The following is a 72,089-nucleotide window of genomic DNA, read 5'->3' on the forward strand; positions in this document are numbered from 1 at the left end:
ACTTAATACATTAAAAAATGTAAAGTGTCAAAAAATTTTAAATTTAGAAAATAATTATGTACATTTCATACATTAGAAAATTTAAAGTAAAAAAATAGGTCTTTTAAAAAAAGGGCCTGATGCAAAATCACTACTTTTTTAAATTGGCATGTAAATCACTAACATTCTAAAACGTAATGTACATAAAAAAAACATCAAAGTGCCAAAAACTATGCTCTAAAAAAATGTGTGTGTTTTGCATCGCCCCTTTTCAAAATCGGGTCACTTTTTTGCTATCTCTACGAAACAAGTAACAGTATCAGTTCTCTTTTCAAAGTTTAAATTGTTGGTACTAGAGTCGACACTACTAAATGCACTAAGAGGGTTGGGGAGAATTACTTCTCCTAGACTCTCAAAAGTGAATGCCCCCTTACTCAAACATTGAGTGGTAATGTAATGGCCACAAGGTGGATGTGGTTTGAATTCATGGGTTCGAAGTAAGGGGTGGTTAAACCAATCGACCTCACCATGGATGAAGTCTTTTGACTCCACAACATATTGGTCATGGGTTTGCTACAGAAGGAAGTACGCACGATGGTGCATCATCCCAAGGGTAGTCAGGGGTGTTCATGGCTTCCATGATGTCTTCATCAGAGTGGAAGATGGACGAACTGGAGGAAGAAAGACCACATGATGAGGAAGAGCTACCTGAAGCATCTTCATGAGAAACGAGGTTCACATACGCATCGTCACGACTCTGAGACATATGACTAGTAGAGGGAACATCTACTGATGTTGAGACCATGTGTCTGCTAAAGAAGGTTCAACAGAATCACAAGAGGAGATATCTAGGGAGTTCTCAGGGAGAAATCTCATGAATGATGATAGGTAGAGGATGGGAGCATAACTGTTTGTCATCTCGACATCAGGGGGATGGATCACGATGGGTGGTTGGGAGACCTCCTATTTTGGAGTAGGGGTGGGACCAGACTCTGCAGGTAAAGGAGAAGTGGACTCATTACGAGCAACCTCTATTTTACGAAGTACTTGAAGTGTATCGCGAAAATATTCAAGACAGGGACAATGATGGGAATAATGGTCATAGTTATCGCACAAAGTGCAAGGGTGGTTTGTGCGTAACGATCATATTCTCTTAGCCAATTCAGGCAAGGTTACTTGGACCTCGAGGATGTTAGGATTAGGAAAGGTATCAATGAAAACCTATTTAATGTGAGGGAGTTCAGGACAGTTATTGGTGGCATGACCAACAACATCACACAAAGCACAAGGAGGAAGAGGCTTTGGGGGCTTAGGGGCAGCTGGAGTTGTTGGGGGAGCCTTGTCTTGAGATCCCTTCTTTCGGGCTTTTCCCCCCTCACCAGATGCTTTCACAGTAGGAGTAGGCTCCTGCTAAGGTTGTTGTGGAACTGAAGCAAAGGCAGGGGTAGGAACGGCCGTTGGACCGGGTCAAAGTGGTGTAAGGTTTTAACTGATGAGGTGGAGTGTTTGCAAGGGGATCAATGTACCAGAATGGGATCCCTAGGGTGATATTAGGTAGACTCAATGTAGCCATGACCAGTGTAGAATAAACTTCGGGAGGTGGAAACAAGAACGGTATCTGACCAAAAGGGTAATGACCTGGAGGAATAGCTCCCACATGGTTAAGGGTTGGGGGAATGGAACCGAGCGGAAAAGGATTAGGAGAGACACCAGCAAAAGGAGGTGGTCCTTGAGGAGTTGTATCGTTAGGCATGGTTGAGTCAGGCACAATAGGTTGTGAAGGTGCGGATTGTTGTGCAGACATAGCGGCCCATTTGTTGGCAGACTGTGATGCTTGGAGCATGCAAACACTCGATGAGATAGGCTTAGAAGGAGTAGGCAGTGGGCCATAGTAAGCACCAAGCAATGAGGAATCTTTATAGACTCCAAGAGAAATATACAAGGCAGTCTTATTGTCAACCACGGATGAGATGTTGGTCTGTGGCAAAGTTTGGGCTTTTGGATCGTAATACATCAACTAATCGATGATGACGATCTTTCCATTGTGGGGAAAGCACATCTTACAGTGAACCGCAGATGTGACAACTGGCATGGCATAAGTATAACTATGACCTAAAAGGATGTTATAGTCAAGGGGAGAATCTATGACTTTGAAGTCAATACAAAGGATCTTGCCAGCAACTGTGACTAGGCAGTTGCGGAATAAGCCAACGGGCTATGAAGGATGACCATCATATGCACACAAAGTGATGGTGGACGAGGATAGATTAGGGGATCCAATTTGTTTCCAAACACTAATATCCATCACACAAGTGGATGTGCCTTCATCAATGATACACAACTCGAGAGTGGCATTTCGAATAAAGACTGGAATTTGGAAAGCAATGGATGAATGTAAAGGAGGCTTATCCAACTTGTCAACATGGAAGACAATCATCTGATCGTCTTGAGGATCTACAATGTTTAGAGAATATAGTAGATATTTTCGTTGTGATAGGCACATCTAGAGGATTTCTAGCGTTGACATGGCAGTAGGAGACTGTACCAAGTCATCTACTATGCTATATGTATGGGCATCTTTGGCGAAAGCATCATTTTGATGTAACAGACCTTTGGAGATCTTGGGTATAGCCTCAACCTTAGGCTGAGGGATTTGTAAGGTACTGTTGGGTGTCAATAGAGGCTCAGTAGACACTTTGGGTTGGGACTCAGTCACAGACTTAGCAGGTGGCTTGTCATACTAACGTAATCAAGTCTGGAGGTTGACTTGTTCAATGTTTACCTCATCAGAGTTCATCATGAGAATCTGATAATCATGGTGACCAGATGGAGGAGTTGGTTGAGCAACCTGACCTTATAGATTTTGGGTAGCTATATACCCTTGTTGAGGAAAAGGGTTGGTAAGCACAGTGGGTTGAGATGAAGCAAGAGGGGGAGGAGGAGTAGAAGGTTGCGATCCTCAAGAAGCTGCTTGAGCTTCCCATACTTGGTGCATCTGAGGTAACAGGGGACACTCATGAGTATAATGACCATAGACTCCACAACAAGCACAAGGTTTGTTTGTATGAAGACCCTTGTTCTGCTTGGGCTGACCGCCCTATTGCTGGGTTGCGGGGTTAGGTGGAGGACCCTAAGGGGCATTGGGTTGAGCACCCTGGTTGCCTTGATTACCTTGCTATTGCTGGTTCCTATTTCCATTCCCCTTATTTTTTTCTTGGGATTCAAGGGATTAGGACCACTCTACTCAACATACACTTGTCCTTGTGGATGATGTACCTACTTCTGCGAAGGGGGAGTAAGCATGAGGGGCTAAGGCGTTGGTGTCGAAGGATCTGGAGCACTAGCTTGTGCATACAAATAATATGGAGATTGGGAAACATTGGTATAATCAAGAAGTGAAAAAAATGGCCCTGGCATTGATTGATGTGGAGGGGGATATGTATATGGCATGTTAGGACCTAGATAAGGAGTGACCTAATAAGGAGTGGGGGAGGGATAATTGTACATGGACTAGTCCCTCCATGAGGTTGACCATAACTCATCTGCGGAGGTGCATATGATTGGGGGTGTGAAAGAGTTCCAACAATGCCATCTGTGTCATGATATGTCTCGGGCACATTAGCAACACCAGGCTGAGGTAGATCAGGGATGATAGTGTAAACATAACCTAACTGGGCGTAAATTAGGTTGAATTTGAGAGCTATCTGGAGAGCTTCTTCATCAAATTGAGGAAAATGAAAAGCGAAATATTTCACAATGGGGGTCAGCAGCGATCTAAGAAATGAATCCATATAGACTTGGTCCTTGAAGTCAGGAGCTCGACAGACACTCCTTCTACGCCATCCCTGAACATGGTTAGAAAGGTGAGTGGTAGAAGTTTGACGGAATGAAGTCAAAAGTTCAATACTCATATCATAATGGAGAGGTAAATAGAAATATGAAAGAAATGCTATGGAAAGGGTCTCTAAAGTGGAATGGGTTGCCCTAGGCTAGTCTATATACCACTTCGCAGCAGCTCCAGTGAGTGCGCATTGCCAAAAACCAAAGACAAATGGAGTCGTCGATAATAGAATTTGATAAACACCACATATGAAAGAAGCGAACATGATTGGTTGGGTCTTCTCTAGGATTAACCTCAAACTTCGATATGTCTGAAGGGAGTTTTGTAGGCATTTATGGCCATGTGGGATCGTGGAGAAGGGGATCATTGATAAGCTGGTTAAAATCTGGGAGACTTAGACCAACAACAAAAGGAAGTAAGGGAGTCAAAGTGACCATACTGGTTGAGGTTCTGCTAATGGGGGTACCCTGGTTGGTACCTGGGTTACCACCCTGGGTTCCTGCACATGCATTGGTGCCTGACATGATGGCGATATGAGGATGAGGGGACGCATAATCAAAGGATGAATCAGTAGAATCTGAATCTGAATCAGAATGATGACTTGATGGAGGACTAGGAGGATGAACTCGCTCTCGACGGGGAGGAATGATATGGCCTAATGGGAACTGAGGGTGAAGCCCTCGAATTCAATGCGACAAATGCCTTGGAGGCACTATGATGTCTAGACTAATTAATAATGATAGGAATAAAAGAGCAACAAGCAACAAGAAAACACCTAGTGCAGTGGTACCAAGTGTAAACTAATTATTTAAATGATGTTACTATGATATAAGAAAACATGTCCTATCAAATAAAAAAGACCTCTATCCTATAGGTGATATGAATCCTCAAACAATCCTAAATCTATTGTTTCAGATGGCCTTCCAAAGAACTTCTTACTTAACAGAATCTCATCCCCATAAGCAGAGTTGTCCAGAGAAAGGTGGGGTAGAGGACCAACTGCTTCCCACAGCCAGTCCTATAAGGTGTTTTCCTAAGATTGGTCACTATGGTTACCTTCATCCCACGGGGGTGGTCGAGTCTTGAGCTTCTTGGTAGTCAGCCACTGTTGGCTTGTTGAGGCCTGACCTAGGTTCGGAGTTAATTATCCAAACAAATCCCTTAAATACTGACCCTTTAAGCAACAGTCTGTGGAGCGCGGACTGAGGTCTCACCCAAAGTAGTATGGGAGGGTGCTAGAACCAGGTTTTCTCACCCTTGAGATGTCTGAGAGGTATGACTAGTCTTCAGTTTTTTCCTGCACACAGGTCGCTTCACGCACTTTCTGTTCCTCGCAGCCTAATAAACTACCTTCGCGCAACCCTAACCAGGGGCTATGCCATGCTCTGTGCTATTACCCAAGATCTTACTCATCTTCCAGTGTTAATTAATTACCTTCACCTACTTGAATGTCTTAAGTTATAATTAGCAATACAAAACATTCATACACGATCACACAGTAAATAAACAGTATACTTGCAAATTATATCCAATCATGCACTAAACGAGGAAAATATACACAATTGTAGCAAAACTTCTCTTTATTGATTATCTTAACGATTATAGACTCGACCTGCCCTGCACACTTAGCTGCAGGGGTCTGCGCACTTAGTTGTAGACTACTAGGCCTATGCACACTCAGCTGCAGAGCCTTCTCCTACTCTACAAACCACAGACACACTTTACACTTCGACTCAATCACTTAGACTTCTCATTCTTTTCTTCTATTGGTTTCTTCCTTATCCTATACACTTAGAGCCTCTCTCTATTTATACAATCCCATGGTCCACGGACCATGGGTAGGTCTATCCAACCAACATTACATTACAACAACTAGGGTGGACAACCCTATGACTCTATTATACTTTCGCGCCCCGTACCCACAATTCGCGGAGATTTTACAAAAAGATTCAGTCAAAACATGGGCTTTAACCCCCAAAACATGACTTGGGAGGATTCCATGCCTAATAGGTCCCCAACACAAACATCGTGACTCACCCTCGAGTCACTCTGTTGGCACAAATATGTTTGTGCAGAGTCCCTCCAACCTTCTCGAATTGCGGCAAGGTCAGCAGTGCACTGAGCTGCTGCTTGCTGGATCTGTTGCATACATTGTTTCGAGACATCTGTGTCGGAAGTGCTTCTCTACATCAGTGTGTGCATCCCCTGCATGTATGTGAGATTGCCTTCAATTTCTACTGTGATGGTGAAGGCTTCGTCGATCCAAGGTTGAACGCACGCTTTTAGGATTGCTTCCTTGTGTTGTGCCACGTCCACCTGCTCTTTCAGCACTTTAGCTTGTTGCATCCGCAAGAGCCTCTTAGTGAGGGCCACTGTTTGCGCAGTTGTGGTCCTCTTGTAGATTTGTGAGGACCTCAAATGATTCTTCCAACATGTTGGTGCAGTCTCGCACTGCACTGCCAATTTCGTCTAGTCTCGTTGTGATCGCACTAGCGTGCTGTTCTCTGACTTCTGGAAGGGTGGATGACTGCACCTTTAACCACAGCTCGGCGATCTGAAGGTTCAACTCTAGCTGAACCTTTGTCATTTCCTCCCGTGCCTCACGCACCCCTGCTGCTAACCTATGGATGTGCGCCTCTGCTGGTATGTTTGCTGGGACGGCCAGCTTCGAGACGCTTTGGCAAGCTTTGTCTATTACCTATACCAATTGTTGATTATGCGACACCACTTTGTCACGCTGCAAGCTCAATTGTTCCATATTGATTTTTTGCTCGCTGAGGACTTGCAGTGCGCAGCTCTCCCTAGCTCGCAGCTCTGCAGTTATCCCATCCTACAAAACATATAAGATCTCTCACGGGAGTGCAGCCATATTGATACTGAGACCCTTTAGCACGTTAACAGTAGGCCTGTTAGCCTCATTTGTTGTCACTAGTGCCCCTTCCGGCAGCACTATGGTATTCGTCATTCGCGTGCACAACATATATTCTGTTGTCGTTGTTCTGACTACGAGGCTAGTCAAAAGGGTACCAACCTAAATAGGGCACAACTATAATTCCTGCAGCTACGCTCTGAGGGCCCCCAACACAATCTGGTTCTCCTGCATGAAATTATGGAGGGCCTCAAAGGTGACATCACACACTATCTCACCGATGTCGTGCAGATCACCCTTGGTTAGGGTGATCGGGTCAATAAACAACTTCAATGCCTTGACCTTCTTGAGGGACCTTGTCCGTTTGACTGGGTGTTGGTGCTTCAACTGTGTTGACATGGTTTGTAGGTCCGCGCATCCCTCTTCTTCCTCTGCTTCCTACCCATGCAAAGGTGACATTTGGCCCTCGCGCGCGTTCACGGCTGCCTCCTGTGTTGTTGTTGCTATGTTGTGGCCTTTTCCTGCTCAATTACCATCTGTGCAATGTCTCGCGCCATCCGCACTTCTGTTGCCACTGCCTCCTTCCTTCTCTTTTCTTCCAATTGTGCGATGTGCAGTTCGGCCTTGTCTTTCTTCCTTTGTGCCACCGACTTCTCTATTTCCGCGATGTTTGGAGCGCACCACTCTGGCGGCCATGCCTCTAGTACGTTAAAGATGACGTCGTTTGTGGCTACAAAGGGTAGCTTTCTCCATTTTTTGGTCGGGTCCTTGTGCACTCTGATGTAAATGTTATGGATGTCTACTTTGAATTCCGCAAAACTCTGCAGGCCGTTCTAGAGAGTGGGCGACAATCGCGGCTTGCGGTTGATCCCCATTCTGAGGTTCATCTCCATGAACACCCAAAATATTTTACTGTCGCGGATCCTCTTAGCATCCTTTGTGGCCCAGAGCAAAGCATAATTCACGGCCTCTGGCAGATCTTTGTCAATCATGGGAAATTGACTATCCTCTGTTAATTCTCTTGCCATGAGCACTATGGATAGCAGAAGCCATACATAGTGGAACGTTTTTCCCTATTCTTGAGCTTCGTGGCAATCTTCAAAAACTCATTGCAGAGGAACTCGGACCAATTAAATTGGACCCCCTCTGCGCACTGCTCAGCCAGTGCTACAACCGACATGGGTATGCTGTCTACATGGCACTTGCGCATAACCTTACCGGCCAGTATTTGGGTTGCCACTTTCACTGCTTTGTCACTGATGTTGGAGATGGCATAGCCCCTTTTCTTCTTCTCTAGCTTGTATTTTTTCTTCATGGCCTCTACGATGGCCAAGTCACTGCTCTTCCCCTCTGAGATGTCCACGGGGTCCTCTCCTTTGCATGGAAGTCGGGAAATGTGGTGAATCAAGTCTGCCATGATGGGGATGGGCTCCTCCAGCCACAAACACCCATCATGCACTAGGAAGAGCAGCTGCCTGATGATGAAAATGGTTATTGGGGCATGGTGGAAATGTGGCACCCAGAGCAGGTTTAGTAGCCCAACCTTTTCCACTATGTGCAACCACTTTCACGGCACTAATTCTGTAACCCCTGCCACGATGTTCTGCTTGGGCTTCATGAGGTGCGAGGTCCCAAGGTGAGGGAAATTCTCATGGTCAACGAGGTCCCAATCTTTGAATTTTAAGTTTGGCACCCCTCCTAGGTGCGTGCCATCAAAAATAATATTGTCTGGGAGGATTGGGGCCTGGAGCGAGCTTTTGGTCTAGTCAAGGTCCTTGGGCACTCTAGCCTTTCCTTTCCGTGAGGGGACATAGACAGGTAACTCTGTCGGGGGGTGTGCAGGCTAAGTTTCTTCCTCCATGCCTTCATCCTCATCCTCTGTGATGATAAGATCCTCCAGGTCTTCTTCTTATTCATTAATCTCTATGGTGATAGCTTTCCCCTTCTCCTCCATTGACAGCTTGGTGTGCAGTGGGTTCCGTGGGGACACACGTATGGGAACCATCACTTGTTTGTCCTTCTTGGGTATTGGCGTGCGCGGTGACTTCGGGATTTCTGCCTCAATCCAAGCACCTTTCGAAGCATCCCCCACATTCAGGGCCTGAGCGACTTCTTTGGTGGTCAGTTCTACTATCTTCATAACGTCCTCAGTTTTTGCCATTGTGTCCATCCAGAAATCTAGCCCTTGCGAACTCAAGGGCTCAATCAACGCTCAGCACAGAACAATTAAGGCTCTGCTCAGTAGCTCAATTCGCAAATGAACAAGTGTTGTTTGTTGGGTAGCCCTTTGTAATTTATTGCGCTTTTTGAATTTGAATTTGACTATTCCCCCCAAATCCAGTTCATTAATGCTCCCTTGGCGGCAGATTTTCCCAAATCTTGTCTATAATGCGCATCTTAAATTCCTGTCGCCCGCTCCATTTGGTCTCAATTCGAGCATCCCATCATGAATAGTGACTTCAATGGTCACTTTTTGGCCAACCCACACGGCAATGCAGTCCCCCGTGCACGGTCACGGACCTTGTGACTCTTTGCTTCTACATGCATCTCCAACATCGCGTAGCTCCAGAGCATAATAGTTTATAGTCACGCGCTTCCTTCCAATTGCCTGTAGCACTAAGACTGTACTTCCTTCAGCTAGTCAGGTGGTCACACCACCCGTGTGAAGTTTCATCTTGTAATCCATCATGTTTCCAGGATAATACCCACATTTTATTGTTACGGTCAGCATCGCACATTTGACCATCTGCAACGTTCTACCCTAGACAATACGCTTAGCAATGTGCAGTCCAAGCCAAGGCATCAAACTGATCAATTCGCGACGATAGGCCTTAAACCTGTTATTGTGATTGTATGCATCCTATCTTATCACCCTAATATTTTTTCCGAGAAAATATTCCTTTATCTCATCCTCTAGCTTCTTGACTTCCGCGTCCACCAAAGCGCTTGTCTTCCTTAATCGTACCCTTTCTTCTTCAAGTTCTTGGAGTCTGAAATTTCCTTGTTGGATTTCTGCTTCTAAGGTTCCGCGAACCATTGTATCTACCGGTGCTATCATGCATGGTCTAAGCTTTCCAAGTATTATAGGGCTTATTGCGACTGCTTCATACTCCAGCCTTGGCAGTGCTTGCACGATTAGGTTTTTGCATGCGGTCCTATAAGCCCAGAGAACCGCTGGTACATGTAGGTCCTAGTTAGTGCACTTCACATTGTGTACCTTGTTCAGCACTTCGTGTACTTTGTTAAAAGCTTCTGTGTGGATATTCTTCTACGCACTTGGTATTTCCATACTTTGTGGTCCCAACCAGAGGGGTTTTTTGCGCCATTGCCTTAGCCGCACCTGCTTACTGATCGTGTTCCCTACCGTAAGGATGGTGTGCATTTGTACAGGTTTTGCACCATGTGCATGTATCCACCTGGATAGGTGGGTGCCTGGGCCGGTTCGTTCAACAATTTTGTCTGTTAATCGCACTGGAGGCTTCCCAAACTGCATGCGCATCATCCTTCTGCATTCGTGCCAGTCCTCAAATATTTGTTGGTGCATACCCCATCATCTTGCGGGCGTAGCTCGCAGTACCCATTTTAGAGCATCCAAGCGTTGTTTTTTTGGTACTTCTCTTTCAAATTTGTTCAATAAGTCATCCACCTCGCTTAACCCATCATACATAGGCATATCTCTTACATCTATTGCTACGCAGCGAGTGACCTTGTCATCATGTTATAGTTGAGCGTGGTTACCTCATGTAACCGGTTCTGCCAGCGTTCCATCTCCTCGTCAGAATCTGATGTGCAGGAGCTTTCACACTCCCAAGAGATTCGACCATCCGCGGTTGGATTTACCCAATCTTGCTCACACATGATTATCTTGTAGATACAGTCCAGATCTTCATCGTTGTCGTAGTCGCGCACTGGCTCCGTGTAGCGCAATCCTTCTGCAGGGTCTAAAGGTACCACAATGCGCAGTGACTTTTTCTCAAAGATCATCTTGCGCTTCTTTAGATTTATCACTCCATTCATGTCATTGGCTCAATCTATTCCCAATAGCACGGGGTAGGGATTGCTATCATCAACAATATCTATTACTTCGAAATCCGCTAGCACTCTTGCTCCTTTGATATCTATTGTAATTCCCTGCAATATCCCCATAGGTAGGATATTTTGCTGGTTCACCATTCGCAATTGGATAGGAGACCATTACAACGCAGGCCTGCCTATGCGCTCCCATGTCTGCTTTGGCAAGACGTTCACGTCCGATCCCAGATCCAGAATTACTTGGTCCATCTCATATTCCCCGATCTGCACGGTCAATCTCATTTCCCTTCCTGTTCGCGTCGTATGCTTCTTAAGCTTCCAGGCTATGCGCGGTTCTCCTGGCGCGGTCCCAATGCATCTAGTTATGAGTTCTTGCAACCTGTTTACAGCCTTGTTGTCACGCACCAACTTCATTCATGTCTCCAAGAATGTAGTGAGCATCGATGGGTCCATTTCCAGCTCCAGTCTGTCTTTACTTCCTCAAGTGGAGGCATCAGCGAAGCTCCTCTTAGCTTCCATGAAGGTCTCCTTAGCGCACTCCAAATCAAATTTTGGTTCCTTCGTTGGAGCCTTGCGAACCCAGGTTCTTTCTTCATGTTGTTTGTCTTTTTCATCCCCTATCATAATACCACTTCGAAGCACGAAATTTACATTAGGGTCTTCCTCGCGCGGCTCAGACCTCATCATTTGCAGGTTCTAAGTTGGGGGAGGTTGGAGTGCTCCTTTATTGCGCAACCTCTCTATCAGTGAGGGACAATCCTCTATCTCATGGTCAAACAACGTACAATACAAGCATGATGGTAACGTTGGATTTGTACAATCGCAGCCATAATGCCCTGTCCCTCCGCAATTGTAACATATCAGTTGTCTGCGACCTCTTCCTGGCCCCCCTCCACCTCAGCCTCAACCGCGCCCCTGAAATCCGGTGCACGCCATCCCTACATTTTGATCGAGGGGCCATGTTTCAGCCTGAACTCTGTAGGTAGGAGTTTGATCCATCATTAGCTCATAACTTCTACAGGTGTGCTCATTATGTCCTACTGACCTGCAGAAATTACAAAACCACTAATGTCAATTCTGCATATACTTCTGTAATAGATGGCAATTATCTGTAGCATGCTTTCCTCCTATCTAACAAATCGCGCACCATAGTGCAGGCGCCACGCTTGGTCCTACTTGTGCCTTTGGTCTTAGTGTCATTGGCCCTCCTCCCGCAAGGTAATTCCTGAATACTGGGTAGTGGTCCTTGTCGTGCCCCTGGCCCTTGCATTTTATGCACCATACCTCATTGTGCATCTCTGGGCAGGTTATCTTGTCTTGTTTCAAACTCTGCATCTCCAGGCACAAGTTTTTCAGTTGCAAGCGAATCTGCTAAACTCCTAGGTTAGGATCTTGTTTCAGGGTCTCGTGCAATCTCATTACAACCTCCAAAGCCTCAGCCTAAGTGGTTAGCCTTTGTTGCGACAGCGCATTTCGTAGATGCAGAGTTAACGATGCTACGAACCATTCGCGGTGTTTCCCATCTGTTAATGTCATGTTCGCTTCGCGAATTGTGCACTTCAGTCTTTGGTCTAACTCCCACGGGGTTTCAATTGGTAGCATTGTGATTTCCTTGAATCCAATGATCGACTATGCCTTTGACTTTGGCCTACTAAATTCTTTGTTTAGCACAGCTTGGATATCCGCTATTCCCACATTCGGATTTTCATTGAATTCTTAATGTACCAGGTCAGCGCGCGATCCTGCAGAGAGCTGACCAACGTTGCCTTATTTATATTGTCATCAGTGACACCCTATGCTTCCCATACAGCTTTTATCACGAACCAAAATTGGTCTGAATATTCATTCCCTATTCCCTTGAACACTGGGAGCTTTATCGCGCTTGCCATACTACTTCGCGGTGGTGGCGAAGGTGGTATGGGTGAAGATGGGGGTGAAGATGGGGGTGAAGATGGTGAAACTGGTGGTTGTGTGGGCGGGGGTGGTATGCGCAGAATTCTCTGCCTTATCTGATTGATCGCACTTCTTGGCAAGACCTTCGCGAGCACTTCTTCGCCCCCTCATGGAGGTGAAATCAAGGGGCTAGTCTCTAGTTCTGTGCTACCTTCGTTTCTATAAATTATCACACTCCGTGTAGCCCCAAACATCAATTTATTCACATAACCCACTTTTCACATAGTAGCATTTTAATCCAAGTGTTCAAAGATTTAACATACTTACCTCGCGGTCCCTTGAGGAAGTGTCATTCTGCCTCACTATAGTTGACTAAAGTATCTACTATGAATTCAGTGATGAATCCTCCTATGATTCAATTGAGCCAGTGATCGACAACGTGCATGATCTTATCTTCTGATGCTTCCAGTCTGCGCACCAATTCTGGAGTCCACACAATAGGTTTGTCGAGTTTACACCTTCCTTGGCTATCTGCTAGCTTCGCGATCCACTCGTACAACTCAGTGGGGAAGGATGCAAAGAAAATTTTTTGGATCTCCATATGCAAGTAGCAATCCAACCACTCTTCCTTTAATAGTCGTGGATTCCTGTTTTCCTGCGCCGCAAACTCGTGAATCTTTTTGTCCAACCAATCTTCAATTCCTTTCTTTGTCAGATTCTAGTAATACAACATCAGACATATCTATGCAGATCCCGGTCCCGGCAACGAAACCATTTGTTGGCTTGTTGGCACCTGACCCAAGTTCGAAGTTAATTAGCCAAACAAATCCATGTACTACTGGCCCTTTAGGTAACAGTCCACGAAGCGTGGACTGAGGTCTCACTCAAAGTAGTATGGGAGGATGCTAGAACCAGGTTTCCGCATCCTTGAGATGTTTGAGAGGTACGATTGGTCTTTTATTTGTTCAGGCGCATAGGTCGCTTCGCGCACTTTCCATTCCTCGCGGCCTGATACACTACCTTCGTGCAACCCTAACCATGGGTTGTTCCGCGCTCTATGCCATTACCTGAGATCTTACTTATATTCTAGTGTTAATTAATTACCTTCACCTACTTGAATGTCTTAAGTTATAATTAGCAATAGAAAACATTCATACACGATCACGCAGTAAATAAACAGTATACTTACAAATTATATCCAATCATGCATTAAACCAGGAAAATATACACAGAATTATAGCAAAACTTCTCTTTATTGATTCTCCCAATGGTTACAGACTTGACCTGCCCTGTGCACTCAGCTGCAGGGGTCCGCACACTCAGCTGCGGACTACTAGGCCTCTACGCACTTAGCTGCAGAGCCTTCTCCTACTCTACGACCCATAGACACACTTTACACTTCGACTCAATCACTTAGACTTATCATGCTTTTCTTCTATTGGTTTCTTCCTTATCCTATACACTTAGAGCCTCACTCTATTTATACAATCCCATGGTCTGCGGACCATGGGTAGGTCTATCCATCCAACATTACATTACAACAACTAGGGTGGACAACCCTATGACTCTGTTATATTTTTGCGTCGCGCGCCCACAATTCATGGAGCTTTTACAAAAAGATTCAGTCAAAACTTGGGCTTTAAGCCCCAAAACATGCCTTGGGGGGATTCCATGCCCAACAACCACCGCACGGAATTCCCTGCCACGGGTTGGGTAGCCCCGAGGAGAAGGCTCACACGATGACCTAGCCTAACCCCCTTTGAATTAGGTTTTTGATGCACTCCGACTTTGACCATGGGATGGTGATGGATTTTAAGCTCCCTAATATGACAACTTCTATGTCTCAATGAAAAGTGACCAATGGGTGTTATTGGAAGCCTATCCCACCAACACTAGGCGTACACTACAAATATTGTTTGTCCTTTATGCCCAACTGGGCTTAATCTATGTGTGTTGATTTATTAAGGTGTAGTGTTTAATGTCTTGGCTTGGTGGTGTTAACCAAGCTCTCATTCGCTTAAGGTGTGAGTGTGTGTAAAATATGTGTCAAGTGGATGAGTTAATTAAGCATGTTTCATGATGTCATGTGCTACTGAAAGTAAAATGTTGAAATGTTGTAAATGAATATGAAATGACATAAAATTAAGCATTCAATCAAGCATACACAACCCCAACCACAAGGGAGACTAGGCAGCTAGGAAAGAGAAGGCAAACAAGCTACTCAAAGACACATAAAGAAGCCAAAAAGATCTGATGTCAAGGGACTAGGATCTAAAGGCTCTAGGCTGCTGAAAATGGTGCATATAAACAACAAAAATCAAAGGTGACAATTGTTGTAAAGGACAGGTATGAATCTCTAAGACCTAGGATGCTCAAGGGGATCCTAGGGGGAGGAAAGGAAAACCCAAACTATAAAGTGAGAAAAGGAAAAAATAAACCTATCCAATGGATATGAAAAGTGATGGATCAGATATGAAAAACAGAGGCTAAAAATGTTGAAAACCCTAGACTCCTCACTCAGCAAATGTCTTCCTACCAATGTGGAGGAGTACTCTAAACCCTAGGGGGCTATTTCCTTCCTCAAAGAGACAAAAAAAGTGGATCTAGGCCTAAGGGATACCAATTAATAGAATTTGAAAAACCCAAACCAATCTGCAGACAACACTTTCAGACAAACTATAAAAAAATTGAAATTTTTTCAGAAAAATTGGGGAGCGCAGGTATTGACCTGTTTCCTGAGCTAGCGTAGATTCTGGGTCAAAAAGTGCGCTTTAGACAGAGGGATCACACTAAACAACAAAAAAGTGCACTTTGTTCCCACCTATCTTGGCTAGCAGCTTTCGGAAAAATGTTGTCGTCTCATGCTCGGATGGTACTTATGACCTGCAGAAAAGACCAAAAACCCTTAAGAATCTGAAAATAAGACAAAATAGGGCTTAAAATTGGAAATAAAATTGAGAGGCCTAAAAAATGGCTGAAGAAACCCTAAAATTTCTAAAACTTCAGTCACCCAAGAACTTGGTTATTAAACTAGTGGAGTCATCATTTGTTAGTATGAAAATTCCTGGAAGATGTACCAAAAACCTTCACTTAAGTCACTAGGTGACAAGTGACCCTAACAACAAGTTAATGGTTGTTGTCATTCTAGATCTGCAACACAAATGGAAAATATGCAGTAAAAGAAAACAAGATCTGAAACAAATAGCAGCAGAAAGATAGATCTAGAATAATAATCCACTAGAAAGACGATTTTAAACAAATAAATATTTATTGATAACACCTGATGGAGGAGATTTACAAATTGGTCTGTAAGTCCCCCTTTGTGGGATGCGTCCTTTGATATCCTTGATGCTTCATAAATATAATCCCTCTCTCAATCGTGTAAAAAAACCCAAACAATGTGAAAAACTCAAGTGGGAGCTCAAGAAAAAATGATGATAATGTTGACAATGATAATGATCGTGGTGAGTAATGAATGAAAAACCCTCCTTTGTATAGCAAAGTATGGAGTTAATCTCGAAAATGGAGAATAATAAATTATTAGTGACCAAATTCAGATCTAACTGCTTGGAATACTTTATTATATTTATTGGAGAGGGAAAAGAAATTTAAAATGGTTAAATTCCTTTATTTAGAAATAATTAACAAATAAAATGATTTATTAACTATTTCACGAGAAACAAGAAAGGTGTGAAATCAAAATAATTATTAAATAGTGATTTAATAATTATTCTAATAACATAAATAAGGAAATTCAAATACATAATGATTTATTTAAATATTCCTAAGGGATTGAGTCAAAAGGGACAAGGAATATTTATTAAATAATTATTTAATAATAATTCCTAGAGAAAATTAAATAAATAATGATTTATCTAATCATTCGCATGGGTTTTTTTTATTTAAATCAGAAAATAATTTAATAAAAATGGTTTACTAAAGTATTTTTCACAGTGAAAGTGATTTTTCTATGGTAAAATTAAATCCACATGGTGTATTTCGATCCACCTAGTTAGAATACACCAAATTGAATGAGGGTTTTTCCTCCAAAAATAAAATTCAAAATTTAAATACTCCCTCTAATTTGTAAGTCATCTCCTTCAAATGATCCATCTTCATGATCTAGATAAAGGAACTTGTTTCCCTTACAAGAATGTGCATTGTATGCTTAATTGATGTAAGACATATCTACGGCCATGGAATAGTCCTAAACATCTTGCGTTGGAGGTCAATTTCTGATTAAGTCTTTGGTTTATGGTTTGTATCTTTGATATGGGTTTCGTTGGGTTTTGGAATTCTTGTTTTACAAGTGGAAAACCTTTGAGCATAATCAATAATTTGAGGCCTCTTCCTTGACCTTGATCTCAGTTTTCTTGTGGAATCGTTTGAGTCCTCTGTTAGGGAAAATCTCTAATCATTTTTTGAGCAGTTCAGACACATATGTAGGGCAAGATTGAAGGTAGAATCAAAAGAAAAATTGTCATCTCCTTTTGTCCAAGGCATTTGGCCTCTGTTCTAAAGAAAATATTGGATCATATTATGCGCATATTATTCAGCGCCTTTAGGGAATAAAACCCAAGCACATTGAGATATATTTTGATCCATGTGCTAGAGAAAAAATTGTTAGTCAACTCAATGTTTCTTGGTTACAAGTTGTGATAATTTGAGGCAACATTTGAGGGTTTAATCCATGTATTCTGATTTGAAGACATCCTGATATTTTTGGCCATGTGGTAGGGCATACTCTAATATGCTTGTATGATACAATGTGTATGACATCCCTAATCACTAATTGTCAATGATTTGTGCCCCAATTTATGAGGTATTATGACTAGTCTCTGAGGTTAAATATTATTCTAAGGGCACAAGGTTAAGGTCTAGAACAAAGTATTCTTGAGGTTGTCGCATGGGTTAGATAAGGTTCAAAATCAGTGCTAAAATATTTTTCTTCATGTTGGCATAAACTATTATATGATTTGAAGATCTGTTGATCCTGATTGTAAGGTATGTACACTAAGGTTTAGTTGTGATATATCCATTCTAATTGTAGATTTATCAGAGTTAGTTTGGAGTTAAGGATTCAATGCACATGAGGTTGAATTGATCAGATTGTGTGATTTGGATTGCCTTGAGAACTACAGAGACTCAACATTAGAAGGACCGACACATTGAAGGCATCAAAAGTGACATGTTTCATCAACACTTCAAAGGAAACTAAGGTACATATTGCATCAACACTTTGAAGGAATCTTAGATACAACAATGATATATTGCATCACTAGCTCAAATACAATAGTGACACATTGAAAACATGGTATATTTTGTCTTTGTTATTAGAAAAACCTCTTATTGTTCTGATTGGCTAGTTTCAGGGATATCTATGCGATGATGACATTTCAAATGTTTCTCTTGGTTGGAATTATCAAGGATTTATATTTTTATATGCAGGTTGAGTTAGTAATAATGATCATATAATGAACATTGCCTTGTATGCCATGAGATGCAAAGAACTTATGCTACTTGATTGATTCATGTCGTTGCTAAGGTTTTGGCAGTGAATCATTCAAATTATGATGTTGACAAAGTTCTAGATTATGGGATAGAGTATAATGAGTTTCTAGGGTTGAGCCGGAGTTGTATGCAACTAAGTTCTGATCTCATTGGTGAGTTGATTGAGATACTATTGATGTATGTATGATACTATTGCTGAAGTTTGTCAGTTGGATATATAAATGGTCAGAGTTAGGTTTTGATTGAGGTTTGTGCTTTTCGTAGTGATTATTGATCAATGATAAGGTCTCATAGTGCTATTGGTAGATGATATGTGTCAGGATTCATAGTGCTTCTAATTTTCTTATTGAACCAAGATTATGACCATATGTTTAAAGTATTATTGAACTAGGATGATTGATGACATGTTGATGTAATTTGAACAAAAGTTTATGAAGCTAGGGTTTAATATCTTAAGTAGAAGAAAATTTTATTATTGAGCAGAAATTGTTTTACAATTTGTTTTATATTGATATCAAGCATAAGTGGATCTAGTCTGAAAATTGTGAAACATGGTCTACTTGCTAAATAGGGTGACAGGGTGGTGCAAGGCAGGAGAGTGGAATCTCCTTTAAGTTGAAACCTGAGAATACTTTAGGGTGGTAGGGTGGTGCTAGGGTACGTTGGAGACTGCACAGGCATTGGAGCATCAAGCTTCTAGTTGGAGCTGGTAAATAGGGTGTTGCAACATCCTTTAGGTTGGAACGTGTAAACCAAAGTGTTGGAGCATCTTTCCAGTTAGAGCTGGTAAACGAGGTTTTAGAGCATTCTTTTCGTTGGTGCTGATAAATTTAGAAGTTGGAGATTCCTAATCAATGTAAATAATTAAAGACAAATATTAAGAAGTGTTGAATGGTTTTTCTCAGGGAAGGGTTTCCACTGAAAAACCTCTTGTGTATTGCCTTGATGTTGTGCATTGTTGAATGGTTTTGTTTACTGTCCATGTGATGTGATGTTGATTTATGCTTGAACTAATGTTAATATTAATTTGAATGCTCTAAAAATTAAAATTAACCAATGAAAGGGAATATTGATTCACCCCATTCTTACTATTTATAACAAATTGAAATCTGTAGAAATTACCAACATGCAAAGGGAAAAATATACAACACTAGATTTTACAAGCTAATATCAATTTTGAATGTTCCACAAGAAAATATTAAAATGGATTTTGTGTTGGGATTTTCAGTAATCCAGAGAGGTAATGATACTATCTATGTAGTTGTAGATAGTTTCTTGAAATTTCTAGCTTTTGTTCCATGTAAAAAAACTAATGATGCATTGAACATAGTTGGTTTATGATATAGAGATAGTTTGTTTGCATAGTTTTGCAATAAGGATAACTTCAAATAGGAAAAACACATTCATTAATCACTTCTGGAGAACCTTGTGAAACAAAATGGAAATGATATTGTAGTTCAATTCTGCATATCATTTAGAAACTGATGGGAAAATCGGGTATTGAAAAATATATTCTTGAAAGTATATTAATATGTTAAGTAGGAGAAATATCAAAACAATGAAATATGGTTTTGAAACAATGAAAATTTTCATACAATAATTTAGTGAACAATATATGAGAAATAATCCTTTCCAAATTATGAATGGAGATCACTAAAGGGTGATAGATTTGGAAACCTTTCTTAAAGAATGAACAAAGAGTGCAGATGTGGAGTCTTGTGCATAGGATATGAAGGAAAAGCATACATAAGTGCAAAAACAATGACATTGGAGCATCTATGGATAAAAGCAAAGGATTGATAAAACAAGAGAGAGAAAACTCAATTGAGGCTATGTGTTAGCACATATGCAGAAGGAAAGGTTATTGAGAGGAACATATAACACACCAATGATGGAAAAGGCATGGTCTTATAAGATCTTGAAGAAAATTTCAAACAATTCTTATTTGATGGAATTTCCAAAAGGATTGGATATCTCACCAACAATCAATGTGGTAAGTTTGTATAAATGCTAAGAGGGTGTTATAGATGAATATGAGCATATTACTTAGTGGAAAGAGGAAATTTTAGAGCAAGAAAGTGAAGAGATTACAAAGATATTAGAAGAAATATTATAAAGTAGATCTCAAAGTTAGAATGCCAAAGAATATCTATTTATTTGGGAAGGTAAGAGATTGGAAGAAGTCACTTGTATCTCAAAAGAAGAGTTAGGTCAAGCCAAGAAATGATTGCATGAATTACACACCAATTTTGCGAGGAAAAACACACTTTTCTTTTTACCAAGGGAGTATCATTAGGGGAATTTTGAGGTCTAAAATGGGCCTCCTAAGGAAATTATAAAATAATAGTAGAAATAATCAAATAAGATTAGATTACATCATCAAATTTTAGAGGGAGAAAAGAAAAAACTATTTTTTCAACTCATATTTTCAACTTATCTCCCTATGGGTTTACTTAAATTTCGAGCGAAAACAATTGTTGGGTGCATAATTTTATTCATGATCAAAGGAGTACCCATGTTGCATACTTTATATGGACTTTGATACATGAAAAATGAGAAATACATGAAAAATGTGATTGCAATCACATTTTTTCATTTATTTCAAAATTTTCGTGTAGCAGGGTCCATCGAAAGTATGCAACATGGCTACTCCTTGGATGAGGAATTAAATTTTGCATCCAACGAGTACTCCCACTCAAAATTTGAGTAAAATCTTAGTGAGATAAGTTGAAAGTAGAAGTTGGAAAGTAGTTTTATTATTTTATTCTTTTTTAATATTTTTACTTTTTTACTCCAAAAATGGTGAATCATCCCCCATGGTTGAAATCATCACCTTGAATCCTATTGGTTCTTATAAAGTTTATTTTGGTTGTACATTTTTCTTAGGAGGCCCATTTTAGACCTTAAAATTCCCCTATTGGATGTGGGAGCATCTCTTGTGTCTTTATAGTGATCCTACACACCCATTAAGCTTTTAAAGTTTTTTATTGGTTGGACCATAGTGGAGGATGTTCAATATAGTTCAGTGATAATGGAGCTAGATTTTAATCTGGTCCATTCACTCCCTTCAATATTAATCATTATTGAAATGTTTTCAAGAATAGATATGATATTTTGAAAGACTTTCATTTCCACTAATCACCAAATCTCCCTCCTCCAAATCAATGGTTGTAGAGATTTATATGGCGTGCATGAATGGAGAATGAGGTGAGGTACCCACAAATCATCGTGGAAGCATGATGTAAGGTAAAAGAGACTGTTGGACACCTAATCCTCAATGGGTTAGTGTGGAAGCTGAATGGACAAAAGGAGTCCAAGAGACCTTGGGATGTGAAACCCAACGATCACATAATGTACTATAAATGTATATCTCTTGTTAATAAAAAATGTACTGCATGTTTTATCTTTCATATTTCTGGTTGCCCATCTGTGTTTAACATGGTATCAGAGCAGGCGTATTCTTGCCCTGCATAATTATTTTGAGCCATTTGTTATATGGCCCTTATGTGCAGATCATTTCAGGAATATTTTCTCAGCTAAATTTTCGCTGCAACCTGTCATTTCTCCAGCACCATTTTTGGCCTCTCTCTGCCATTCTGAATCTACTCAGTCATAATAATTTGCGACTTAAATTCTCTATTCTAAAATCTTATCAGCCATATTTTATCTGCGTTCTCTGCGCCCACTAACCAATAGAGAATCCTGGCAGCTCTGACTCATTATTCCCCTGCGACTCATTATTGTTCCACTGACCTGAGATTGAATCCCCAGGTTGAGAGTGAATCCCCGTGACACCACCATTTTAGCACCTCGGATTTTGCTGTTTCCTCTCATTACGTTTTGCAAGAGCTCTTCAATTTTAGAAATCTTTTGTCCGTCTTCAATTGGAGCCCCTGTTTCCTCATCAGTAACGGAAACTAGACACGCAACCCTCCTATTATGAGTCCACACCTCAGCCTCCACAATGTTACAATCTAGGTCGCTGAGAACCGCAAATATTTCGGATAGTAACCCTGGACGGTCTGCGCTTGTTAATTCAATTACTGTATGTCGATCGGCTTCTACCTCCAAGCCTGCTGATTTTCCAAATGAGGGCAGAATGCAAGAGTTCGTTGCCAGCGTCTTCTCAAAGTATCCAATTACGCCTTCATCTGTAAGTTTGTTGCCATTTTCGTCTGTGACATGGAAAACATCCATGAACCATCTCCCAATGGAAGAAACATAAGCCTTGTTGATATTAAGGTTCAAGTCTGTCAGCACTTGAACAGCCTCCAAGAGAATACCATACTTGTTTGCACTGTCCACCTTCACTAGTGTTGTATTTTCACATACGGCGTTATCAATGACAACCCTCGGCGTATTCATTCATATTACAAGCTTCTCATATTCATTGTTCATGCCCAAAGAAGAACTCCAGTCCATTTCTGACAGAAAACCTGTGAGGATTTGATAATTTGGGCTTCTGTCAAAGTCTCCCTGGAATGTTGTTCGGTGCGTTGATAAACCATGAACGTTGGTCAAGGTATATTTGAACGTTGTCTGGTCATGGTATATTTGAACGCTTTTTAACATGGTATATTTGAACGTTGTTTAACATGGTATATTTGAACGCTGTCCGGTCATGGTATATTTGAACACTGTTTAATGTTAGATGATCCAAAAATACAATTTTTATCATAGGTTATAAAATTAGAATAAAATAATTATTAATTTAAGATATTAAATTAATAATTATTATTCTAGAATGTTTAATTATTTAATGGAGATTTTTAGAATTAGCATATTGTTGTAACTAGATATGACTCTCCAAATGTGTCGTATCTTAGGCTCTATTATAGGAGATTAGTTAGCTAGTTGGTTTGAATAACATTTATTGTAAATGGACACTTGATATTTAATAAGTGATCCATAATTAGAGGTAGTTAGGACATGGAGCTTATAAATAGCTCATTGCAAGAGTGTTTGGTTGTTCGGGTGTAAGCTCTTGCAAATCAATTATGTAATTATTTTTTCTGATTAATAAAATTATGTGTCTGAGGACACTTCTGCCATTATTGTGGTATCAGAGCTCTAGTAATGCTGTAGTGGATTCGAGGAGATTTCAGCTCAACAAAGTCCTGGAAAACTCCATTCAGTTGGCCAGCAAATCATTGGTATGAAATTGTCCAGTTTTGTGTTCAACAAACAAAAAAAAATTCTTAGAATTTTAATCTGCGAAATGATTCTATTAATTCTTTAATGCTGGATCATACGCCCTTGCTGGAATTTAATGTAAAGTTGGATGGTATCTTTTTTAATTGAGTGTAATATTGCAAGCGTTGAAGAAATGAACGAGATTGTTTGCTAGAGGTTAGATCGGTGCCATAATCCGGCGGAAAGATTGTCATTGTCTCTGCCAGCTGTCTCGAGGTTGATTCGATCCATTTCTTGTTTGTAGAAATCGGCGCTGGCCTGTGTATCGATTTAAACTTTATAAATCCGGTGTTAAATTTTTTTTTCTCTCTCTGTGTGCTGAGAGCATTGAAGGTTTCCTGTTTCTCTTGGTGAGGAGCGAGCGAGGTCAGCCGATGATGCTGTGCCAATCCCTGGAGAATTGAAAGCAGGGAAGTCATATTCATGGAACGCGGATCCGTTCTGGTCTGGATACATTTGGGGGAGGACTGATTGCAGGTTCAATTTCCAGGGCCTCGGAAGCTGTGATACCAGGGACTGTGGAGGAACTTTTCAGTGCACCAACATCAGTGTCGATGTCACCGCAACCACGAAAGTCGAGTTCGAATTTCTGGGCGGAATAGCGAAGCCGGACACGTATTATGTTACGTTGGAGAGTGGGTACAATCTTCCAGTGTCGGTGGTTCTGAGTTCTCCTGTGGATGATGTCAGCACCCCCCTCCCCTGCGACACCATGGAGTGCATAGCTGACGTGAATACGGTGTGTCCCAAAGAATTGACAGCTCGGAAGGTCGGGAGTGTGATAGCGACGTGCAACGGTTTGTTCTAAAAACATGCGTCGCTGTTGTAAAATCGCATTCAACACAACAACTACAGTATTGTTGGAGTGCTGCGTGGCTACATAGAGGCTCTTGTGTTGGAGGACGGTTGCTCCAGTTTGGAGAAGGTTTGCATGCAGGAAAGAATGCCATCCTCAAATGATTCGAGCTTTCTCCTGCTCGTAGATCAAATCGCCAAAGTCACCTTTTTTTAAGCACTCTTAGTGGAGTAATATTTTAAAGGTTTTGTGTGGAAAAAGTGCATTTCCAGAAACGTGAATTCAAGTGATTTCATAAAGTTTTAATAATTATTTTTAATGGGAAGTATGTAAAGGCTTTTTTAAAGAGTGTTTATAAAGTCCTTATGGAATTTTAAGGAGACATAAGGAGTATTTCTAATTCCTTATGTAATGGAGTGATAAGTTTGGAGAGATCTAATGATTTGTAATTTTGGGAATTTATTGTTATTGGAGTAATAAGGGTCTTGTAACATTTGTTAAGGTGATTGTAATTTTTTGGAGCAATAAGGAGTTTGTTATTTTTGTAATTTTTCGAAGGAGATAAATGTAACTCAAAGTAATTTTACTTTGAGGGGGGGTAAATTTTTTTTTACCAGATTGTGCAAAGCACCATTGTAAAAAGCCAAATTTTGAAAGTTGCCCTGTAAAAATTTGAGAAATTGCCTAGAGCCAAGTGCAGAGCTCAATCAATATTCTCCTGTTTTGACGACTATTCGAGGGTCAAGGCCAAGCCCCGATAGATCGTGTTTTTCGCGTGGTGTGTTGTGTTGACTATCTTGTCCTTTCTGTTCTGCTTCTTGGTGCGTCTCTTCATCGCTAAAAATGTCTAAGTTGATTAACTTATTTTCTGATTCCGACAAACTTGAAGGCACCAAATCTTATAAAACGTGGCATTGTCTTATTGAAAGCACACTCATTTACAATGAATTATGGCAAGGAATATGTGATGGAGATGTTAAGCCGAATAAACCCACATATGCAGATCCACTGGCAAAATGGGAAATCAAGAATGCTAAAGCCTTAGCTCTCATTAAATCGTCTGTGAATGATGGAATGTATGTACATATAGAGAATGCCACAGATGCATGGACTGCCTTGAAAACTTTTAAAGACCTCTTTGATACTTAGCCAGAATCAAAGAAGGTTGATCTACAGTTAAAATTGTTGCAACAAAAATTAACTGAAGATGGTGATATTCTTGAATATCTCTCCAGACTTAAGAATATTAAGCAGGAAATTATTAATGTTGGTTTTCCCGAAATTGATGATAGCTTTATGGTCACAATTGTAATTGTTGGGCTTCCTTATTCCTATACGCATTTTTTAGAAACTTTACAAGTAACTGGGAAATTAGAAAAACTAAAGTTTGATGAACTTTGTGAAATGTTAATGCAACATGATAAAACTTTTGGGAAGAAGAAGAAAGTTGGTGAAGATGTTTTTCTCACAGAAGCCAGCACAAGTAAGTCATCAGCAGATAGTTCTCGAGGAAGAGGCAGATGGAATCAGAATCAAGTAGCACATAATCGAGGTCGAAGCCAAAGCAAAGGCAACAATTTTAACAGAGGAGGAAGAAATAATTTTCAAGGTAGAGGAAACAACCAAGGAAGAGGCAATTTTCAAGCACAAGGATATAATAGTCAAGGTAGAGGACAATCTCCAAATAGAGGTCAAAGCAGAGGCAGAGGACAATCTTCAAGACGAGGAAGAGACTTAAGTCAAATTGTATGTCGAAGATGTAACAAAGTTGGCCATTATGCTGAAGATTGTCGAACTTCACTTAATAAAATTCCCAAGTTTCAGCAGCATTCAGCACAATTTGCAAATGATCAAGATGAAGATAACTCAGAATATGTGTTTACTTCCTCACCAGCATCACAAATTTCATCTCATCTTAGAAGTGACTATGAAGATGCTTGGATCTTGGATTCCGGGGCAACTCAGCACATGACATGTCGACGTGATTTTTTCTGGAATTTTCAAGAATGCCAACTTAATTCAATTTTTCTTGCTGATGCTACCAAACATACTCCTTATGGAAAAGGAGTAGTGAAAGTTTTTCTCCCAGACATTGGAGAAAAATTGATTTCCAATGTATGGTATGTACCTAGTTTCAAGAAAAATTTGCTCTCTTTAGTCACGATTCGACAAGCAGGACATCAAGTGATTATGGAAGATGGTTTAGTGAAGATTAATTTAGTGAAACAGAACTTGAAAACAGTTATGACAGGTTATGAAGATGGAAAACTGTTACGGATGAAAGGGACAGTTATTCCAAGGCATTCTGATTTTGCAGGGGCAGTGACTACAGGTATTTCACCTATCAGACTATGGCATGTAAGATATGGACATTTGAATTTTGAGAGTCTTTCTCAATTGCAGAAACAAGGAATGGTTAAAGGACTTCCCACATTCAAAAGGGAAAATGCAAAATGTGAAGCTTGCATTTATGGCAAACAAAATCGAGAAAGTTTTCCAACAAGTTCATGGCGTGCAAACAGGCGGCTACAACTAGTTCACAGTGATGTTTGTGGTCCACTACAAACCTCATTTGGTGGTTGCAAGTATTTTTTACTATTCATTGATGATTTCAACAGAATGACTTGGGTTTACTTCTTGAAGAACAAGTCAGAAGCATTTGATAAGTTTAAAATTTTTCGCCAACTTGTTGAAAATGAAGTCAAAGAAAAGATAAGTACTCTCAGGACGGATAATGGGGGAGAATTCACTTCAAATGAATTCAAAAATTATTGCAGTGAAAATGGCATAAGACGACATCTTACTAATGTTTACACTCCACAGCAAAATGGAGTAGTCGAAAGAATGAACCGCACTTTGTTAGGAATGGCGAGATCCATGTTAACCTTCAAGAGGTTAAGTCCAACATATTGGGCGGAAGCAATACATACAACTGTCTACTTAAGAAACAGATCTCCAACTGCTTCTTTAGACGGAATCACACCTTATGAAGCTTGGTTTGGTTTCAAACCTCGAGTTAAACATCTTCGAGTTTTTGGGTCAGTGTGTTATGCCTTAGTTCCGAAAGAAAAACGAACTAAGCTTGACTCAAGAAGTTTAAAATGCACAATGATTGGCTATTCTGATGAGAAGAAAGGGTATCGTCTTTTGACCAATGGAAAATTCATTGTGAGCAGGGATGTCATTTTTGATGAAACAGAGAGTAAGAGTGCTGAAGAAATTGAAACTCTTCTTCACAAATTAGAAACTAAGGGAAGTAAAAGAAATGGAAAAATGCAAAGTCAACCAACTTCACCAAATTGGTATGAACTTGATTTTCCTTCCTCTGAAGATGAGTCATCCAGTCCATCTACATCAACAACATCATCTGGGTCTTCTAGCAGTTCATCCGCATCTCCAAGCAGCAGCAGTTCTTCAGACAGTGAGTCTCCACATTCTTCACCTGAACGACGTACATCAGTTTATATTAATCCTCTTTACAATGATGGGGACTTTATAGAAGCACAAACAAGTGAGCACCAACTTCCGAAATGGGCAATTCAACTTTTGAAAGATGTAAAGCCTGATGAACAGAATAAAACTGGCACCAGAAGGACACATAGAAGTGAAGGCAATTTTGCCTTAATAGCAAATGATTTTACTGAACCTTCCACATACAAAGAGGCAGTAAAACATAAAGAATGGCAATAGGCTATGGTTGAAGAATATCAAGCAGTAATTGATAATAACACTTGGAAACTTGTTGATTGTCCAGCAAATGTTAAACCCATAGGGTGCAAATGGGTTTACAGAATTAAGTATAATCAAAAGGGTGAACTTGACAAGTATAAAGCACGACTTGTCGCAAAAGGTTTTGCACAGCAGGAAGGCATTGATTATGAAGAAACTTTTGCTCCAACAGCTAAATGGAACACCATCCGATTAACACTTGCATTGGCGCTCAAAAAGGATGGAAAGTTCATCAAATGGATGTGAAAAGTGATTTTCTCAACGGGGATTTACAGGAGGACGTGTATATGACCCAACCACCAGGTTTTGAAGTGGAAGGACAAGAACATAAAGTCTGCAAATTGATCAAGGCTTTATATGGGTTAAAACAAGCTCCCCGAGCCTGGTATGCCAAGATGGATGATTACCTTAAGAAAGTTGGTTTTCAACAAAGTGAATCCGATGATACTTTGTATGTGCGACAACAAGGCAAATATCTGGTAATTATTGTTATGTATGTAGATGATTTGATCATCACTGGCAATCATGATGATCATATTGCACAGGTAAAAAAGGAGTTACATGCAGGTTTTAAGATGACAGATTTGGGATTACTTCACTACTATCTTGGAGTTGAAGTCTTCCAACGTCCACATCATATTTTCATTTCTTAGAGTAAGTATGCCGCAGAGATCCTTCAGCGATTTGGCATGCAAGATTGCAAGCCCGTTCTCACCTCCATGGAGCAAAACTTGAAACTTTCAAAATTTGAAGGGGGGGAAAAGGTGGACAGTACAACTTACAGACAGTTGATTGGCAGCTTGATTTATTTGACAAATACTCGTCCTGATCTATCTTATGCAATTAGTATTCTTTCACGTTTTTTTGTAGGAACCACGAGATAGCCACTGGAATGCAGCCAAAAGAGTTCTTCGATATATCCAAGGAACAAAAGATTTTGGTCTTCTTTACACAAAGACTAAAAATTTTGTACTTGGTGGATATTCTGATGCCGACTTTGCTGGGAGTATTGATGATCAAGCATCAACATCAGGTTATTTAATGAATATGGGATCAGCAGCAGTATCTTGGAGTTGTAAAAAACAAGCTACAGTGGCCACTTCTTCAGCAGAAGCAGAGTACATTTCAGCATGGGAAGCAGCATGTGAAATTTTTTGGTTGCGTCGAATTTTGCAGGACTTGGGCATTTCTCCGGGAGAAGCTACATCATTGTTCATTGACAGCCAGTCAGCCATCAAACTTGCCAAGAACCCAGTTTTTCATTCAAAGACAAAGCATGTGGACACCAAGTATCATCATATCAGGTCTCTCATTGCCAAAGATGTCCTCAAACCAGTTTATTGTCCTTCCGAAGATCAGATCTCCGACATTTTCACCAAACCGCTTGGCAGAATAAAATTTACTAAGTTCAGGGATGAACTTGGTATTTGTTGTAATGTATCTTTGGATCATAGGGGGGAATGTTAGATGATCCAAAAATACAATTTTTATCATAGGTTATAAAATTAGAATAAAATAATTATTAATTTAAGATATTAAATTAATAATTATTATTCTAGAATGTTTAATTATTTAATGGAGATTAGAATTAGCATATTGTTGTAACTAGATATGACTCTCCAAATGTGTCGTATCTTAGGCTCTATTATAGGAGATTAGTTAGCTAGTTGGTTTGAATAGCATTTATTGTAAATGGACACTTGTTATTTAATAAGTGATCCATAATTAGAGGTAGTTAGGACATGGAGCTTATAAATAGCTCATTGCAAGAGTGTTTGGTTGTTCGGGTGTAAGCTCTTGCAAATCAATTATGTAATTATTTTTTCTGATTAATAAAATTATGTGTCTGAGGACACTTCTGCCATTATTTAATCCTTTTCCCTTTTCGTCTCCCATATCGGCGCTGGTAGTAGCATTTCCTTCTCCCATTTCATCTCTCATACTGGTACTGCTATGCATTGACTGTATTCAGATGTTGATGGCGTTTGGTCAGTCCTTTTATTGCCGAAATCCATTAATATCATGAACGTTGAAGTTTTTGTTGGTCGATGGAATGGTGTCTGGTAAATATTCGTTTCTTCTTCCTTGTAGCGTGGAAGGCAAGCTAATGTCGCGGTCCTTGCTGACTTGTTGGTTGTTGGAATAGCGATTGTATCAGAGAAGGCGAGTTCGACTCTTGGCACGAGCGGAAGAAGATGAGTTTTAGCATAAATTGAAAGATTTGTGTGATGTGTATTTGCGCGTCAATCAATCCACAATGAAGGAGAACCATTGCTTTTATTGAATTTGCTTCCATCGGTCTGAATGGAAGATGCGTGGATTTGATAGGATGCAAGAACTACAGCTGGTACTATGTGACTACGGATTAATGTTCATCTGGGTGTTGTAAAGAGACCAGACTCTTTATGCTGCCATCCGCTACTTTGGCATCTTTGTTTCCATTTCAAACTTGTTCTCTTCTAGGCATTGCAAGAAAACCTCCTGTCTTTTTAATGATTTTTGGTGGCATTTCTCATCTTATATTGAAAACAAAGCGACCAAGAGCTTTTAATATCATTGCCACAAGAGGAATTTGTTTTCTGGTATGTGCGAGTAATGTGTCATATCAGCGGTTGGTGATTAATTCAGCGGTTGGTGATTAATTGGTAGTCATATCAGCGGTTGGTGAATTTATGCTATGAAACCCTTGTAAATTGCAATATTCAGTTGGTTTGTATATGTGCATTGGTCATTTTAGTGTGGCTCCATATACTGTGCGTTGGTTGTTTTGGGCTATATCTGGTATTTTTATTTTGAAGACAGAGTATCATATGATGCATGAATTAACTACTGGGCATATGCATGTGTCTGAATAGTTCTGGGAGACCATCATTTTCACACCACAGCAAGAAATTTGTAGTTTATGAGATTATGTACAACTCTTTCTCTAGCGATCTGTAATCCCACAATCGCAGCTGCTCCACATGCTATTATCAATAGTTAGAAGAATGTATTAGCAGTCGCTATTTAAATTGACTATTCTTTTCCACTGGCAGAGAAAGTGAAGGAGTATTTGAAAGATCCAATTCAATTTAAAGTTGTTGCTTGTTCCTATTGTGCAGTTTGGGCATAAATTTATGTGCAACAAACAAATTTGTTTTTCTCAACAGATTCTAATGAGAAGATTGCTTTAATTGTTGGGGTGATATCAGCAATATATGCACCAGATTGCCTGCTATTTGTTGCAAGCATTATGATTATTTAGGGTACATTTTCACTCCAAAACAAGTTTCTAGTGGTGCATTTGTATTGAGCAAAATGGCTACAATTACTGAAGTATTAAAGTTCATGAAAACTCTTATACAATCCACTGTTGATGACACATTACAAATCAGCAAAGGCTCTCTCTCAAAAATTCAGACATGTCTACAATATGCACAAGAACAGATTGAATTCTTGCAGCTTGAATCTCAACTACAGCACGAAGAATTACAATAGTGGAGTCATCATTCTGAATCTATTTCTGTTCAGAACATTGAGACAACCGCCCATCAGCAGCAAGTCAATAATGTTACCGTTCATTCAAATAAAGCAGCAGTGGTACATGCAGATGCAGAAACTCAGTCTGCACTTCCCAAGCCCATCATCAGACCTTGGGAACAGCTTGTCCACAACAAGCACAGAACTGGTCTTGGATATGACAAGGACTTGTCCTTTCATATTCCAGACTATGCCAAGCCCATTCAGTTTCAGAGTGCTGGATTCATTCATGACAGTTCACCTCCAGCTGTTCCAGATTCTACCCCTCTTCCACAGCAACAACAACAGATTGTGAAATGCTAACACTGTGACCGAGTTGGCCATTTGAAAGATCACTGTTTTGATCTTCATCCATGTAAGCACTCTCATAAAACTAGTCATTCTTCACACAGATGCTTCAGAAACAAACGTCCTACAAGAACAAAGATTCATCTTGGATGGATCGCTTCTTGGCAATGGGCATCAACAGCCAAGAAGATATTCCAAACACATGTCAGAACTTGTTCCAGAATATTGAACAGTCTTGCTGTTGATTTTCCTCCATCATCTCACCTTGTATCTGACAGGGGGGGAAATGATGGTCATCTACAAGCTTCAAAGTCACATCAAGTGAGCCTGAGCCACAACCTGCCACACCAGTTTCAGAGTTGTAGCCAGAGACAAAGATGCCTGAACATGCCTTCAGTTGGCAATCTGGGACACTTCCTCTAGCAGAAGACTTCAGCTTCTTGCCAGTTTCAGAAGAATTCTAGGAACAAAATTGAGAACACTTTCTCTAGCAGAAGACTCCAGCTTCTTGCCAGTTTTGGAAGAGTTCCAGGAATTGCATTAGCATTCCAGAGTTGTTGGTTATCCTTAAACCATCACAGATTGAGACTTCCCTTTTCAGGTTGAAGTTTTACCTTTTATGCGGGGTGAGACCTCCCTTTTATGGTTGAAGGTTTCCCTCTTTAAAACAATAGGATCACTTCCTCTAGCAGAAAACTTCAGTTTCTTGCCAGTTTTGGAAGAGTTCCGGGAACTGCACTAAGCGTTCCAGTGTTGGTGGTCATCCTTAAACCACTGCCCTTTATACCAACATTTCAGAGAGCACATTCAGCCTAGTGCTGCCATGCATTTTTTGCACATTTTGTATTTCAGCTCTCTTCTTGGACTCATACATAACCCTTCGGATTAAGGGGGGGAATGTTGGACACCTAATCCTCAATGGGTTAGTGTGGAAGCGGAATGGACAAATGGAGTCCAAGAGACCTTGGGATGTGAAACCCAGCGGTCACATAATGTACTATAAATGTATATCTCCTGTTAATAAAAAATGTACTGCATGTTTTATCTTTCATATTTCTGGTTGCCCATGTGTGTTTAACAGAGACAATGGGTAGACCTTATTGAAAAATAAAGGTGATAGTTGGAATGTGGAGTTTTAGGTTACTTGGCAAGTGAGGAAGGACACCTTATCACAGCTTGTTTAATTGATTGGTTAAGCAATGAATGTTTGGGGAAGTGAAGTAACGAGCAAAAGAAAAGGGATTCATTTATTCATTTATGGAGAATAAATGAGAGATGGAGAAGTTGATGCAATAAATAGGTTGTGCACATGATGGTGGAATGTTTTTTCTAAGCCTGCTAGAGGACCATGATTGAGACTTCCCAACAAACCTTGGTGTAGCCATAGATTACCCAAGGTTCTCCAAATGAAGTGACAAGAGGAACATAAAAAATTGGATAGACTTTCCATTCTTATTGATGGAAGAAATAATATGAAAATACATTGATATCCATAGGTGGCTAGGATTTATTCAAAAACCATGTTTGTGAGAAACAAGTTTAAGTTGTATGGCATCATTATAACATAGACTAAAACACTCTTCGACTACATGGCTGCAACCTGAGAGCGGAGAAATGTAGAGTCTGGGAGTTTTGGGAATTTCTTTGTAATGTCGATCAACATTGAGATCAATAAGAATTTGTAAGTTTTTAAATATCTTGTGAAGGGTGTCAACCCATGTTTTCTAGCAACAAGAAGCCCTTTAAAACCCTTTGAAGTCATGTTTTGAAGCTATAATTTATACACTAGTTAGCATTGCACCATATAACCATAGACGCTACTGTTACAAGACACACAAGCTAGGTACATTTGACCATTTGTTATTTCCAAATGTGTAGAAGAGGGAGGAGAAGGATTTGTAGATTTTTATTGTAGATTCAACAGCTTATGTGAAATGCTAAAACAAAACAAAAGAATCTACTCTACGCATTAGTGAAAACCAAAATTGATCGATGAAAAAATTAAGCAAAGAAGGAATAATTTCAATCGCACATAACACAATATTTTTCTAGGGATAACAACTGCTCAATACCTTGACTATCTATATTGCATTAATCAGAAGATCTAAGAAGAAAATACAATGATTTTTCAACCCGAACAATTCATGCACAAGTACAATATATCTCTCTTCTTCACAAACCAACTCAAGCCAACACTTAGCCAATTATGCTACCTACCAAGCCCCTACTTCCTTGCGCAATTCCTGAGATAATTAGCGCATATTTAATTGGGAAATTCCCCACTCATAACTGCGCAATCCATCATAGGCCTTCTACTGATTGCATGCATCATTTGTACAACTCGGAAAATTATACCACTGATGTACATTGTCCTTGAACTCTAATCTCAAGTGGGTCTTCCTCTGAATTGACATGCATGAGTTATTTATGAGTGAATCTTCAATTAACTAGTGGAGCAAGAAGCTGCACTGAAGTTAATTAATTACAACTCAAAAGAACTCAACCTAGAACCCTAAAATTTAGGAATCACTTTGCATGACTCTAGATAGACTTCCAACTCAAATTTACTAAGCCAACTAAGTCAAATTAACTTAGTTAACTATTAAAAGTTGCTATGAAAATATAATTTCGATTTAATTCCTAATTTAATTCAAGGATAAATTAAATTAGGATTTTTTGTTGCTATTTTTAACAGGCTCAAGACCCAAGCATAATCCCTTTGCAATCAATAAATTACCAAAAATCAATTCTCACCACCAATATAAAAAAAATGAAAATAAAACATAATCACTTTGCAATCAATAAATTACCAAAAGTTAATTCTCACAACTAATATAAAATAATGGAAATCAAACATACCAAAGCAAAAAAATCCAAACTATAAATATCAGAAAATTTTGAACCCACTCATACTAACCTACCTTAACAAATACTATAACAATTAAATAACACCATCACTCGACAAATAATAAAAAAAATCGATATCAATCCCACAAGGCCCAAGAAAAACAAATGAAAAAGAAAATAAATAAATAAAATCAATCTAATCAAGACAACTCTATAATGCATTACAATGCATGCCAGCATTAATATATTAACCCACTTCATTTAACCATATGCCATCTCATACAGTGTCTGATAGAATTTATTTGTTGCACATAAAAATAGAATACATTGCCATATTCAGTAGTCCATACATATCTCAAGAGAAAATCTTGATAAAAACCCTAAAATTGTCCTTGATTACAATGTCCCTTACCAAGAGAGGAGAAACATGTTAAAAGGACCAATGCAATATTATTTTTATCCTATTAAGTGACAGTACTGCATATTACAACATGGGTGTTTGTTATTATTATTACAAGTGAACAAGAAGAAATGTTTTTTTCTTCCTTCAATTGGCGACTCCGAGAAGGGTTGAGGTATCACCAAGGTTCTTACAAATCAAGGTTCCTACAAGATTTGAATAACTAAGCAAATGGGAACTAAAACCCACACTTACCAATTGCCCTACTATGTGTGCACTAGAAAAACAGAAATGGTTACCCATTTTGTGGATGGAAATCACAATATATAAAATTTTGGAGTACCTTGCAATTCATCAATTTTAGTAAATCTCTATGTAAGAATTTTTTTGTGTAGCTTTCCTTTTATTCATTATATTATCTAAAACTACATTATAAACATGAGATATATTCTATAAAATTAATTTTAATTCCAAATTTGGATAGATTATATACAGTTTTAACAATTTTTTGTCTCCCTCTTAGCCCAAAGGCAAGAGTGAGGTTAATTGTACCAGGACAACCCACATTTATACTCACTTAATGTTGATGTGGGGTAGCATTAGATGTGCTCTAGCCACGAAATTTGGTGGAGAGATTGGGGCACATGAGATATCCAATACCCATAAAGGGTTTGGGCAGATTCTAAACAGTTCAGGAGATATTAAAATATTAATATTTTTAATAGAGTCCCTAAGTCTAAACTTAGGGAAAATAAAATATTAATGTATATTAATATGAAACTGTATTAGAATGGTCCAAAAGACATGGATCAAGCCAGATCTAATCTTAGCCGTTGATTAGGGACTTAATCTCGGCCTTTGATTTGTCAACGAGAAAAGTATAAGAGGAGGCTTGAGGGTCACTTGGAGAACACACTGAGGGAGACCAGTCAGTTGAATTTCTGGAGCGGGGTTGCTGAGAAATTGAACCAGTGGTATGGAGAGCAGTGAGGAGGCAGCAAGTATGGAACAGAGAGACGGAAGATCAGCGCAGAGGCAGAAAAGGCAAACACAGGGCCAAAGGAAGCCACGCAGAGGTAGCAGAGACTGCGCAGAGCCAGCAAGGCCTGTGTCATCCACGCAGAGGTTGTAGGAGTGATGCAGAAGGCCAAAGAGGTTGCGTAGAGCCTCAGTAGGCTAACGCAGAGGGTTTCAGGCTGAAGCAGAGGTCAGTAGCACCTACACTGGGTTCAGGAGAAGTGCTGGAAAATTTGTCTATCTGTGGGTAAGCTAGTTTAAAACCCTGTTGTACTAGAAAATTGATGAATAATAAAATCCTCCCTTGCTGCACCGGTTTTCCCACATTGGGTTTTTTCGGGGACATTAGTCCAAAATAACTATGTCAATGTGTGCATATGTTTCTGTATTACAGTGTGATATCTGCAGCAATATTTATTTTAATGTTTGTTGAAGTAATTTCATGAATAACTTATGGTGAAATAAGTAGGAAAAGTAAATCAATTGCTGCAGTGATATAATTTTCACATGGTATTAGAGCAAGTAATCAGAGACGACAAGGGAAAATCAGTTATGGGTCGAGACCACGATGCAGAGGCATCCACCTCAGGGGACCCACGCAGATTTTCAGAAGATTGCACAAGAGAAAGAGATTTCGATTTCTCTATGTTGGCTTCCAGGTTGGAAGAAGAAGTGGCATGCATGACTAGTGTTGCATCATCAGAAGTATGGAATATAGACAGTGGAGCCTCGTGGCATATGACGGGAATCAGGGAGTGTTTCTCAGAATATCAAGAAGAGAAGATGAACTTTCAGATCATGATGGGGAACAAGGCAAAATGTACTCCAGTAGGAAAGGGTACCATATTTTTCCAGACAGAATCGGGAGAGCAATTCCATGCCACAAATGTGCTGCATGTACGAGGATTGGGGATGAACTTACTTTCCATGTCACAACTACAAGGCAAGGGCTATGACGTCTACTTCATCAAGGAAAATGTATACATCAAACGCACGAGCTGGAAAAGGAAAGTGCAGATCAAGATCAAAAGTAATCGGTTGTATATATTACAACTAGAATCTCCAATGGCACTAACAGGCAGTCATGGGGACAAGCACTTGAACAAACTATGGCACAGAAGGATAGGTCACTTGCACCATGGAGCTCTGAAAATTCTTAGGAGCATTGTAACAGGAGTTCCGGATCTGAGTACAGAACGAGATGATGTATGCAGGGGATGCGCTCTAGGAAAGTATGCCAAGGCGGCATTTCCTAGGAGCAAACACAAGGCCAAGAGTGTACTAGGATTGATACACTCAGATATCTGTGGACCTATGTCCATCAAAGCTCTCAGCAGTGCTGAATATTTCCTTACCTTCATTGATGATCACTCGAGGAAAACTTGGATTTATTTTCTGAAAACCAAGGATGAGGTTTTCTGTCGATTCAAGGAGTTCAAGGCTCTAGTGGAGACTCTAACTGGTAAGAAAAAAAAGTCTTGCGCTCAAATAATGGTGGAGAGTATGTCGATAAGGACTTCATTGATTATTACACTAAGGAGGGCATCAGAAGAGAGTGGACAGCTCCCTACAATCCGGAGCAGAATGGGGTGGAAGAAAGGAAAAACAGGACTATTGTAGAAGCAGCTAGGGCCATGATGTATGATCAGGATATGCCAAAATTCCTGTGGGTAGAAGCATGCAACATAGCTGTCTACGTTCAGAACAGGACTCCTCATCAGGCATTGGGAAAGATTACTCCAGAGAAAGTCTTCACCGGGAAGACACCTGAAGTCAATCATTTCAGGATATTTGGGAGTTTAGCATATTGCTGCATACCCGAAGAAAAGAGGAAGAAGCTGGATCAGACTGCAGAAAAGGGGTGTCTGGTCGGATATAGCGAGAACACTAAGGCATACAGAATCTATCTTCCAGGGAGCAGTAAGGTAGTAGTACGACGAGATGTAAAGTTCATGGAGGACAAAGCTTTCAGAAGATCTCGCGAAATGCTTTCCGAGGAGTAGTGGAAAGAGGATCCGTTGGTCATGCCTCTTCAACCAATGGAAGTGAAGAATTCTTCCTCGGGTCAGGAAGATTCTCAGGATGAGGAGGAGCGAACAGAAGCACCTACTGGTAGAGGAAGAACCAGCAGATAACTTTGTCAGATTCTGCGTGATGCAGAGAACTTCATCAGAGAGCCAAGGAACAGTAAGAGGAAGCGAAAATAGCCAGACAGGTGTCAGGAATTAGTAGCTGAGGATGGGGAGCCTGTTAGTTTCAAGGAGGTAGCTCAGCATCAAGTTTAATTAGATGCAATGGTGGAGGAGTATAACTCCATAATGGTGAATGATGTCTGGGAGGTGGTGTCAAGGCCTCAAGACAGATCTGTGGTAGGTTCAAGATGGATCTACAAGATCAAATATGCTGCAGATGGCAATGTTGAAAAATACAAGGCCAGGTTTGTGGCTAAGGGGTATGCTCAAAAGGAAGGGATTGACTATGATGAAACCTTCGCCCCAGTAGCCAGGCATACATCTATTAGGACCGTGATATCTCTTGCAGCCCAAATGGGATGGGAGATCCATCAGATGGATGTCAAGACGCCATCTCTGAACAGGGTAATAGAAGAAGAGGTATACATTGAACAACCAGAGGGCTTTGAAACTCATGAGAAGAAGTCTCATGTATGCAGACCGAGAGCGTGGTATGGTCGAATAGATGGCTACTTGCAGAAGATGGGGTTTGTCAAGAGTGGCGCGGATCCGAATCTCTACTATCTGGTCGTAGAGAACAAGCCACTTATCTTAGTATTATATGTGGATGATCTCTTCCTAACAAGATCATCCAGACTCATTAAGGACTACAAGAAGAATCTAGCCACAGAGTTCGATATAAAGGATATGGGACGAATGCACTACTTCCTAGGGTTGGAAGTTTGGCAGCAGAAAGGATAAATCTTCCTTGGGCAAGGGAGGTATGCTACAGAAATCTTAAAAAGGTTCGGGATGGGAGACTATAGACCTATGGATATGCCAATGATCACCAACTGGAAGAAGATTGATGCATCAGAAGACAAGGATGTCGATCCCACCCTATACTGACACTGCATAGGGTCCCTAATGTATCTGGTCAATACCAGGTCTAATATTTGCTATGCTGTCAACACCCTCAGTCAGTTCATGGTGGAACCAAAGAGAGCACACTCGCCAGCAGCCAAACACGTTCTCAGGTATTTACAGGGAATAGTTGATTATGGCCTCTTATACACCAAGGGGAAGGATATCAGGTTGAGTGGATTTACTGATGCAGATTGGGCAAGAAGTTCAATGGATTGGAAAAGTACCTCTAGGTAATGTTTCAACATTGGATCAGGAATGACCTCCTAGTGCAATAGGAAACAGAAGTCCGTGGCTCTGAGCTCATCTAAGGGAGAATATATGGGAGCAAGCACAACTTCATGTGAGGTCATATGGCTTAGAAAACTACTGGTAAACCTATTCAGAAGAAATATGAAAGCGACCAGGATCATGTGTGATACTCAGAGTTGCATCAAACTCTCTGAGAATCCAGTATTCCATGATGGATCGAAGCATATTGATATCCGGTGTCACTTTGTTAGAGACTGTGTCCAATGAGGAGTTGTATAGTTGAGCTACACTCCTACAAGAGAACAAGTGGCAGATATCCTCACCAAGGCCCTTGGAAAGTCAAAATTTGACTACTTCAAGGAAAAGATGGGGATGGTAAAGAACCCCTTTCAGAAGTAGTGTGTTAGCAACACGAATGAAGAGGGAGTTGCAGTGCAGATGCAGTGTTGGGAGAAAGGACCAGCAACAACACAGATGCAGAGGGAGTTGCAGTGTGGATGTAGTGTTGGGAGAAAGGACCAGCAGCAACACAGATGCAGAGGGAGTTGTCGTACAAATGCAGCAGTGGCAGTAGCAGAGTCATGGGCAGCAGTACAGGATGCAACAGTGCATAGGATGTTGGACAAGGAGGCTTAACATCAGCACAGAGACCGATGCAGGATGATCAGGGTGATACTCAGTGAGGAGTATCACTAGAGCATAGTCCTCGCTAAGAGGGAGTGTTGATTTGGGGTAGCATCGGATGTGCTCTAGCCACGAAATTTGGTGGAGAGGGTGGGGCACATGAAATCTCCAATACCCATAAAGGGTTTGGGCATATTCTAAACAGTTCAGGAAATATTAAAATAATTAATATTTTTAATGGAGTCCCTAAGTCTAAACTTAGGGAAAATAAAATATTAATGTGTATTAATATAAAATTGTGTTAGAATGATCCAAAAGACATGCATCAAGCCAAATCTAATCTTAGTTGTTGATTAGGGACTTAATCTCGGCTGTTGATTTGTCAACGAGAAAAGTATAAGAGGAGGCTTGAGGGTCACTTAGAGAACACACTGAGGGAGATCAGTTAGTTCAATTTCTGGAGCAGGGTTTGCTAAGAAATTGAACCAGTGGTCTGGAGAGCAGTCAGGAGGCAGCAAGTATGGAATAGAGAGACGAGAGATTAGCGCAGAGGCACAAGAGGCAGACATAGGGGTAGAGGAAGCCACGCAGAGCCAATAGAGGCTGCAAGAGTGATGCAGAAAGCTAGAGAGGCTACGCAGAGCCTTAATAGGCTGACGCAGAGGGTTTCAGGCTGACACAGAGGTCAGTAGGACCTACGCTGGGTTCAGAAGAAGTGCTGAAAAATTTGTCTATTTGTGGGTAAAGCAGTTTGGCACCCTGTTGTACTAGAAAATTGTTGAATAATAAAATCCTCCCTTGCTGCACCGGTTTTCCAACATTGGGTTTTTCCGGGGACATTAGGCTTGAGGGTCACTTAGAGAACACACTGAGGGAGATCAGTCAGTTCAATTTATGGAGCAGGGTTTGTTAAGAAATTGAACCAGTGGTCTGGAGAGCAGTCAGGAGGCAGCAAGTATGGAACAGAGAGACGAGAGATTAGCGCAGAGGCACAAGAGGCAGATGCAGGGCCAGAGGAAGCCACGCAGAGCCAGTAGAGGCTGCAAGAGTGATGCAGAAAGATAGATAGGCTACGCAGAGCCTCGACAGGCTGATGCAGAGGGTTTCATGCTAACACAGAGGTCAGTAGGGCCTACGCTGGGTTCATAAGTGCTGGAAAATTTGTCTATTTGTGGGTAAGGCAGTTTGGCACCCTGTTGTACTAGAAAATTGTTGAATAATAAAATACTCCCTTGCTGCACCAGTTTTCCCACATTGGGTTTTTCCGGGGACATTAGTCCAAAATCACTGTGTCAATGTGTGCATATGTTTCTGTATTACGGTGTGATATCCGCAACAATATTTATTTTAATGTTTGTTGAAGTAATTTCATGAATAACTTATGGTGAAATAAGTAGGAAAAGTAAATCAGTTTTGCAATGATAGAATTTTCATACTTCATAGTACTTTTCTTAGGCTCAAAGCCATTACAACAATATTCTTCAAGGCATCAAAGGTCAACGTGTATTACAACATTGGTGTTTGTTAATATTATTACAAGTGAACAAGAAGAAATGTTTTTTTCGAAGGGTTGAGGTATCACCACCAAGCTTCCTACAAGATTTGAACAATTGACCAAATGGGAACTAAACCCCACACTTACCAATTGCCCTACTATGTGTGCACTGGAAAAGATGGTTACCCATTTTGTGGATGGAAATCAAAATATATAAAATTTTGGAGAGTACCTTGCATTCATCAATTTTGGCGAGTACCTTGCATTCAATGTAAGAAATTATTTTGTGCCAAGTTTTCCTTTTTTTATGCATTATATTATCTAAAACTACATTATAAACATGAGACATATTCTATAAAATTAATTTTAATTCCAAATTTTGACAGATTGTATAAAGTTTTAACAAATTTTCGTCTCCCTCTTAGCCCAAAGGTAAGAGTGAGGTTATTGGTACCAGGCCAATCCATATTTATACTCACTTAATAGTACTTTTCTTAGGTTCAAAGCCATTACAACAATATTCCTTCAAGGCATCAAAGCTCAACATGTATTATAACATGGGTGCTTGTTATTATTATTACAAGTGAACAAGAAGAAATGTTTTACAAAATGGGAACTAAACCCCACACTTACCAATTGCCCTACTATGTGTGCACTAGAAAAAAAGAAATGGAAATCACAATATATAAAATTTTGGAGAGTACCTTGCATTCATCATCTATAAAGCTTCAATAATTTTTCACTCTAGTGAAACACAAGAACATGGATCTATACCAATGTAATTAAGGCAGCAGCCTAAAAGGAAATCATCAAACCTACTTAAAAACGGTTTGTGGTTGGATTTGACATTAATAGCTACCCATCAAAGGAATGCAAAACATTACCATGACAAAGTGCATTTGCCTTACCAATGAAATAAAGAGCAATATCAAAAGAGACTTGCAATAGTAAAATAGGAAAGGCCAAAATGGAGACTTAGCATCCGATCACACCAGATTGGCCAAATTGTTATTTATTATCTTAAATAATTAGAAAGGTCAAAAGGCATACATAAATTTGGCCTAGCTTCCTCTCATAGTAGTCATTAATCCCTTCCCTAGTGCTACCAAATCCACTGTGAGGGTATACCAATAAAAGAAACCAGGCCTGATCCAAACTATAATAACATTGGTTAAATACAAAAGAATTTATGACTTTGTCAAATCCAGACACAAAGGTCCAATCCACTCACTAACCTCCAGAAGAAAAAGATCACAATAAAAAATTGACTAATCAGAGTTTCTTTACTTTGAGTTTCAACTTTCTCAGCAGCTCGGGCACTTTAGGATTTGATGACAGAGCTTCTCTGTTTTTGCCACTAGATTGATTTTCAATCCAGTCAATAACTGTAGTGAGTAACACCTTTTTGCTGGAAGCAGGCACTCGAATGTTATTGGAGTCCCCTATCTTGGCCCTCGATCCTTCAGAGTACTTCCCGTTTTTGAAGCCTGTGTCTAAGGTCTTCTCTATGAACAAAATGAACCAGGATTCTGTTTCGCTTTTAATCTGCTTTGCGAGTTTTACCATCTGGCAGAGACCATTTTTCCTATTGGAATCTTGGCTATCGACAAGCTGTTGATCTAATGAATTTGAACCTTTTTTCTCATTGTTCTGATCAGAAAACCTGGTAGGCTTTTTTAAGCTCGAACTTAAGCTAGAGACAGAATTCTTTTTAGGAATAGGACTGTTGTCGATTCCAGGGGACAGTGAATTCCTTGGTGGCAGTCTTTTAGGAGAGTATGAGATCGATTGTCCTAATGCTCTCTTAGAGGGTAGAAGAGCTGGACTAGAAGCTGCACTTGACAAAACGCCTGCTTTTGAACTCCTCGACAAGTCCTGAGATGACATCCTTAGAAAAGTCTTTGATAACTTCTTTAATGGTGATTCTCGGGGAGATGAGTTGTAACCTATTTCATGGAGAACAGAACGATCTGAATTTGATGAGTTGGGAAATTTTTCTTTGTCTTCTAAAGCTTGGATTTTATCTGAAGGTGCAGTCTTGATCAGTTCTTCCATGGCCGTTAAAGCCTGTGAGATTTGATGGTGTAAATCCAGGAACAGTTCTACAACAGTTCCAGGCACTTCTGGATCTGCTATAGAACACAATTCTGCAAACTTCCTGCAATGGTTAAATAAATAAAAAAAATCGATTAATTCTGCTTGCAAAATAATCTACTCTCTAAAGGAAGAAAGTTTACTCTTTTTATATGCATACTTTAGAAGTTGCACCAGAGTCTCGGTTACAGATGCTTCCTTAAGTGCAATCAGTGCTGCAACACGAGCAACATCACGTCTGTGCAAAGCTTCCTGCAGTTTTATTTCCTTATATCAGATGCAGTTTGAGGGAACTTCCTAAACCATTATTCATGAAATCCCTGCATTTGTAGTAAGAAAGAAATGTTATTTGAGAAAAAGGTAACATCCATAATCAGATTTTTCACTCTTGCATTGGGGTTATGGAGTCACTTATGGCATTCAATTATACCATATTCTGTATTGTGTGTGGACATGATCATTTGATGGGGAAGATATATGTTCGCAAGCGCAAGCAGCTTATAATTACATTAAACCACTTATTTCTAAAAGTAAATATAGTATGCATAAAATACTCTGTTACAGAAAAGAGTTTTCATATGAAACTTGAGATAGAGGATGTCTCACCTTTCCAAGGGTGTCAAGCTTCCCAGGCAGAGACTTCCAAAGAGCATTTCCAACCGCAACAGGACTGGAGCAGACAGAAACATCGGGCAATGGAACGGATGGTTTTCTTAGGGTAGAAGTCGAGGATCTGACTTTCAGACTGTCAACAGGAGAAACAGAAGCTCTGGTATGGCTCAATCTTGGCGGTGTAGGATTTTTTTCCTGCAAAATAGGGGCACAAAACAATCATTTAAACCACATTTTCCATAAAATGTCTCAAAATTGTCAAATTTACAAAATCTGAAGTAATGCTCGACACATATGCATCAGAGATAGTTTGCGTATCTGTGAGGTACACAATCCGTTAATAGAGATAGATGATTTTAACATGAATGTAATTCAATCCAGCTAATATTGATGAGAATGTGAACGTACAAATGGGTAATATTCTCATTGGTAATATATACATGCATTTTATGTACACTTGTATATAAACAAGATTCTGAACGGCCTACAAGATTGCAAGGACCAGATATTATTTCAAATTTAACCGGCAGACACAATTTACACACGCTCACACACAGAGGGAGTAGGGCAGGGGTAGACAGTGGCAGGTGGGAAATTTGCTTTCACAGCAGACTGATTTGTTGGGATAAACTTTAGCATTATGGCAACGAGCATTTGTTGACCCAAAAGCCTACCTACAAGCATGTCTTTTGGCCATTTCAGAGGACGGCAAGATTGGTTACACACATAAATGTATGGCATTCTGCATGGACATCTTTTGATCGTTTTACAGGATAGCGAATTCTTGTAATTGTAAACACTTGAGAAAATACTAGAGAGTCTTGTAATTGTAAACACTTCTGAAACAACTAGAGAGTCGTGATGTATGTACAGAATTCGTTCTTGCAATTATAAAAACTTCAGAAAAAAACTAGAGAGCATTGATGTACCTACAGAATTTATTATTTTTCGGTCTCGTTCTGTAACGCTCCTACTCCTAACAATTTTGCCCGGCAAAGGGACATCACAGCTCCTTCTCAAGTTCTTCGAATTCCCTGCATTAGCTGCTTTTGGCATTGCATTGATGACCATGGAAGACCGAATGGTAAAAGGAGGCGAATCGCTGTATTTTCCGTGGTTACTAACCCTGCTAAACGGTGACGAAGAAGTAGACCTTATGGAATCCACCATATCTTTTGTTGGAGTAAGTGCCTCATAGCTTGAGGGACCTTGCTTACCCAGAGGTGATTTTCTCTGTGGTAGGGTAGAATCAACCTTAGGTCCAGCCAGGGGTGCTGGTTCAAGTCCCATGTCTGGGTCCCAGGAACCTCGGCGGTGAGAATATTTAGGCACAAGGCTTTCACCAGAAACAGGGTTGAAACCCTTGCAGTTCACACTTTTATCTTGCTCCTCGTGTTGATGCGTACTGACCAAATCTTCAGGACTGCCGAGTACTGGATGGCGACCCGGAATAGGCCTAACTCCTCGGATATAAGGAACAGGGGTTCCAGACACAATTTTTTCAGCATAAATGAACTGTCCAAGCTGTAATTTATTGCTTAAGACGAGGTCTTCTTGTTCGTCTGTGAGAGAAACGTAAGTAGAATGAGATGAATCCGAGACCTTGATGTAAAACCCTTGCTTTGGCCAGAGCTCTTTCCGGTCCAGATCTACTGGAACTATGTCTGTTACCTGTAACATTGCGGAACGATGCTCGCCTGTAACTTTCAAGTCGGCGTTCATGTTCTGCAGGAGTTTCAAAAGAATCCCCGGAGATAACGTCGCCATGAGTAAGCGAACAAAGAATCCTTGAGCTGGAAGACAAACCACAAATGCTTCAAAATCTTACAGAAATGCTGTTTAATACTTCTTTGTGGTCAATCTGCTCTATTTTGGTTAAAATGGAGCAGAGCTTCGAAGATTTGGCCCTGTTTAAGGGGATTTTACAGGAAACGCAAACCTTCAAAGCCTAACTGCCCAAAATAACATGTCAGCACATATCAGCAGAGATATAGCCATAAATCCTTCAGCAAACTGAAATTGCCTGAGAAACTGCTGTTAGCACCCTTTGAGTTTCTGCTTTCCCTGAGTTTCTCTACTCTGAGTAAAGAGTAAGCCGAATCCTCAGCCTTTACTGTCAATTTTTCGGGACTACATAAATTCTCACCCGTTCCTTTCCCCTCAAAGAAACTTCAGGCGATTCAGTCCAGAAAACATTAAAGCCCCTGCATTTGGCTGAACTGCAAGTTACGCTTGAATAAGAGAAGATTTCTGTTCCCTCGTAAGCAAACTAAAAATCTTAAGATTCCTTTATTCAGGTTGAATTCATGGATTACTTCGTCTTTCAGCGATTTGTTCTCTATTTGCAGCCAAATCTTTACAAAAAAACTACACATTCACAAATATTTACTGTGAAAGATCTATATTCCCTATTTTCTCTCCTTAAGACTTCATCATTCAATCTCAGCAGCTGTCCATTCCCTTGAATTGCAGTGGACAGGGGAAACTATCCAACGGGCTTTGCAAGCCAGATGGATTTATTCAATACTTCTTTATTTTCTGCATTTCCAATCCAAAAACCGAGTTAAGTCAAACTCAGAGGATTTTTTTTCACAAATATAACATACTTGCCCTACTCTCAGCGGCAATTAGCCCTTTCCAAACACATGCCTCTGCATAACAAGTCAAAAACGCAAAAACCTAAATTTTCAAACTCCAGAGGGCATATATGTTAAAGAACCCTCTGATAATCTTTCACAGAAGCAATTTCTCCGATCGAAATTCTAAATAAGCCGGCATAATAGCAAATCATTCAGCAAATGCTGCAAAATCGTGCCTCAGTCGGCACGGGCACGTCCTTTCTTGGAAATAAGGCAATGGCACCAACGGTAACACCAGTACTGTTTCGAACCCAAGAATAACGGCTAAATTCAAATTTAAACGTTCGGCGTTCAAATTCTCAACGTTAAAGAAAAGATAACTTTAATTCAAAGTATAGTCGCCATTAGAGACAATTTGAAGTCCGTTTTCTTCAAAGAAAGGATGAATCTTCGCCAATACCTGAAAGTTCAAAGCCGTGGTTTGAAGCCGCGGTCAGGTCCTGTTATCCGTTGAATGACAGCACTACTGGCACAAAGGGTCCCACGAAGAGGTTGGTGGCCAGTTTAATATAACATCCACTGATCTGTACTGTTGCTGTCCCGACATTCAAAATTCCCAAGGGCTTTATTCAAACGGGTGGAGGGATTCCTGCTTTAAGCAGCCACCTTCGGATAAGTTGGAATCCCAGGCAGTTTTTATGGCATAGAATACAAGAAAATCACATGAGGGGCGAAAAAGGCATATTTTATTAGTTTTAAAAAGGAAATTCATATAAAAGTGAAGATTATGTTGGTTTATATCTTACATTTAACATCATAATAATTTATTTATTCTTTTAAATAAATAGTGGGAATTTCATTACATAATTTGATCTCTTAATTTATAAATGTGTGATATTTTTTTTTCTTAATTATATTTCTTCACTTAAGGAGTCTCCATAAATTTATTTTAAATTACTATGTGTTAAATGCAATTAAATCTTACTTAAATAAACTTATTTCAATTGTGTTTTTTTAAAACATTTTCATAATAATTAATATTTGGTCAATGCTTCAATACTTAGTTAACACAAAGCTCACTAGGTAACTCTTCATTGATTCTTGAGAATAGCATGAAGAATAAAATATACAATGAAAAAAAAGGTTAGAATCCCAAACCTTTTTTTATGGCATTGAAAACAAGAAAATCACATGAGGGGTGAAGACCACCAATTTTATTAGTTTTAAAAATTCATATAAAAGTGAAAATTAAGTGGCCTTTTATTTTATATGTAAGATAATAATAAAAAATTAAAGTTTCTTTATGGGAGGAGGGATTTCATTGCATATTTTACACTTTCATTTATAAATGTGTGGATAGTTTTTTTGCCACGAATTTATAGTTTGATTGAGTTTTTCTTCATAAATTAGTGTGTTTTTCAAGTTTATTTAGGCATTTGAGGTCATATGGAATTATTGGAATTCCTTTACCTCAATTTTATGAGCTTAGCCAGCTTGTGTCTATTATAATTAAATTATACTTCTTCACTTAAGGAGTGTCTATAAGCTCATGTGAGGCATCCTAATTGGGAATGGGCTTGTTAGTGAGGACTTTGGTCCCTAGAGGTTCCAGATTCAAGTCCTCTGTGGGTGACAAATGTAAATTACATATGTAAATATTTTTTTTGTAAATAAGCTGGTGATTTCTATTGATAATTAACATTCAAAATACAAAATCTGCAAGTCGGTCGACCATCCTGGAAATCAGACCAGCAGCAGTAAAACCAAGTTTTTAACAATCCTCTTTCCATCACACTACTAACATTCTTCTGCCTTGTCCAAATTTTACAAAAAAACATATAGGTTCTACTTTCCTGGTATTTTCTAGAAACCTGATTCCAGATAAGTTTGAGTCGTATAACTGGTTGGATGTTGAAATTATATATTCTACTTCCTTTACCAAACATAGCAAATATACTATAACAGAAACAAAAGAAGAACCATGGATTAACTGACAACATGCTTAAACTTGAAATCAAGGACAAGTGTCGGATGGGGATCCCCCTGGTTCTTCACGCTTAGGGTTCCTCTCTTGTTGTGCCACCTCTGCCTTTGAATCCTTGACATAGACTCTCCTCACTTGCATAGGTTGGTCCACCCCATTGCTTGGGGTGATGTACAGATGGTGGAAGAAGTGAAGAAACACGTCAAATTTATTGGCTAGGATCTCAATTCTGTCCTTCTAGAGTCGCTCAATGTCCACAGGAGTTTGCATGAGATTTTCCAGATGCTCCATGCACTTCTAGATATTTTCCATTTGCTTTCATTGAGGGCCATGGTTGCTTGGCACTGTGACATTCTCCGCCAACAGCTTCCCCATTAACGTCTTCACATGTCAAGCTATATCCATCGTCTTGTGATACATGGTTTCTCGGGTTTAGGAGACCCCTGGATTGATGAGCCAGTCCACCTCTTCTTCTACTGTTCCATCTGACTTATTAGCCCTTTGCTCCCTAACCTCTTGTTCCAGTGTTTCAATAATTGTTTTCCCCTTCCTTGGGACCGATTTAGAGTAATTTTGGCTACCTCCCGCGATGTTATCTCCATTCTAGTGCACTTATGAGGTTCCTAATTTGGTTGGAAACCTCGTGGCCAGCCTCGGTGATAGGTCTACTTGAAACTATAAACATATGTGATATTGCCTTAGCCTACAAAAAAAATGAGTTTTTATAAATTTGTTTTAAATTACTATTTTCTAAATGAAATTAAATCTTACTAAATCAAACTCATTTCAAGTGTGGTCTTTAAAACATCTCGACAATACTTTAACACTTAGTGATTATTTCAATACTTAGCCAACACAAAGCAAAGTAAGGAATAATAACATCTAAAAACCATAAAGAATATTGCACCCAAGGCGGGTGCCTTAACATTTTTTATACAAATAATACTAAAAATATACAAGAGAGTTGTGACCTCTTGCTTACAACTATATTATAGATGTACAATGAATCTTAGCAATATTTACTTCTGCCTACTACCCTACAAACTTTCACAATACAACCCTTGAATTAACGATGAGTCTGCAACCTACAAGTCCTATATTCTTATTTTTCTCACTCAATGCAATTCACCGTATTGTGCCTAACCTAAACTTACCACAATCAAAGAGCTCCTTTACACTCCTTGTGGTTAACCAATCACTTATTGCATTAGCACTTTTGAGATGTCCTCCTTTTTTATGATACTTGCCTTGCACTTGAAAACCCCTCCACTTTAAGGTTAACCCAATTGCCATCTGTCAAATTGGTTTCTTTCATGACTTATATGCTAACCGTTCACATCCAACAAGTGTGGTTGATGAATGTGCACCCAAAAAGTGTGTCCCATGATTGCACTAGATGCATGTTTGTGCTCAAAGGAACCTCCACCACCTAGAGCAAGTATCAAGTGTGGATTTCCCAACTCCTTAGTTCACATGTAGTCCAAGCACCCAAGCTAGTCAAGCTCTCTATGTCAATTTTTTCTATCATGCACTATTCTTTGTAGATCATATAGGGTCATCTACTATAACCCCCACTTTTCCTTCCCTCCCCAAGTTCTCATCTAAGCTTATCGTGGTTTATCCAACTAGTGCATGCTATCAAGGTCTATGATGTGCCCAATTTGAGAAAGGGTGCCCAACATGTCTATGGTGCACCTTGTCATTGTGCAAGGGCATCCAAAACAAACTCTTCTAGCCAACAACCTTCCTTTATGTTCCTTTGTGTTGGTCAATAACCATAAATATGATCATGTAATAGAGGTGCCCAAAGACATTCAAGGCTAGGGCTTTACATTTACTCCTTTTTAGATTTAAATATATGATTTCCAAGGAGAAAATTCATATTCTTAAACATTATGTTGTCATGTGAAGTAATATAAAGCAAGAACTTCAATTGCTAGTGTTTAAGTGTATTAGTGGAAATGACTAGTGGAAAGTATTCTTTAATGCCATTTGTCATCAGCATTATACAAGAAGTATGGTCATATGGCATTATAACACATCATCATGGCATTACTGCACATGGAATTTTCTTGAATGTAATAATGATTTCAAAGATATTTATGATGCCCTAATAATATATATGTTATAGTTTATGGTCATTGTTAAAAGACCACTTGATATGGAATTTTTACTCTTGAGGATCTTTTTTGGAGTACTAGTTTACCTGTAAGCTTTAAACCTTTATAATAAGTAATGCATAAATAGATTCTTTATAAACGAAAAATTAAATAATGGAAATCACACATAATGCTCAAAGACTTACCTTGTAAACCTTTAACCAGGAAAACTAACAAAATGTTTAGACTTGCACATCTAATTTTTATCATCAATCAACTTCATCATTTACAATACAATATATAAGATCCCACCGCATCCAAAACCCCTAATCTGATTGAGCCGAATTGAATTACAACCCTAATTCTTTAACTAGAATTAGAAAATAATGGGTTGAAAAATTAGGTGCCACAAAACCACAAAAGTGAAAACAATGTGCTAAAAAACACCAAAAATAGACTCAAAAAATTGCTTTTTTTGTTGCTTTGGGGCCTCCACCCCACCTACAAACCCCTAGAGGGCATGCTTCCCCCACTATGACCAACACATACAAATTGCACACGGGCCTAGCGATGCAAATAATATAACGCATACTGAATATTTCCATCCATTAGTGTGCTAATAAGAGAATTATGCACAAGTTGACAGTGAAGGATCTTGGTGTTGACAAGGTTAATCCTCTCTATGGACAAAGACGATCCCTCTAGCCCAATGAGTGGGTCTAGCAACTGAAGTGACAATCAACTAGACATCTTCCTAGGTTATAATTGAAAAGAAGAACAAAGGAGATGGCATACCTTGTTCTGATGTTATTCTGATTTCCTTTGTTGAGGACCTCGAACCGCTTGTGTCACGGACTTGCTCCTGCTTCTCTCAGTGTTTATGTACCTACACAAGTGATCAAGAGACAACAAAGCATGCCAAAACCAATAGCAAATACAGTAACAACCTACTTAACTGATCAAGGAATGTAAAGCTAAATAATACATGAACATATATATTTTGGGAAGATGAACCAGCATTTGTATATTATTAGGAAATAAAGGGAAGCTTACAATAGAAGCCTTGATGTTGAAAGGCTCTCCTTGAGTGGTAATCCAAGTCCAAACCAAGAACTCTCCAAGCACTCCTTCTCCAAGTCTAATGAATAGCCTCTAGGTACAAGCTTAGCATAAGGGTGCAAATAGACATAGACCAACCATTTGGGAATGGGAGAGGATGAATTTATAGGTTGGGAAAGGGAGTTAGGACTTCTCCAAAGATAGGATTAGGCTTTCATCTCAAGGAGGTAGCTTATAGGGATAAGCTACCTCATCTATGCGAAACAACCTCCAGCTCACTGCTCTCGAAGCTTCTAGATCACAAAGATTCTCATCTCCTTTGGGAAAATTACCTTTTTGGGATCATCGCGGGTATGCAAGGGAACATAGCAATGCCATCGTTGGTCAAGTACAGTGCAACATGTGACCATCATTGTTTTAAGCCTCTGTCACACGGAATGAGTCGATCTTGCGGACAAGATAGACCTTCCTAGAATCTAAAGAGATCTAATGACAAGCAAGCCAATCAAAAACTTTCTCTAAATATGCATTTATAAACAAGGCAAATAAGTGTTTAGGCCTACCTTGGGTCCAATGCAAGTTTGTGGAAGCCTCGCTCCTTTGATCCAAATGAGCTCCTTTGCTGCGAATCTGCAAACACAAACAAGCAAACAAATTAAATAGCACCTGAAAAGCCAATATCATAAAACATATTTAACATGAAGATCAAGGAATTCATGAAACAAATGACATAAGACAATTTGTTGAGAAAAATGAATCTGATTGTATTAATTCAAATCAAATAAGAACTTTACAACCTGTGCCTTGACGCTGTACAAGCTCCTCCCAGGGTCCAACAAGAAGTCTCCTCTACTTTGACAAGTTTCACTCTCTTCCTAATGAAGCCAAAAAGGTATGTGATCTCTCCTCTCAAGCTTAACTAGGAAGTCTCAATTCCACCAGCATTTACCCTCAAAAATGTTTAGCTTCTAACCTCCCTAGCAACCAGCCCAATGCCTTAATTTATAGTGCAATGGAGGGAAGTTACTAGGTCCTCCTTCAAAGGGATAAAGCCCTCCTTCAAAGGGATAGCTCCTCTCATCAAGGGATTAGCTCCTTCTCTTTTGGGATGCATGAACCACCTAGGAGCGACCAATCCACGTCAAAATTCCTTCTAGAATCCTTTATAATTAACCCAAAGTGAGTTTTTTAGAATAAACTTGCGCCTTTTTGACTTTCACAGGGGTCCGCACCCACTCCTTTAGGGACAGAGCGGACAGGTCCGCAGTTTTTGTAAACAGGAGGTGCGGGACCGCAGGCCACAGTGAGAGAAAGTGTGGAACCAGAGCTTTGTTGATTTTCAATGTCTTTCTCTCATTTTCAAAGCTTGACTTGAAGAGCTAAGGTCTGAGACTTGCTTAGGAGGATAGTACAAGAGATGATAAACCCATATTGACTGCAAATAATCATGGTGACGATATTTTTGTGTAACAGATTGCCCCCTAAAGTGCGAAGTCTGTAGTAGATGAGGATTTCATTTATCATTTAGGAAGAGTGAAGTACTTTATCATTTCGAGGATCATCTTGTGGAGAACCCGGTCGGAACCTGTAAAAACATTCAATGCAAGATATATATATGAGATCATATCATCGCTGAGGTAGGCATTCCCATACTTAGATCAAAAGTGACTTAGAAAACTAACTACTGCCCTCATACATGAATGATCTTGTAAGACATCACAAGTATAGACTCATGTGGACACAGTATGGACGCAACCATCTGTTTATGAATAGTCCATCATATAATGAATACAAAATTCCTCGCAGCCTGGATTGCGGAAACTAGATCCAGGGTCTTCATTTCTACTTCCTGAAACAGTACGATTCTATCCATGCGAATGAATGTGTTGAAGTCAAACATGGTAGAAACCACTTGATTACTAGTCAATGATGTAAACTGTTAACAAGTGTGAGAGAAACCACCAGTGATGTCAATGGCTCTCAAAGTACCCAGTACAATCCATGAGATGTGAATAAATGTGTTGATGTCGAACATGTCACGGAATCCTTTGATCGAAGGTCAATGATGCAGCCTGTCATCAAAGGCGAGAAACCTGCCATTGAGGCATGCAGATCCCAAGGTACTGACGGTTTCTATATCATCTTTCTAAATAATGAGCTGAAGTCGATAGAAAGCGATCCGTCACAGGCAAGCCCACAACACGAAATCATAGATCAAGTTGAAGAAATTTAGTTGCAAGGACTGACTCAGGGATGGTCAAGATGGATGACAGATACTTTGCAGATGAATGGCTTATTAGCAGTGACCTCTTGAACACATAACGACACAACAGATGGTTTGGTGACAATTGACCCAAAGTTAATACCCAGAAACCGGCTGAAGACTTTCAATGTGGTTTGATCAACTGTTAGGCAAAGGATTTCCCAACCCAGGTGAATAAAAGTGTCATGTTCAAGAGTGGTTACAAAGTATGACAAACAGGCTCATTTTTCTCTCTTTTCCCCCACCATTTCTGGCAAGTACCTCTTTATTTTTGACAAGCTTGAGGAGGATAACATTTGCTTGATTATAAGCTCATCCTTCGGATGAGTCCAACTTAGTTTAAATTCGAACCCTAAGAAGGAGTGGTTCGTTCCTGTTTGTAATTGAACATGTCCTTTACTGTGAAATTTTAACGAGTCCAGTATAGGAGAAACTCGACATTTTTCAATTTTAGAGAGTCTGAAAAAACTAAAGAAGACTCCAGGGTTGACCTTTTTCGTAAATTTGTGTCTCCCAAGCCCGAAAAATTATAAAATAATACTTGAGAGAACCGCTTGATCTTTACGACCAAGGATTACTTTTCGTAATTAGTGCCCTTGATCTGAAAAAGTAAAAAAGCGATCAACAACATGTCGTTTTATAACCAATATCGAATTTGAAATGACAAAAATCCGACAATCTTTTCATGTTTTTACGGTCAGAAAAGAGCAGTAAGTGGACCGTCTTTTTAGTTTCGTTTTAATGAATTTAAAAAGAAAAACTCGGCGATCTTTTCATGTTTTAGGAGTCAGAAAAGAGCTTAAAGGTGACTCTAAATGTTTTTTCGTTGAAAATGATAGATTTCGCCTGAATAATCTGTTATCCTGAACAAAAATGCAAACATTACTCATACCTGTTTGAAATGGATAAAAATGCTACAAAAATTACCTTTCTAAAGTGAAATATAAACAAATTTGCAATTTATTTACTCAAAAAACTTATAAAAAGGGCTTTCGTCAATTCATTTTTACCATTTGAGATTTGGGTGAGAAAATAGTGCTTTTGCTCAGAAACTTCCCGTGAAGATTGCGGAAAATCCAACCGTCGGAATCGAACGCCGTCTTCTCCAGGTAATCCACATCATCCTACTCTTCATTTTTAACCGTTTCATTTTTTGTTTTAGGTTTTTATTTCATTTTTTGGAGGGTTTTTAGGCTAAAATCTCACGCGTGGGGCCCGCAGGCGTAACATTGGCAGCCCGCAGTCCCCAACTTTTTCTCAATGGGGAAAAGTCAGGGGTCCACACCTTCCATGAAGGCAAGGTGCAGACCCACGCAATGTCTCTATCATGGAGGGTGCGGTCCCCGCAGCAAGGGTTTTTAACCCAAAAATTCTCAAATTTGACCCAAACAATTTGAATTCTAGCATTCTAATTTGTCTTTTTGTTGGATGTAGAGTGTACATCATACTAGATTGGCATGAACAGGAGCATGAGGACGTGGATCTTGCCGCGTTGAATCACCAACCTTCGATTGATGCATTGAAGGCATGCGGCTTGTACAAATTCTGGGCCATACCTGGCATGAGGGCCCAGGTGGATTTCTTACAGTGGTTGGTTGACAGATGGAGCATACAGGACCAGTGCTTCTTCATTGGTGGCCACCAGCTCAAAATCGAGTCGGCAGACATATACTTCTTGACCGGTTTGCCTAAGAGAGGCGAAGACTTGACTCTATTCGGGACTAGGCCAGGTGGCCAGTCTGTCAATAGTGTTATAGACATTTTTGTGCCTTACAACTCCAACCATGAAATGTCCATAAACCAAGGGCTCCTAAGTCCCTAAAAGTGTTGTTCTAACCCCTAAAGGAACAAGGTCAACAGATTACAGCTTCTCCCAGAAGTTCTCCACTAGAAACTGCTCAGAATAAGTCAAAACAGGATCATTTCAGCTGCTCCACTGGCTAGGTGCGTTGCATTGCACCTAAATACACTGTGAGGGTGCGTTGCATTTCAAAAGTCCCTTCTGTGGGGTGCGATGGGCGAGAAATGACATATGGCAGTGTCATTCCGCGAGGTGGAGAGACAATGCAAGCTTCCAGAATCTTCTCCTGTGACACTTACCTCACTGAATTCGACCAAGGATGAGTAAGAGACCTTCAGTCTCCAAGTGGAAGCAAGAACTGACAGAGAGAAGACACTAATCAAATCACAAGCTGACTCATCCTCCTTACAGATATCTATATATGGATCCCTCATCCCAGAGATCCAGAGGCTGGAATTTTGCATATTGTAAGGAATTGCTGTTGGTTTTTGAGACAAACATCAGAGTATTGGGTGATCTATGCTTTGTTTGAGGTGAAGAGGGGCTTCTTTGCTGGGAGGTTGATGTTGGGTCAGGAATCACTGGTTGTAACTCCTCCTGGATCTTTTCTTGTTTATCAATAAAAACTATTTGAGTTTTTCCTCCATGCTTTTGTATCATTGACGCTTGTTACATTTGTATGGTTAACTTAAATCTGATCCTAAGTTGTTTATGAATATAGATCCATGTCTTTGTATATTGTTCTTCTTCTGTGATCTTACAGGTACTTTGTGAAGCTGGGAAAGTAAGTGAGCAGGTAGCTGGAGACTGTTAAAGAAGAGAGGGATTGGATCAAAGGATTAGCGCAAGACACAGGTTGGTTCTTTCTATTCCTCTCTATCTATAGTTCATAAAGGAAATACAAAAGTAGTTTTTCTCTGTTTGTTTCTAAGGCAGTTGTCACACCTTAATGGGATAGAGCAGTTCTAAATAGACACTTTTCCCTGTAACAAAATGGCGACTCCGCTGGGGAATGTCTAATTAGTTTGTTCGTTTATCATTCTTTGTTGTTTGTTTCATAAACTTATAAGTAGCATTCGAACTGCATTTGCCATAACAAATGCAAAGTATACATCTGCTGCTTCAATCCATTCACTGGATCTGTTTATGATTTGAACAGCTGATTCACAAACTATCTGATTGCCCTTGTGATAGCTCTTAGACCCTACTTAGATCTACCCCTGATTATGCATTACTGATTGCTTTTACTCGGCCAAAAACCAAAGACTGAACTGCAAACTGTGACCCGGAACCCGGACAGATTCTCATTTCTGGCCCAGCGCAGGTACTGTTAAGAGATCATGAATTTCAGCGCACTTCCCGAAAGGGCAACATGCGCTGCATTTCAGTTTCTCTGTGTTACAGGTGCGCTGATCATACTAGCCCTGTGCAGCTGTGGTTCTTGTGTTTCATTCTTTCCAGTTCTATCTCTGAATTTTGCTGCCTGTGATCAGTATATGTCTGTTTGAAACCCCTTTTCCTTGTTGTTATTCCGCCTCCTTTGTACAAAAGAACTGTAGATGTTTTTTATGTGTTTATTGAGTCATTTACAGTTTTCCATTGCAAAAGTACAATAGTCGTACTGTCGTCCTTTGATTTGAATCTGTCGCAAGTGTCGATTTCGATCATAGGAGAAAGTTTGATTGCTGTAGATGGTCGATTATATTATTACTATTGCCTTTGGTCTGAATTTGTGATTTTCTAGTGTCAAGAACAAGTGTTCATTTCAAAATCGTAAGGTGTCGTAATCATCTCTATTTTTTATTTCAAAAAAGAGCTTGTTTATATTTGTCGCTTGAAAAGAAATTCAGATTTGTACATCAACTTTCTTTTTAGCATCAATACTAAGAAAGTCGAAAACAAATACATGCATGTGCATTTGCGTATAGACAATCTGTTTGGCTTGATTTAGGAAAGTGCATTTACAGTGTGCTCTTTGCTCTTTGTGAAAAGATTGTGTCTTTCTTTTCCTCTAGTAGCTAGGATTTTCATTGCACATAAGAGATAAAAGTTTGTATCATCTTTAGATTGCATTTTAGGAATTACATCTACATCTCGTGGTGAACCCAAAAGGCAAACTTCATAAGCAAGATCAACTTAAAATAAATTCAATGAATCTAACAACGCTTTGGAACTTAACGCACAACATTTAGAGGTCTAGGCTAGAGACGTATTCCAGCGTCGTAAAGCCTGGTAACTGTTGTCCTCACTGATGGTTAGGTGATTCCTCCACTTTGAGACGATAAGTGCCAGTACGGACTTGTGCTCCCACGTACCTTCGAGTATATTTTGGGAGACCCCTATAGGCTTAAATCCTTTATCCTTAGGAAGCCGTGTTTGTCGCCCTATCGATCGCAATGCACTGAACACAGCATTCAGGAAGATTAACTGCCGTACTGTAAAAAGTATTCTGCAGTTTTGTGATTGGTTTGGTACTCCCTCTACCTAGATCTCCAGAGCAGTCCCTTTCGTTCCTTTTCAGACTCCTTAACGGAAAAGGTCCATCTGAGCACTTGTCACTTCAGGCTCATTAAAAATCGAAGGAGACTAGAGTCATCTTTTGTTTTTTCTCAACTCTTAAAAACTGAAAAAACAAGTTGTGTCAAAGCGTCTAAAATTTATTTTAAACGGAATATTCTACCCTTTCCTATGTTGATCTTGGGTTGAGAAAATGGATTCTACCAACCAAGGAATTCCCCTTGAAGGAAATCCTAGTCCCTTCTCCTCTTGGGGAGATGTTGGTGCACCCCATATGGCCACATTGTCGCTTCCAGGACTGACAATTGGTTTTCCTGTATGGCTCTTCTCGACCTCTGTCGTTCAGAACACCATTATTCCTGAACAATAGAATCAGCAATTAGACGAATCCAGAGTTACCCACCAACCTTCTACTTCCTCTAATTCTTCCTCTCCTCCTTCCTCTTCGCTTGATGGGGCTGGTAAAGCCAAAAGTCAAGTTCCTAAGGAGAAGAAGGAAAAGAAGAAGAAAGAGAAGAAGAAGAAGGAGCCAAAAGCGAATGGGGGCAAACGAGTGTCGTCTAACGAAAATCCACACACTGCACCGACCAAGCCTAAATCGCCATGTGTCATTTGCAAAGGAGACCACTTTCACAGAGATTGTCCTTGCATCCCTCGGATCTTAAGGGACTGGTCTCCTAGTTTGCACAACCCAGTGTCGTCAACCTCTAATGATCATGTTGAAAACACACCGTCGACTTGTGAAAGTGAAGCCCCAGGACAAAAAGGAAAATATAGATTTCCTTGTAAACTGTGTGAAGGCGATCATGTCGTTCACCGTTGTCCCTTCTTAGACGAAGCTAAAAGAGTTTTGGATGATCGTTCGGTTTCACCGTTGCGACTTCCTCCTGGATATAAAAAACTCTTGCCGAGTCCGTCACTAGTCGAAAATCCAACTTACCTACTCAGGTGGTCAGCCGAAGCATCTGTCATTGAAGATGAACCATCTGAATCCATACCAGATGAAAGTCAAAAGGTCGAGGCGGCAGTTGACCCGATCTTGCCTTCACAGGTTCCATCTTCAGATGATACAATCACTGAAGAGAACAAGGATGACACCGTCCAAATTCTTTTCATAAGCACAGACTCCAACAAACATGGGGGCAATTTACCCGTTCCTTTATCACAGGAAGGAAGTTCGTCAGAGTCGTACCTGGCCATCTATTCGGTCCCACCTCCAAGCAACCTAGTTGTCTCCTTCGACTGGAATCAACTAGGCAAACCCCGTTTACCAGCTAGTGTACCATTCCGAATTATTGTTCAGATATATAGAATGGTTATGGCTGGTGCCATCATAGATGAAGGGGCTTCTGTGAGTATCCTTTCCTCAACTGCTTGGAAAGTGCTTGGTTCGCCATCGCTTTTGCCTGAAATGAGAAATCTGACAGGCTTTGATAAAGGAACCAGTCGACCGTTAGGGATCCTTCCCAATGTGCCCATAAAATTGAGAGGGAAAACCGTTCACATGAACGTTATGGTAGTTCAAGGACCCCTGGATTACAATCTACTCCTTGGACGAGACTATATTTATTGCATGAGAGCCATTGTCTCATCACTCTTTAGAGTGATGTGTTTTCCGCACGAAGGAAGAGTGGTCAAGCTCATGGACCAGCTTTCATTTCCCGGATCACGCATAGCAAATAGTCATATACCATCCCTAAATGGTCTTTTCACGCAAGAAATGTCTCAATCTCCAGTCTGTCCACCCGATGAGCACGAGTGATTCGGAGGGACATGACTGAAACCCAGGGGGCATGCATCCTGGTCTGCTTCAGCAGGAAAACTTCGGGTATAGGGTAGGTTTCCGCGGGAGAATATGACTAGTCTGTACCCCCATCTGTGATTGGAAGAGGGGTTTATTCTAGAACAAGATTTTCTTGTCAAAGTTATGTGAGTGGAGTAGCCTCCTTCACTCACCTTTGTTTATTTCGGTAGACATCGCCGAAGAAGTGTTTTGTTTGCGCTGTGAATAGAACAATCTTTGGGTAACCTGTAAGAGGTAGGCCTCTCTCGGTAAAACAAATGTTTTAACGGAATAAAGAAGGGGTAACCTTGAAACTCTGTTTTATACCTGGGGGCATGCAAAACTTTTGGAGTGCAAGCAAAGAGCGATCATTTATCTGTTTTTTTGGATTGGTCGTTTCCTAACTTGCATAAAGAAAGGATGTGGGGCAAAACTCTAAAAGTTTCCATTTTTATATGAGACATTCTTATCACAAGACTGGATTAATCGAGCAGTGTTACCGCAAGGTTCAAGCTCGTTAAAAAATAAACATAAGGCATGAGCAAATGTTTCCACCCGCGTTTAAGCTCGTTAAAAAATGAACTATTCCCCGGTAAATAACCACCGTGAATGTAGTACTTCAGCCATTAAAGCCTTGGTTGTGTTTGCACCATCACCTCCACTTTTTCATTGGCCGATCATTCACCTCCATTTGATTGTTTACCCATTTTGAGGAACAGCTGCGAAGAGTGATTTCACTAGCCATCCTTGTGACACTGCCATGATTGGAAAATTCCAAACCTTACCTGGAATCAGTTGCTACCCGTTTTATCACTCGTTCCTCAAAAGACGAGTCTCCTTTAAGCTCTTTTCAACTGACTCGTAAAATATGAAAAGATTGCCGAGTCCTTGGCCTTCCAGCTCGTTAAAGGGACAGGAAGTGCTATCCCTCATCTAGATTTTAATCTTTTTTGGACCTGAGGGATTATTGCACAAAAAGATCGAGCGCTTGTTTTGTTCGGCTCGTTAAAACTATCGAAAATTTATCCCTTCTGTATTGTTTTATACTTTTTCGGGCTTAAGGGATTAGATGACGAAAAAGGAATTTTGGAGTTACCTTTACGTTCCTTTTCAAACTCTCTAAAATTGAAAAGGACTGAGTTATCTTTGTCGTTAAACTCGTTAAAAAGATTAATAGCGACAAACTTGTCTTTAGACGAGAACGAGTTTCACTATCGCTAGGCTTGTTAAAACATAGCGATGGGTTTGCCCGAAGGGAAAATTATAGAACAAGCATATGTTATCCTCCTCAAGCTTGACAAAAATAAAGAGGTACTGGTCAGCAATGACTAGGGAAAATTGGGAAGAAAACTCAAAGAATCTTTATTGATAGCAAGTCGCTCTTGAACATGACACTTCCACTCCGTGTTCGAGTTGGGTTGGGTTGTTTCATTCACCGGTCACATCACCATGGTCACGCCATACCATCCACATTTGGGGTTAATGCTACCAATCCATCACATCAGTGTCACCGATATGTTCAAGAGAAGTCATCCAGAGAAGTCACCTGTGTCTCACCCACTACCATACATTATACTCCATTCTTTCATGACCGCCACCCTGAACCGTATATCATCAGATCGTTTTCACCTCCATCAAAATCATTTGCTCCGTTCTGTGTCATTGATGTGGGATTCATTAAGGCCCTCCTGTGACGGATATCTTCTTGTCGACATCATCTCATTATCCAAGAAGTTGATCTAGGAACACCCCATTCAGTACGTTGAAGCTTGCATGCCTTAATGGCAAGTTTCTCACTTCCGGCGACAGGTTTACATCAATGGCCTTCGACCGAAAGAATTTGTGTGGTGTTCGACGCCAAGTCCTTTACTCACACCACGTGGATTGTACTGCAGTACCTTGAGGATCATTATCATTATCGGTGATTCCTTTCGCGCTTGTTAAAAGTTTACATCATTGACTGGTAATCAAACGATGTCTTTCCATGTTCGACTTCAAAACATTTCTCACATGGATCGACTTGTACTTCGAGTAAAGATCGGACGAGATTGAAGACCCCGGATCTAGTTTCATCCATCCGGGCTGCGATATATATTCAGGGAAATAAAGACATCAAATGTACAACATTGCAGCACAGATAATCATCCTACCAAAAGGATGATGGATCTATCAGAATCATCAGTCTACACTCAGACGATTGTCTGTCCTATTTACATGAAAATGAATTTATAAAGCTGAGCATGGGGATGCCCGCCTCAGCTAGATCATGAAAATAGTATGAAGATAATGTATTGTATTGTATCTTATTACAGGTCTCCTCCCAACATTGAAAGAACTTTGGATCCTCATAATAAAGCATTTCACCTGACACCAAAAGGTTAACGGCCTCATACTTTAGGGGGCAACTATTATAGACATTTTTGTGCCTTACAACTCCAAGCATGAAATGTCCATAAACCAAGGGCTCCTAAGTCCCTAAAAGTGTTGTACTAACTCCTAAAGGAACAAGGTCAACATATTACAGCTTCTCCCAGAAGTTCTCCACCAGAAACTGCTCAGAATAAGTCAAAACAGGATCATTTCAGCTGCTCCACTGGCTAGGTGCGTTGCATTGCACCTAAATACACTATGAGGGTGCGTTGCATTTCAAAATTCCCTTCTGTGGGGTGTGATGGGTGAGAAATGACAAATGGCAGTGTCATTCCGCGAGGTGGAGAGACAATGGAAGCTTCCAGAATCTTCTCCTGTGACACTTGCCTCACTGAATTCGACCAAGGATGAGTAAGAGGCCTTCAGTCTCCAAGTGGAAGCAAGAATTGACAGAGAGAAGACACTAATCAAATCACAAGCTAACTCATCCTCCTTACAGATATCTATATATGGATCCCTCATCCCAGAGATCTAGAGGCTGGAATTTTGCATATTGTAAGGAATTGCTGTTGGTTTTTGAGACAAACATCAGAGTATTGGGTGATCTATGCTTTGTTTGAGGTGAAGAGGGGCTTCTTTGCTGAGAGGTTGATGCTGGGTCAGGAATCACTGGTTGTAACTCCTCCTAGATCTTTTCTTGTTTATCAATAAAAACTATTTGAGTTTTTCCTCCATGCTTTTGTATCATTGACGCTTGTTACATTTGTATGGTTAACTTAAATCTGATCCTAAGTTGTTTATGAATATAGATCCATGTCTTTGTATAGTGTTCTTCTTCTGTGATCTTACAGGTACTTTGTGAAGCTGGGCAAGTAAGGGAGCAGGTAACTGGAGACTGTCAAAGAAGAGAGGGATTGGATCAAAGGATTAGCGCAAGACACAGGTTGGTTCTTTCTATTCCTCTCTATCTATAGTTCATAAAGGAAATACAAAAGTAGTTTTTCTCTGTTTGTTTCCAAGGCAGCTGTCACACCTTAGTGGGATAGAGCAGTTCTAAATAGACACTTTTCCCTGTAATAGATAGCCTCCGGCTAGAGTTCTGCAACAGCCAGGCTAGAGACAAAGGGATAGACATTAAAACCATATCCCGTCCTGAACTCATGGTGATCGCGTTTACTGTCACCAGACTTTGCGGTAGTGCTTCATTACATATTGCCACCGGATCGCAGATGCGGATGGTAGTTGATTTCTTTCGAGGCACCATCTTCAACTGGTGCGATGTTGTGTTGGCCAATGTAAAAGGCCAACTGACCAGAGCCGAGAACGGACAACTAAAGACCTTTGGTTATGGGGCTTTGGTTGTGAGCTTTGGTCTGGAGAGGGTTCCAATTTTGATCCCGTAGCACCTTACTGTTGGAGCTGGGCTTCCTCGAGAGCCCAAACAGATGCGATGGGTTGCAGTTATGGCCCATCATCCGGACGAGGGGACAGAGGTTGTTCGATTCAAACCTGAGTATTTCCAATGGTTGGAAAACCAGTTTTTTTCTATTCAGGACTTCCCTTACACTGGGGTAGATTTTTATGGTGACCCAGACATGGCTCTTCCACCAGGAGATCAATGGGATGACTCAGGTAAAATAATTTTCAACATTTTCCTATTTTAATTTTTTTTATTTTTATATCGTCCCAAAACTGATAGTAAAAGTTTCAAATGCAGATGTGGGTCCATAGCGACCAGCCGCTCTCCCGCCTTACGAGAGGAAACAACTAGCTGCAGTCGCGCCAGCCCCACAGGATGAATCAACAGAGACCTTGGCCGAGTTGGAGAGTCATATAGAGCGCTTTACGGGAGACATTTCGGAGACCAGCATGGATGACATTCCTCGTCGACTTCAGCGCTATGTGATTGGGGTCCCAGGGCCTTTTAGGAGGTTCGTTTGCAAGGTGTCCCGTGCAGTGGTTTCTTATTGAGATCATCACCAGTGATAGGATGATTGCCTATTGTAGGCACATATGACATTTTTGCTTTTTGTACTTATCATTTTTGCCGATCATAAGGTGTTTTTCAACCTATGATCGAGGACGATGTATTTTTGACACACTCCTATATATATATATATATATATCACTATTACCGTCTTATCTCGTAAATCATGTTATGGAATGGTTTTAAATTTACATGTATGATTATTGCAAATGTCTACTTACCATTCGAGAAGCAATTGCATCTGCTAATGTATTTAAAGATCTTGGAATATGCTGATATTCAATATAATCAAATTCACGTTCCAAAAGATGCACTCTCAAAAATAGTCTCAATAACACTGGATTTCTAATGGCATACACTCTATTAAGTTGTAATACAACGAGTTCAGAATCTAACCTCACTATCAAACTCCGAATCCCAAATGAAATAGATTCAAATAATAACTCAATCGCACTATACTCAGCAATGTTGTTCGTTGTTTGACCGAGGCTTACCCCATGCATAGATACTAACTTGTCAGAGGGTGAATAGATAACCCAAGCTGCGGAAGAAATGTTTCGTGTATTACGACAAGCACCATCAGCGAAACCAATGTATGTTTGAAGAGGCATCGACATCTGCAATATCAAGAGTAAAACCAAGATAAGCAGGAATAATGAAGAAAAATACTCTCTAAGCTAAGCACACTTTTTAAACTAAAACACACCATCTAGAAAGAAAAACTATCCTAACTAAAAATATCCATACCCATTCTTTAAGCATAATACTTCTTCAGGTAAAGACCATTTCTGGGTTTACCTAAAGAGTCCCCGTCAAAGTCTACCAATTCATAGGCCCCTTTTGCTAGCTTTCGCTTGACAACATAGGGACCATGCCACATAGGAATGAATTTTCCAGCGCCCAATTTATAATTAGCTTGATCATACACTAAGACTAGATCTCCTTCCGAAAATTTTCGAGGGGTCACATTTCGATCATACTGAGCTTTCATACGTTTTGCGTGAGTTTTGATCGCCAATGCAGCATCACGTCGATTCTCATCTAATTGAGCCAAGTATAACAAACGTTTTTCCTCTTCGGAAGTGGCTGGAAGTAACTCGATGGCCATTTGCAATGATGGGATTTCACATTCAATGGGTAACACAGCTTCCAGACCATAAACTAGTTGGAAAGGAGTGAACCCTATTGATGTTTTTACTGAGGTTAGATACGCCCAAAGCGCTGAAAATAGCATGTTATGCCAATTCGACTGATGAATCCCATTGATTCGTCGGATCATGATGACTAAAACTTTGTTGATAGATTCAACCAGACCATTAGCTTGTGGATAATAAGGAGTTGAACTATCGTGATGTAAACCAAGCTGGCCTGTAAGTTCGGTCATCATAACGTTTCGAAAATGATGCCCATGATCAGTGATAATCGCTTGTGGAACACCAAACCTAGCAATTATATGATTGAACACGAAAATTGTAGCGTTTTTCCGTCTGCCTCAAATGTAGGCATCGCCTCGACCCACTTGGTAAAATAATCTACCGCAAGGATGATATACGCATGCCCCCGGCCGAATGAGGGTTACATGTAATAAAATCGATACCCCATTTGGCAAAAGGACCAACGACAATTATAGGGTGGAGAGGAGCAGGTGGAGCGCGCATCTTTCGATCAAAAATTTGGTAGTTGTGGCATTTTCGGACCGCGTTAATACAATCTTTAACAAAGACGGCCAGAAGTAGCCAACGCGCAATATCTTTTGGGCTGTGGCATGCCTAGACATATGACCACCACATGCTCCAGAGTGACAGTCATTTAGAACCCTTTCAGCTTCCTCGTGAGTTAAACAACGTCGAAAAACAGAGTCCGCCCCATGGTGATAAAGAGTATCTCCAATAATCCTGAATTGTTGGGACTGGAATCGTATTTTCCGACGTTCTGACCTTGAAATTTATGGCCGAAAGGATTGGGTCTGGAGATAAATGATGATATCCCCATACCATGGATCTAAAGTGCTGAATAGAAACAAGGATTTGTCCGCAATGGGCTCCTCCGCCACAGTTTCCGTGTCAGCACGCGGGAAGTCACACATTAACTCCACAAAAACTAAAGATTTCTTAGACTTAGATTTTTCAAATTCCAAGTCGAACTCCTGCAGGATAACAATCCATTTAGAGTACTTTCCCCCTAGCAATTGCTTGGTCAAAATGTAGATCATAGGGTTGCAATTAGAAATTACTGTAGTTTTACGTAGTAAAATGTAGTGACGAAAACGTTAGACAGCTTGAACAGCTGCCAATGCCAATTTCTCCACATGTGAGTATTTTAGCTCAGTTGGATTTAAAGTTCGACTAAGGTAATATATCACGTGTTCAATACCGAATTCATATTCCTAAACTAAGACCATTCCAATGGTGGAATGAGAGGCGGCGAGATACAAGAAGTAGTCCTGGTTGTAGTTGGGAGGATGCAATAACGGTGCATGGGTCAACGCATGTTTTAATGCATCAAAATATTTTTGAGCTGTCTCATCCCAATAGAATGGATTATTCTGTTTCAACAACTGGGTAAAACCCTTTGTAACGTCGGTGTAGTTAGGAATGAATCGTCGTAAAAAGTTTGCTTTCCCTTGCAAACTTTGGAGTTGGCGAAGACTCGAAGGAGGAGGCAATTTGACAATAGCTTCGACCTTCGAGGGATCGACGCAAATGCTGGATTTCAAAACAACAAACCCCAGCAATCGACCCGTTTCTATACAGAAAACACACTTGTGTGGATTCAACCTAATCCGATAATGCCTACACCTCATAAAGATTGCTCGTAGATGGATGAGATGATCAGCTCGATGTAATGAATGAGCAGGAAAATCATCGAGATAGGGTTACACAATGTGCTTAATGTCATGAAACGCATAAGACATGGCCCTTTGAAAAGTTGCTCCAGCATTCTTGAGCCCAAAAGGTAATTTGCAATAAGAAAATGTCCCCCATGGACAAATGAAAGCCATTTTTGGTTGATCAGTAGTTAGAATATTAATTTGATTGTATCCAGAAAAACCATCCATGAAGGAGAATATTTCGCTGCCGGCACAATTGTCAATGATTTGATCGATATAGGGAGTTGGGTAATTATCCTTTGGATAGGCTCGTTTAATGTCCCTATAATCGATACATATTCTTATTGTCCCTTGCTTTTTGTTAACCGGAACAATATTCAATACCCAATCTGTTAACGGGATCGGATAAATGAAACCTGCTTTGAGTAATTTTTCAACTTCTGCTTTAATAGTAGTAGCTTTTCTCGGGTGAATCTGACACAAACGTTGCCGGACGGGTTTAGTGTCCGGGTAAGTCTTGATTTCATGAACAACAATTGTGGGATCAATTCCTGGCATTTCCTCATAGGACCAGGAAAACACGTCGCGGAATTCTTGAAATAGGGCCTTATATATTTGAATTTCATCTTCTGTACACGAGGCACCTATATGAATGTTCTCAACAATTCCAGGCTTAACCGAAATGTCAATAGGAATAGTTCGAGAGATGTTTCCCAAATTTAACTCTGAATCATGATTTTTCATTAGATTCTGAGGTTCCTTGACATATTCAGTCATAAAAATTGATAAAAAATCATTTTCAAAACGATCATTCTCGGGTAAGAACGAAATCTGTGATGGAGATCTTCCCATGGTAAATCATCTACACATAGGATTTCACGAATTTGCTCATCAGAGTGAGCAAGTTCGGAAAACGTTGTTGAATCTGAGCTTGATGTGAAAAGTTATTCCTCACGGACCACATTCATTAAGTCAATTTTGGTTGAAGATGGGTCGGTAAACGATTGCACGGTCTCATACGCAATTTCATATGGACTCAAAGGCATAACATCACCAAATGAGTCTATCTCAGATTCAGAAGGAACGATCCAAGGATCATCATAAACAATGGTGTCTGATGAAATCATATGAATGGTTGCAAATGAAGACGATGCGTTGATCGGAGGAAAAGGAAAAGTTCCCAGTAAATTGACATATTTAACTAGTCCTACTCCAACATCCTAATACGGGATAGTCATTTTATGGACATGCTGAATACTTTCAGAAGAGGCTGGGTCAGATGAAAAGTAAGCCAGATGGTCTATTGTTACAATCTTTCCATTATGAGGAAACTTTATAACCCGAAATACCGATGAAACGACAGCTGTCATAGCATAAGACCAACTACAACCCAAGAGAAGGTTGTAATCTAGAGGGGCATCAACCACCTCCACATCTAGATTAACGCTTTTCCCTTCAACCCTTATAGGTAGATCCTGTAGAATGCCAAAAGGATGAAACCCACGGCCATCAAAGGCCTTTAGAATCATCGGGGATTGATTTAGTGAAGGAGAACCAAGCGATCTCCAACACTGTATCGACATAATACACGTTGAGGCTCCCTCATCAATCACAGTCCTATGAATAGGCCTGTTTTTGACTATCACTAGAATCTAGAAAGCCATTTGATGAGGTAAGCGCAGTGTACTATTTTCTAGATAAAAAATTATTAGGTTCGAGTCCTGAACGTCAACAACTCCTATAGCCGACAAAAGTAATTTACGCTGTGCTGGACATGATTGTAGCACTTCCAAAGCCGACATTGTTGAGGGTGAAATAGCTAAATCCTCAACAATGTTATAGTTCTAAGCCGCTCTCGCATGTGGATTGAAAGTTGACTTTCGAAGTATACCCTTGGCGGGCGGTTTGATTACCAAGTCTGGATTAGGTTTCTCGATCTGTAGTGGATCAGAACTGGGAGCTGAGGTTGATGGGTTAGAATGAGAAGATTTTGCTTCTTTACCATCAACAGGACTTTTACTACCATAATCATGCGATCGAGTCGCAATCCTAACATGGGACATCATCAGTATGGGTTCTTCATTGGCACTCGAGGAAGAACCTATCATCTTACTGTCTTGACTTGGAAAAGGATCCTTCAAAACAGCAGGCGTTTGGGAACCTTTGACAATCTTCGCAACCTCTGCACAATGAGGGCAGTCTCTTGTAAAATGTTCTTCGTCACAAATGAGACAAGGATAACGAGTTTTTCATTTTTCATCATTGGATTCCGATTTTTCAGGTTTCTCTTTTGAATTTTTGTCCGTTTTATTTTTCTTCTTCCCTTTCTTCTTACCACCGGATTTTGATTTGGCTGTAGATGACTCTACAACGTGAATATCGGCGGAAATCTCCGCGGAAGAATCTCCTGTCGGGGAATCAGGCAAGGTTATGATAGGAGAAGAATTCTTGGAAGACTTCTTCTTAATTTTAGCGTTAACCGTACCAATCATAGCATCAGTGGCATGAGATCCTGAAGGAGCTGCAGCGATTTGATTTTGCTTGGGAAGATCGGGGATTTTCTTGTGTAACGTACCTGACTGAGTATAGACCAAGTCAAGGTATTGTGCTTGAGCAATTACTTGCTCCTCAGTAACGACTCCGGCCTTAGCTACATCTTCAGTGATCTTTGGCAACAAAGATTTTACAAACCATTCAGCCAAGATCTGATCCGGAATAAAAACCTTCACTAAACGCTGTCAACGTCTCCATTCATGAATGTGATCTGAAATGTAAGTGGACGTTGACTGCTTTAATGAAGTTAGTAATTCTGTGCCATTGTCATATTTGACTGGTAACTGAAAATGAGTTAAAAACGAGGTAGCTAACTGACTAAAATTATAAAAAGTGCCTCGCGGTAACTCAATGTACCACTTGGCCGCGAGACCAATTAGAGTGCGCTGGAAAAGCCTTAGACGGATTGAATCATCTGAAATGGAGTTAGACGCACACCAGAGGTGATAAGTCATCACATGGTTCGATGGGTCCTCCCCTGATTTGCCTTCAAACTTAGGAATATCACTAGGCAGCTTATTCGGCATTGGCAGCCAAAACAAAAGATAATTAATGGGATCGTTCGTTAGGCGCGACAAGTCAGGAAAGTCCAAAGTTGCGATAAACGGTAACTGACGATTAGGGTCCCTAAAACTCTGGGTCATGAGACCAGCCCCAGGAGGAGGATATCCAGGATAACTAGGAATAGGGATTGCATTTGGGATATTGTATCCTCCCGGAAAACCAGGATTAACTGGACCGTACTGGGGTTGTTGAGGTTGTTGATATGTGTACCCAGGGTATGGTTGATACTGATAGACTGGCTGCTGCACAGCAGGACCGAATTGGTACTGTCTCTGGTACGGTTGCTAAGTAAATTGTGGTTGACTTGTGACAACCGTACTTGAACCAGGTTGTCCTACAGGCATCTGAACCGAAGTTTGAATCGTGGATCTAGACGAAGGTAAAGATGTCTGAGGAGTAGATACAGGAATAGTAGAAACCGGAGCTGTCGATACTCTAGAAGTAGGTGGGGTAGATTGAACAGATGTTGCGGCAGTCGTTTGAGGCGGAGTACGAGGCGTACTAGGCCCAGGCTGAGAAACTACCGAAGGTACAAAAGTTTGAATAGTAGACTGGAGAGGTTGCTGGGGTGTACCAGAAACTAAGAGCAGTCCAGTTTGAGATGACAACTGTACATTCGGTTGCAAGACCTATTGAGTTTGCAATGGATCGCACACTAAATTCATTCTGGGGTACGAACCCATAACAGGTTGAGAATATTGAGAACCATAACCGGGTTGAGGGTAGGGTTGATAATTCAAAGGTACATTTCTCGTTCCTTGAACATATGATTGACTGGAGGGTGGTTAGAAACCTTGGTTTGAGTACTGACCTTGGGGTTGATACCCTTGAGGCACGTACTGATACTGGGGTTGACCTTGAGGTATAAATTGATACTGGGGTTGACCTTGGGGTACATATTGAGTCTGCGGTTGACCTTGAGGAACGTACTGTCCCGTAGGTATGTACTGTCCTTGAGGTTGCCCCCCAGGCGCAAATTGGGTACCTTGAGGTTGCCCCCCAGGCGATAATTGAGGATTTTGAGGCTTCCCCCGGGCGGTAACTAGCCACCTTGAGGTTGAGGATTAGGAATAGTACCTGACATCATGAGAATATCTTCTACACTCAACGGCTTAGTACCATTGCTTCCAGTTAATAACCCTTATTCAATGGGTTGAGGAGATGCTCCTGAAAAAGTACCAGAAAGTGACTGATACCCAGAGGGAACAGAAGGACCACCGTACAAAAAGGATTCTAGCGATTGAGTAAACATGGATGATTGTCTTGACATATTTAACGGAGGATAGTAACCTCTAGGTGTTGGGTGATAAGGAACACGAGGTGGTGAAAAACTTAACCCTGGGTTTTCCAAAAAATTAGTCAAAGAAAGATACCAAGCACTGCTCCTAGGTGGACTGTAAAAAATTGATTCACACTCCCTTAGCTCAATAGCAGGTTGATTTTCAGGGATAGGGATGCCTACTTCTTCTTCCGGAGTAGCAAGTTCTTCGATAGCTATAAGTCCAGAAGGAAGATTTTGGGTGATTATTCTTTCTACCCTAGGTGAACTAGGACCACTAGAAGCTGGAGAAGTAAACCCCGATGTTGGAGTAGCAGCAAATTCACTTTCAGGTT

General features: G+C 40.3%; 2 protein-coding genes and 1 pseudogene across 2 annotated transcripts; 1 reads left to right on the forward strand and 2 right to left on the reverse strand.

Moving 5' to 3' along the window:
• Window positions 1-21,788: 21,788 nt before the first annotated feature.
• On the reverse strand, window positions 21,789-22,490 carry LOC149211041 (ACT domain-containing protein ACR4 pseudogene; annotated as a pseudogene).
• A 230-nt stretch (window positions 22,491-22,720) lies between these two features.
• On the forward strand, window positions 22,721-24,126 carry LOC149211042 (pathogenesis-related thaumatin-like protein 3.5). The gene is made up of 2 exons (XM_089399174.1): window positions 22,721-22,749; window positions 23,652-24,126. Exons 1-2 carry the CDS (start codon window positions 22,721-22,723, stop codon window positions 24,124-24,126), a joined length of 504 nt encoding a protein of 167 aa, XP_089255300.1.
• Window positions 24,127-42,602: 18,476 nt separating this feature from the next.
• On the reverse strand, window positions 42,603-46,639 carry LOC149211043 (protein CORTICAL MICROTUBULE DISORDERING 4-like). The gene is made up of 4 exons (XM_089399175.1): window positions 45,020-46,639; window positions 44,081-44,281; window positions 43,635-43,726; window positions 42,603-43,538 (listed from the first exon to the last, which is right to left on the reverse strand). The coding sequence occupies exons 1-4, from the start codon at window positions 45,851-45,853 to the stop codon at window positions 42,653-42,655; spliced, it is 2,013 nt and encodes a 670-aa protein (XP_089255301.1). The 5' UTR covers window positions 45,854-46,639; the 3' UTR covers window positions 42,603-42,652.
• Between the last annotated feature and the right edge of the window lie 25,450 nt (window positions 46,640-72,089).

This window comes from Pinus tabuliformis, chromosome 1_2 (assembly GCF_031772625.1).
Source record: "Pinus tabuliformis cultivar Carrire ecotype Pingquan chromosome 1_2, CPIR1, whole genome shotgun sequence".
Classification (NCBI taxonomy): Eukaryota; Viridiplantae; Streptophyta; class Pinopsida; order Pinales; family Pinaceae; genus Pinus; species Pinus tabuliformis.

Bases quoted from the DNA above. Each gene is read 5' to 3' on its own strand.
- LOC149211042 (XM_089399174.1), top strand. From the start codon at position 22,721: ATGGTATATTTGAACGCTGTCCGGTCATG. The intron at 22,750-23,651 runs GTATATTTGAAC...AGAGCATTGAAG, and splicing joins TTGAACGCTGTCCGGTCATG to GTTTCCTGTTTCTCTTGGTG.
- LOC149211043 (XM_089399175.1), bottom strand. From the start codon at position 45,853: ATGGCGACGTTATCTCCGGGGATTCTTTTGAAACTCCTGCAGAACATG. The intron at 44,282-45,019 runs GTAGGTACATCA...CCTATTTTGCAG, and splicing joins ACCGAAAAATAATAAATTCT to GAAAAAAATCCTACACCGCC. The intron at 43,727-44,080 runs GTGAGACATCCT...ATAAAACTGCAG, and splicing joins AGCTTGACACCCTTGGAAAG to GAAGCTTTGCACAGACGTGA.